Genomic DNA, 72089 nt, shown 5'->3' on the forward strand with positions numbered 1-72089 from the left:
GAAGTTTGCCTTGTTGAATGCTTTGCCGGAGTTTGTCCTGCTAGATGAAGGAAGACTAGGCAGGCTTCCCTCCTTAGCCTCTCCATCCTTCTTGAGCTTTTAGCTTCAATATTTCATAGATAGAGTGTAGGTAAATAATGTTGAAAGAGAGTAATAGAATAAGTAGGATATTATAGTAGGTTTCCTACTCTGGAATATTTGGAAAGTATGAAAAATGCTAATGATATCATTTTTTGAAGCTAAGAAGAGATTATTGGAGGGTGCGATTAAGGCTTAGTGGTGGCATGTATGAGGCTATAGGTTTTTTTTTTTTGGAAACTATGAAAAGTTTCACAGAATGAAACTATATTAATTGTTAATCTCTATTAATCTTCTTACTGTTAGTAGCCTCATTTTGCTTTACAATAATTTTTATGATCCTTTGTCAAAATAAAGAAGGTTACAATCCTTAGACCATGCATCGAATTCTACCATCCGAAACAACGAATAAAGTGATCCGCATAAATTTCTCGGGCACGATCACTTTGTCTTTATCCCAGCCTTCAAATCAGCCCTATACACTTTATCTTTATTGCAACCTTTCGAATCAATCCTATGTCAATGTTGCACTTGGTCTTTATTCTAGCCTTCAAACCAACCCTATGCTAGAACTTCACTTTGTCTTTATTCCAGCCTTCAAATCAACTCTATGCACTTTATCTTTATTCCAGCCTGAAGTCAACACTATGCCAGTCTTGCACTCTGTCTTTATTCCTGCTTTCAGATCAATACTAAACTGAAATTTCTTGCATCTCGGTAGGTGGTCTTAACGGATAAATTGAGATCCGGACATATCCGAGACGAGAAGTTAAGTTAAAAAAATGCGAAAAGATAAAAGGGTAAAATAGGATAAGATTTTCACCGAGCATTACAAAAGTTCTGAATCACAATATTATCCATACTCCGCCAAGATCATTGTTGACCATCATAACTACTCTAACCCCATGCAACGCCCCGTAAAGGCATGGGTTTTTGATTCAAATGGAAATAGCATGATTATTTTAAGGATCACAAAAGTTTTCTATTTTTTTTCAAATACAAAACTTAGAGTTATATGATAGAGAGTTTAAGGCTAATACACAGTTGATGGTTTGCTAATACATACTTTAAGCTTCTTTAATACATACTTAGTAGCGGTCTAATACACACCTAAGTAAATTAATGCACAATTTTCAGAATATGATATACTCTAATATATAATACATAGCTAATTGATATATGTCTCACATATTAGTCATCCAATGATTCAATACAAAACTTCATGCAAATCAATATACAATTTCTAGAGCATCATATTCACCAGCACGCAATACACGATTAAGACATGCTCATTAGTTTTTTTTATGCATATTGTAAGCTTTTTGAATACGTACACAATACACATTTTCTAGATAAATTGATATACAATTTCTAAAATATGACATTTGATACTATACATTCTACAAGTAGGTAATGCATACTTGGTAATTAATCATCTAGCAACCTAATACATACCCCCAGAAGGAGAAGAAAAACATCATAGATGGATGGTGAGAGACTTGATGAAAAAGAAGAAAAGATGTGGGCTAGCGAATGGCTTAACTATTCTTCATATATGTATCGTAACTTTTTTTATATTTTTAATATGCATTCTTTTAAAGTTACAAGGCAGATAAACTCCATTAGCAAAAGGAGTTCCATCCCTGTATGACTCTTAAATTTTCATATTAAGGTGCATACCATAGGAGACGCACTAGGGTTTGTCTATAGAAAGCGCGAACGTATTTTTCCACCATAAGATCATCCCTGACATTAGGATTTTGGTGGAATTCATAGGCGATCTAATGGTGGAAAGTCCCGTTCACACATGCGAACGGGCTTTCCAAAGTCCAACCCTCTCAGAAATTATTACGTAGATCCAATGTATCAGTTTAGTTGTACATCTAGCCTATAGCAGCCTATCATTTGGAGCTACAATACTTATTAATTAAAAAATTAAAAAAAATCCAAACTCTGATTTCCATCAATGTATCTACACTCATATTATTTAATTCATGTAATTTATCGAAAAAAGGTCAAAACAATTAAATGCTATCCGACGTCCTCTTCTATGGATCGCTCCAGGCATCCTGAGTGCCACTCTATTGACCCAGGACCTTTCCAAGATTAGGATCCACTTAGGTGCTATTTGGTAGGGGATGATATTTCACATCACCCCAATAATATGAGTTAGGTGATGTGATCATTTTATTTGATATTACAAAATCTTATCTAGTGATAAAAGATCCACTGATAAATTCGGTGATAGCATCACCGCACAATGCAGTGATGCTATCACCACACATATCCTAAGTGATAGCACATCATCGATACTGATGAACTGCTAAAATTATTTTGGGATAAAAATATCCCTAGTTAGTAAAGTGAAAAGAAAATAAAAATCCTCCTCGTCTTTTTCTATAGTTGCCTATCTACTAAGTGTATTTTTTATTTTTATGGCAGGCTTAGTTAAGTGATATGGATACCTTTTATTTATTTATGAGATACCTATTTTATTTTTATAGGTAAATATGGTTAATTGACATGGATGGACCATGCTAAATTCTTCATGCTTTTTTTTTCTTAATTTATTTGATGGGCTAAATCATTCCTAATGTGCAGCTCTGATATTGATGGTCAAAATTGGCTGAGCCTAGTCAAGCCTGATTATATATAATATTATCATAATATCATTTTAATAGGTTTATTAAAATAAATATCTATAATAATAAATAAATAAATATTATTATTATTACTACTGTTATTTATTTTTTTGAGGAGTTATAAATGAAGAATGTTTAATCAAGTTGTAGAGTAATTATGATGTACTAATATATAATGCTATTTATGGTATTTTATACATTATCACTATCACTATTTGATGATATACCAAACACAGTAAAGTTTTATTTCCAGTGATTCCAATGATATATCAAATACGGTGATTACATATCATCTCAGCATTTTCACATCACCCCAATATTCATATCATTCCAGTGATCACATCACTTCAGTGATTATATCACCGATGATATACCAAACAGCATCTTAGGGCATTAATACTCATGCCATAGATCTTGTAGTAGATCACCATCAAATTGGAGTCATTGAATGATAGATATCTAGTGTCGAGGACACAGAGAATCATGCTCCAGGACTAGATGTCAATCTTCCTTATTATCGCATTGATAGAATAGGAAGATTTCATTGATGGCTTTAGATTACTTCCTTGCAGGTCCCTCCTTATCTCATTGATGGCTTTTCTTGTTGCATAATGCTTTATCAGTTTTATGGTTTTGCTTTTTTTTTTTTTTGGGTAAAGTATTGTTTTGCTTTTAAAAAACTGGCCAACTACCGTGTCACACACCTAGACAGTGACATCGAGATTGGGCGAGTGGTTCCCAAAGGGGTCTCGAGGGACAGAGTAATTCTCGAGATTGGGCATTCTAGAAGGGTCTTAAGTAGAGAACGAGATTCTCTATGGTACTCAAAAAGTACACAGGATGCTGTGCATACTTCGAAACGTCCATCAAAAGATGAATGATTATGTGATGTTTATCTAATTATTCAAATATCTTTGAAGTTTATCTATTTTTTTTTTAATATTTTAATGCGTGCACGTATGCGTGCGGCCACTCATTTTTTGATGGATATTTTTGAAGTATGTACAGCATCCTATAATACTTTTTAAGTATCGTAAAAAATCCGTTATCAGAGTAGATGGAGCGGTGCTGGAAATACCCGAAGTGAATCAAGATGGAGGCGGCTACAGTTTGGAGTTCTTTTACCTTTTTATTCAGTTGGGATTTTGGCCGGATCCACTGAGCCGGTACACTAATTTCTTACTAGAACCGTCAACGGGCATCAAAGATAGGGGCTGTATCTTCAATGTGTTTCGTATATATTATGCAAGAAAATGATGATTGTAGCCAAATATGAGGACTATGTATAACTTTATTTAACAACCACATATAAATGATCACAATGACGTAACTTGATAATTAATTGCATAACATGAGGAAAGTTGAATGGAGTTGGCAAGACACACTTGTCATGTTAATTTCAAGTTTTTTTCGATTTAGCTTGAGCCTTGCTTTGTTTTCCTGGATCAAGATTCTTTTCTTTTCCTTTCCTTTTTTTCTTAAGGATACAATTTTTTCACCCAACCACAATGACCTCTTATGTGTTTTATATTAGTTTTGAATTAAAAAGCAGATCAAATCTTCATCAAGAAAAAAAAAAAGCGTATCAATATGATCACCTGTAGATAATTGACAAACATACAACCAAGGTGTGGGATTGAGAGTTCACGGTCTCGAAAAACATCTTTGCCATATGGGGCGGGATTCAGGATTCCAACAGAGCTCCCTCATAAATTTGGATCCATCATTTAACTTAAGATGGCAAGAACACATCTCAAGAAGACTGTATGATATGTTTAGAGGGGAAACTTGCATGTTTCCACTTTGTAGTGGACCTAAACTGCATTGCAAATTTTAGGGCCAAAAATTTTTCTCCTTTGGAACATTATTTCTGAGTAGTTGATTCCATGAAGTACAATGTTTGTGAAAATGATTTTGACATGTTTGTTTGATTATGAAAAAATAATTTATTTTAAAATATCTCATATTTGGTTAAGCATCCATTATCCTAAAAAAATTATATAAAATATCTATAATATTGATATTTATATTAATATAATATAAAAAGATAGTATTAAAAAGATATTTCAAAAAAAAAGCCTTCAATTTTTATGACATGGAAATTATAAAAATCCATTTTCCTTATCAATTTTTCTTTTCTATAGAATATAGATATTTTTTCTAATCTCTCTCTTTTAAAAACTTCAATCAAATAAAAAAAAATTTCATTTCATAAAAATTATTTTTTTTCCTGTTAGGATTTGACGCCTCGAGATTCAGCCCACATTGAGCCCACAGCGAGGTTCGCGGCGAAAAATGGAGTCCAACGAGACCAAGATCACCTGAAACGGAGCTCGGATGGAGGAGATACGAGCTTTCGAAGTCGGCACGAGAATCGAGACGGCGGAGGACCGCCGGCGACCGGCGGCGGGCGGCAGCGGCGCGGCCGCAGGCGGCGGCGCGCGGGACGCGCGTCCCAGGCCCGCTGGCCCGCGTGGGACGCGGGACCCAGGCCCGGGCGGGACGCGGGACCCAGGCCCGCGCGGGACGCGCGTCCCAGGCCCAGGCCCGCGCGGGACGCGCGACCCAGGCCCAGGCCCGCGCGGGACGCGCGACCCAGCAGCCTGCTGGCCCATTCCCGGTCCACCGTGGACCGGGTGGTCCACGGCGCGGCCTGTGGACCGCGTGGACGTTTCCCACTCGATTCTCGCGGTCCACGGCCCTATTCCGTGGACCGGAGCGCGATCTAAGGGTCCAGAGAGCTCCCGGTGTTGATCGGACGGCTTGGGACGTGATTTGGCTTGATTAAGGATTCCTAATCACTCTCTAACCTATGTTTAAGGCTTTAAAAGGCCTGAGACACAGCAGAGAACGGGGGGTTTGGTTTCTCGCCGCCGTACGAACCGAGGAGAGAGAGAGAGGCGTGAGGCGCTGTGAGAGAAGGAGCAGGAGGCTCCTGGACAGCGGTCGCCAGGCTCTTCAGGGGTTCAGGGGGTCTCCAAGAGAGAGAGAGCTTTTGTGAGGGGAACTTCATGTGAGAGAGAATTGGGTGTACAAGGGTTGAGGGTGAGGTCTCCTCTTGTAAAATTTTCTTTTCATAGTGAAGTTTGCATGCCCCGTGGAGGCGAGCCCTTTTGTGGCTGATCCACGTATTTTGATTGTTTTTCTTCTGTTTTGTTTCTTCTTTCTTCCTGCTGCATCGCGTGGTACTGAAAGGGTCTTGGGAGGTGGTGTCCTGGCCAGACATCCACCCAACAAGTGGTATCAGAGCAAGGCGGTACAAGGACGCAGATTGCAGTGGTGGTGAGCAAGACTGAAGATGGAGAAAACAGGAACAATCAAGATGGAGATCAACAAGTTCGATGGTAAGAGCAATTTCTCCTTGTGGCAGGCAAGGGTGAAGGACGTGCTCATCCAACAGGGGTTGATCGATGCTCTCTTGTGCGATGAGAAACCGACCATCATGGAGGTGCGGGATTGGAAACGGCTACAGATGCAGGCGGTGAGTACCATCCGCATGTACCTGGCGGATGAGGTGGTGATCCATGTGCTGAGCGAGACTTCTCCGACGGTGCTGTGGTCGAAGCTCGAGGAATTGTACATGGCGAAGTCTCTCACCAACACTCTTTTCCTCTGGAGGCAGTTTTACCAACTGCGGATGACTGAGGGACAGAGCGTGCAGGAGCATCTGAGCCACTTCCAGAAGATCCTCACCGACCTTCTCAGCGTTGGCGAGAACGTTGAGGAGAAGACCAGGGCGCTGGTTTTGCTGGCGTCGCTTTCCCCTTCGTACGAGTCCTTGGTGACTGCTCTTCTAGTGGGGAAGAGCACTATCAAGATGGACGAGGTCACCGCGGCGTTACTCCAGAACGAGGTTCTCAGGAGGGAGAACCCAGCTTCGAGCTCAGGTGGCGATAGCTCAGCTTTGATGACTTCTGGAGGAGCAGGAGGCGGTAGACGGAGCGACAGGAGATCGCATCGAGGGCGGTCTAAGTCCAGGAGGGACTTGAGCAAAACCAGGTGTTACCGGTGTGAGGAGTTGGGGCATCTAGCCAGAGATTGCCCTCAACTGAAAAATCGGACGGTGGCTGCTGTAGCGACGGCCGGCAGCGATTCAGATGGAGATGTCCTGGAGATATCTGACGAGGTATCTACTTCTTCCCAGCAGTGGATATTAGATTCTGCATGCCCCTATCATGTGTGTTGCAGAGAGGAGCAGTTTGACTCCCTGGAGAACAGTGAGAGCACTGTATATCTGCCGGATGAATCGAGCTGTGCGATCAGAGGCATTGGGACGGTCAGCTGGAGGACACATGATGGTGCAGTGAGGAGATTGGGGGAGGTCCGATACATACCCGATTTCAGGCGGAATCTTATCTCACTTAGCAGACTGGATTCGAGAGGCTACAGGACGGTAGCTGGTGGAGGAATCCTGAGGGTGCTACGCGGCGATAGGATTGTGCTGGAGGGGAAGAAGGGGAGCAGAGGACATTATTACCTGGCAGGGAGCCCAGTGCGAGGTGGAGCATCGGGAGCCAGGTGGAGCCCAGAGCGAGGTGGAGCTCCAGGAGGCGGATCGGGCACGAGACAGGAGATTCGGGAGGACGAGAGGCGACGTCGCAAGGTAAGATTCCTATTGCCGCAGGATGATGCCCCGAGCAGGTCTCAGGTCAGGAGGAGCACAGCATACGACGGAGATGGGATCGAGCAGCCTGGCTCGACTCCCATGTTTGCCCATCCATGATCAGCAGGCGATTGCCCCAGGGCATGGGGGCGAGGAGATCCAGAAGCTCTCGGAGTTTGGAGGAGGCCGAATATCGAGTCGAGGTGGAGATTGTTAGGATTTGACGCCTCGAGATTCAGCCCACATTGAGCCCACAGCGAGGTTCGCGGCGAAAAATGGAGTCCAACGAGACCAAGATCACCTGAAACGGAGCTCGGATGGAGGAGATACGAGCTTTCGAAGTCGGCACGAGAATCGAGACGGCGGAGGACCGCCGGCGACCGGCGGCGGGCGGCAGCGGCGCGGCCGCAGGCGGCGGCGCGCGGGACGCGCGTCCCAGGCCCGCTGGCCCGCGTGGGACGCGGGACCCAGGCCCGGGCGGGACGCGGGACCCAGGCCCGCGCGGGACGCGCGTCCCAGGCCCAGGCCCGCGCGGGACGCGCGACCCAGGCCCAGGCCCGCGCGGGACGCGCGACCCAGCAGCCTGCTGGCCCATTCCCGGTCCACCGTGGACCGGGTGGTCCACGGCGCGGCCTGTGGACCGCGTGGACGTTTCCCACTCGATTCTCGCGGTCCACGGCCCTATTCCGTGGACCGGAGCGCGATCTAAGGGTCCAGAGAGCTCCCGGTGTTGATCGGACGGCTTGGGACGTGATTTGGCTTGATTAAGGATTCCTAATCACTCTCTAACCTATGTTTAAGGCTTTAAAAGGCCTGAGACACAGCAGAGAACGGGGGGTTTGGTTTCTCGCCGCCGTACGAACCGAGGAGAGAGAGAGAGGCGTGAGGCGCTGTGAGAGAAGGAGCAGGAGGCTCCTGGACAGCGGTCGCCAGGCTCTTCAGGGGTTCAGGGGGTCTCCAAGAGAGAGAGAGCTTTTGTGAGGGGAACTTCATGTGAGAGAGAATTGGGTGTACAAGGGTTGAGGATGAGGTCTCCTCTTGTAAAATTTTCTTTTCATAGTGAAGTTTGCATGCCCCGTGGAGGCGAGCCCTTTTGTGGCTGATCCACGTATTTTGATTGTTTTTCTTCTGTTTTGTTTCTTCTTTCTTCCTGCTGCATCGCGTGGTACTGAAAGGGTCTTGGGAGGTGGTGTCCTGGCCAGACATCCACCCAACATTTCCTACAATTCCTGCAAGCCAAATGAGTCTACGGTAGAAAAAACATTTAGTCTTGTCTATTTGCACGCAAGGATTGTATCATTTAATGCCAAAAAAAAAAAAAAAGCCCTTTCCTTTGCACGAATCCACCATTGGATTGTGCATCGGTCACAACGAGGTCTATGCAAAAAAATCTAGAATGCTTTGATAGCTGTGCAGGATGTGATCCAATGATCGGCACATGTGAAAGACGGTTCATTAGCTCGGGTTATCCAAGGTCGGCGATGCTACCAGGTCAGGTATGGCAGCAATTGACCCCGTGTCCCACTTTTTCATTTTTAGTGGAAAACGTTTAGCCTTATCCATTCGCACGCAGGAAGTAAGACATCCAATTGACGTGCTAATTCGAATGGCATACCAATCCTCCGATGCCACGTGCATAGATCATTAAACGGAGTCTGGTCGAACTTTGATGGCTCTATTAACTGACGGACGAGGACTGGGACCTGACGGTGCTTGACTCAGTCCAAAACACCTGCTAGTGTGAATAAGTAATTTCCGTTTTTATAGCAAAACTGAAATCTTTCTTTCTGGAGTGCTTTCTTATGTTAGTATAGTATTCATTTTTTTTTGATAAAAAAAATACTTATTTTTTATGCACCGAAACTCTACAAAAAGATTCAGCTTGTTGGGGATATCTAACCAAAACAATATTTTCACAGAATCTTTTCGATACCATACATCGTAGCAGGAAGAAGGAAGAAATAAAATAGAAACACAATCAAATCTCTATGAGAAAAAAAAAAATACAAAGTGAGACCACATCCTCAACTCTCGTATATCCAACCTCTCCTTCACAAGAAGCTCTCCCTCACAAAAGCTCTCTCTCTAGAAAGACTCCCATGAACTCCTGAAGCGATCGCTGTCCGGAACCTGATAGTCCGTCTGAAGCATCCTGCTCCTACTCTCTGTCGGTGCCTCACCTGTGCACCTGTGCTGCTACTCTGGGTCCTCTGTCGAACAACCAACCATTATTGACGTCTCTGTTCTGTGAATAAGGGCTTTAAAGCCCTGAATTCGAGCGGAAAGATGAGTCATGGACTCCATACAGCACTTAAACACATCTCTGAACCATCAGATCAAGACCGGCAACGCTCTAGGCCGTCCGATCGCGTAATTGGTCCACGAAAAATACTGTAGACCATGAGAAACCATAGAAAATGCTTACCGGTCCACCGTGGATCGCGAGAAACCAAGCGGAAATGCCCTCTTGATCCATGCGGGTCCCAATGGACCATGTGGAAAAAACTCACACATGGGCCATGGAGCATGCACCCACGAGTCTGTGCTCTCGCGGTCGGGCCGCGTGCTGTCGCACGTGGTCGCGCCACCACGGCCTCCACCACTCTGATTTCTGTGCCATCTTCTATCAAGCGTATCTCCTTCATCTGATCTTCGTTTGGGCTGATCTTGGGCTCATTGGACTTCGTTCATCATCACGGACCTCGCTGTGGGCTCAGTATGGATCAAATCTCGAGGTGTCAAATCGTAACAATCTCTATCTCGACTCGATATTCGATCTCCTCCTAACTCTGAGAGCTTCTGAATCTCCTCGCCCCCATGCCTTAGGACAATCGTCAGTTAATCATGGATAGGCAGACATGAGAGTCGAGACAGGTCACTCGATCCCATCTCCATCATATGCTATGCTCCTCCTAACCTGAAACCTGCTCGAGGTATCATCCTGCGGCAATAGTAACCTCACCTTGCGATATCACCTCTTATCTTTCTGAGTCTTGCGTCTCATGCCCGACCCACCTCCACCTGGAGCTCCACCTCGCTCTGGGCTCCTCCTAGCTCCTAAAGCTCCACCTCACACTAGGCTCTCCGCCAAGTAGTAATATCCTCTCGTCCTCTTCTTTTCCTCCAGAATAATCCTATTGCAACGCAACACTTTCAGGATTCCTTCATCAGCTACCGTTCTGTAGCCTCTCAAATCCAGTCTACTCATTGAGATAAGATTTCACCTGAAATCACGTATGTATCGGACCTCCCCCAATCTCCTCACTACACCATCATGTGTCCTCCAGCTAACCATTTTGATGCCTCCAATCGCACAGTTTGATCCATCCGACAGATAAATAGTGCCCTCACTATTCTCCAGAAAGTCAAACTGCTCCTCTCTATAATATATATGATAGGTGCATACAAAATCTAAAATTCACTGTTGAAAAAAAGTAGATACCTTGTCAGATATCTCTAGGGCATCACCCTCTGACTTGCTACTGACCGTGGCTCAGTAGCCATCGTCCGATCTCTAAGTTGAGAGCAATCTCTAGCTAGATGCCCCAACTCTTCACATCGATAATATTTGGTCTTGCTCAAGTTTCTTGTTCTGGACTTGGACCGTCCTCGTTGCGATCTCCTATCACTCCATCTACCGCCTCCTATTTCTTCAAAAACCTCCAAAGCTAAGCTGCCACCTGAGCTCGAAGCTGGATTTTTCCTCTTGAGAATCTCGTTCTGAAGAATCACCGCGGTGATCTCGTCCATCTTGATAGTGCTCTTCTCCACTAGAAAAGCAATCACCAAGGACTCATACGAAAGAAGAAGCGATGCTAATAAGACCAGCGCCCTAGTCTTCTCCTCAACTTTCTCGCTAATGTTGAGGAGCTCGATGAAGATCTTCTAGAAGTGGTTGAGATGCTTCTGCACGTTCTGTCCCTCAGTCATCTACAGCTGGTAGAACTGCCTCTAGAAAAAAAGAGTGTTGGTGAGTGACTTCGCCATACACAACTTCTCGAGCTTCAACCACAGCACTGTCGGAAAAGTTTCGCCAAGCACATAGATCACTACCTCATCCGCTAGGTACATATGGATGGTACCCACCACCTGTATTTGGAGCTGCCTCTAAACCTGCACCTTTATGGTAGTTGGATTCTTCTCACATAAGAGGATATCGATTAATCCTTGCTGGATGAGCACGTCCTTCACCTTTTCCTACCACAAGGAGAAATTGCTCTTTCCATCAAATCTATTGATCTCTATCTTGATTGATCCTGTCTTCTTCATTTTCAATCTTGCTTACCATTACCGCAATCTGCATCCTGGTATCATTTTGCTTTGATACCAGTTGTTAGGGATGTCTGGTCAGAACACCACCTTCACAGGATTTTTTTAATACCATACATCGCAGCTGAAAGAAAGAAAAAATAAAATAGAAACACAATTAAATATGTAGATCAGCCAAAAAAACTCACCTCCACAAGACATACAAGCTTCACTATGAGAAAAGAAAAAAAATGATAAGAGTAGATCACACTCTCAACTCTCGTACATCTAATCTCTCCTTCACAAGAAGCTCTTCCTTACAAAAGTTCTCTCTAGGAAGATCCTCCTAAACCCCTAAAACGACCACTATCCGCTACCTGACAGTCTGCTTGAAGCACTCTGCTCTTGCTTTCTATCGGTGCCTCGTCTGTGCTGTTGCTCTGGGTCCTCTGCTGAACAACTAACCACTATTAACGTCTCTGTTCTGTGAAAAGGAGCTTTAAAGCCCTGAATTCGAGCAGAAATAAGAGTCGTGGACTCCTCACAGCACCCAAACACGTCCCTAAACCATCAGATCAAGACCGACAACTCTCCAGGCCATCCGATTGTGCAATCGATCCACGAAAAATACCGTAGACTATGAAAAACCATAGAAAAACTCCTACCGATCCATCGTGGACAATGAAAAACCAAGGAAAAATGCTCTCTCAGTTCACGTGGATCCCTGTGGACCATCGGTCCACGCACTGCGTATGGACTATATGGAAAAAACTCACACGCGAGCTGCACAGCATGCGCCCGAGCTTGGGCCGCGCACCACATGTGCCCGCATGTCTATGCGCTCGTTGTCAGGCCGCACGCTGCCGTGCACGGTCGCATCATCGCAGCCTTTGCCACTCTGATTGCCATGCCATCTTCTACCAAGTGTATCTCTTTCATTCGATCTCCGTTTGGACTGATTTTGGGCTAGTTGGACTCTATTCGTCGTCGCGGACCTTACTGTGAGCTCAATGTGAACCAAATCTCGAGACATCAAATCTTAATATAGCTAAAAAAAATATGTCTATATTATATCAAAAATTTAAAAAATTATGATAAGAAAAGACGGTCATTAAGAATTATATGTCATTAAGATAGTAAAAAAATGTTTGGCTTATTCTGACCGAAATTTTTCTCAATATAATAAATAGTTTTTATTTTTGCGGCTTTGCGAGATGGCATGAATTTTTGTCTAAATCGTTCAAATATTTCTTATTTTTCGTTGGTAAGACTTTGGTAACTTGAGCAAATACATCCAGCGTGGCTCGGTAGTCGGGAGGTATCAGTACTTACCCCTCCCTCGTTCTATGGCCCGAAAGGGTGCTGTAAAAAAATTTAAAAAAAAAAAAACAGTGCAACAATATTCTACCAAAAATTTTAAAAAAGCTACAGTATATGTGGACAGGCTGTTAAATGAAATCTATTCAAACCTGGCCATGACTCTATTATTTTAAAAGACATCATACCCTAATCAGTAACTTATGAGTTTTACTTTCTTGCTTTTATAATAAATGAGTCCATAAATTACATAATGTTTCATGGTTGAGTGGATTTGGTGTGCCACATTTTATATCATTGATGGCGGTACAACTCAACGATGGTGACTGAGAACTAACGCATCCCTGATTTAACATAGTTATCCACTAATTTACAAATATATTAATTAATTTTTGATAATAATACGTAATGAAACAGTGTTAACTTGATATCAAATTCGTGCATTAACTATCCTGCAGCCTCACTTCACAAGCCAAAGAAAAGAAATTATAGTAGTCTCTCCTTTCTTTATCATGTGTTAACATATGCCATTAGCTCAAACTATAATGTTCTCTCCTCTCTTTATCTTTTTTTTTTTTCCTGGTGATGAGCACTCTAGCTCCACCTCTCATAAAAAAAATAATTATTTCTTTTGATATTTTTAAATTTTTTTTCTTTAATTACATTTTTACTTATGCAAAGCTTTCTTGATTGAACTTAGTCTCTTGCAATTAGTAAAGCCATGGATAAAAATAGCAATACAAAAATATGTTAAATCTAAAATTTAAAAAATTATATATGTTTTCAAAAAAATCATAACCACTCATGTCTCATAAATACACACACCCCCCCAAATGGGCATTACATTTGCATAACTTTTTTTTTTTAATTCCATCCATCTTTGTCGGCACCGTCGACTCCTTCTCCTTTCCGATGCTGCCATCGTCGAGGGTAGCATGGAGGTAGATTCTCGGATGCGGATCATGAGGAGGGTCAGGATCTTATGATTCTTCACGCACCATGTGGAGGCTATCACTGGATTTATTCATGAAATCGGAGAGAAAGTGATGGAAAGAGGAGAGATAAAGGGCTGAGATAACATTTGATGGATTTTAGGGGAATTGGGGAAAAAGACAGTGCCCGGTATGTGCAGGAAAAAGAATTTTTTTTTTGAAGTTAAAAATTTTAGCCACATCAGTAGTATTTTTTCAAAATATTTTAAGCTGTGTTAGTGCTGGTTGGTCCATGTGAGTAAAGGATACTCCATATAAGCATTGGAGGTTGTTACATCGGACTTTCAATAAAATAAAATTATTAAAATTATGTCTGAGAGTAATATTAAACTAGTTCAGATAGTTCAGAGACTAAATTTTAATTTTTATAATTTAAAAATTATTTTAAAAAATTTAATTTAGTTCAGAAATCAAAAACATAATTTATTTAAAAAATTATTATAGAAATTCCTTCACTATATGCATGTTAGCTCGAACTACTCTCTCTCTCTCTCTCTCTCTCTCTCTCTCTCTTGATATTTTTTAATTTTTAATTAGATTTTTCATATATGCATAAGTTATTTAGTTGAATTTAATCACTTGCAATTAGATAGAGCCAGGGATAAAAATAGCAATACAAAATTGTGTTAAATCTAAAATTAAAAATATATATATTTTTTCAAAAAAAAAAATCATAATCACTCATGTCCCATGAACTTGTATATACATGTACACCAAATGAGCATTACATTTGCATAACTTTTTTTTTTTTTTTAATTCCATCCACCTTTGTCAGCACTGCTACTTTCTATCATACGTTCTGCACTTTTCTTATTTAGGACGCCACTACCTTCTACCTAGCTTTTTCGGGTTGAGTGGATTTGAAATGCCACACTTTATATTTTATATGATCAGTGGTTTTACTATTCAAAGACGGTGATTGAGAACCATCCTTCTCTAATTTAACATAATTATTTACTGATGTACTGATATATTAATTAAATTTTAATGATAATATATAATGGAAAAATTTTGATGTCAGATTCATGAGACCTCCTGAAGCCTCACCTCACAACCCGAGAAGAAAAAAATTATTATAGAAGTCTCTTCTTTGGTTACCATATATGTGCACCTTAGTCCGAACTATAATGCTCTCTCTCTCTCTCTCTGTGTGCTGTGAGTACTCCAACTCCACATCTCTCATAAAAAAATAAATATTTTCTTGACATCTTCTCAACTTTTCTTCTTTAGTTAGAATTATTATATTCACATGATTTTTTTAGTTGAACTTAATCCCTTACAATTAAATAGAGTCATGGATAAAAACAGTAATATAAAAATGTGTTTAATCTAAAATTTAAAAAATTATACATCTTTTCAAAAAAATTATAATCATTTACGTGTCATGATGTTGCATATGCATGTACCTCTAACGGCATCATGTTTGCATAACCTTTTTTTTTATTATTTTTTATTCCGTCCCTCTTTGCCACGCCAGTGGCTAGCTTCTGTGATGCATTGCTTTTGCACAAGCTTTTTTTTATTCGAACACCGCTACCTTGCATCATTGGCACTCTTATCATATCCTCTCTCTTCGATGCGATTGCCCTCTCTACCGTCTCGTCCTCCGTGATCCAGAGATTTATTTTCCTCCTCCCTGTCTCTCTCTCCCTCTATCTATCTATCTATCTCTATTCTTTTTGCTATTCCTGAGGCATTAATTCTCAACGGCATCCCCTCATGGGAACTTGTAACATAGATCTAACCGAGCTCATATTAAAGGTATGGAATGCCATTTCACAGCGTCGTGGATATTTTTCAAACCCTGAAAACAATATCAGGGTTCTGAGAGAGGCCATGCGGCAACTGGAGGCCATCCGGAATGATGTGAATAACCGTGTGTCCTCTCTCGAGCTACAGGGGGAAACGTGCCTCCAGCAGGTGAGGTACTTGCTGGACAACGTATCATCCATCGAAGGGGAGGTGGCTAGAATAGTAGACGACTACGAACGGAGCAGATGTCTTGGTGGCTGCTCCATCAATTTTTTGTGTATCAACCGGAGGGCTATCCTCAAGGAGGCAAGGGTGGAGGCCCTGAAAGAACAAATTATCAGTCTTGAGGTCCTTACTGCCAGATTGCCTCCGCCTCCGGCCAGGAGATGCCTCACACATCGGAGCTCGTAGGAAGGGAGTCAAATCTAGAGGAGGTTCTCAGATATCTCAATGATGACCAGGTGGGCATCATTGGGATATGGGGCATGGGGGGGGTAGGCAAGACCTCCCTCTTGCATTCCATCAACAAGGTCGATTTTCTCTCCCTCCAAGAAGGTAACAGCAGCAATTCAGTGCTCGGCGGCCAACGAAGAGCTATGTTCCATCATGTGATCTGGGCAACAGTCTCCAAAGACTATACAGTGACCAAGCTTCAAAAGGAAATAGCCAAGAGGCTGGGGATGCCTTCACCGGATAATGAACACGAAAGCGAACAAGCCACTGCAATCTTCAACCACCTGAAGTTTAAGAACTTCTTGTTGCTGCTGGACGACCTATGGGACAAGGTGGATTTGGGGGCCGTTGGGGTTCCCATTCCTTCCAGAAGACCCACCGGCCAGCACAAGCATAAGGTGGTGTTTACCACACGGACGGAGCAGGTGTGTGGCTCCATGGGAGCCCACAAGAAGATCAAGATAAACTGTTTGGAGCAACAGGACGCATGGCAGTTGTTCCAGGATATGGTCGGCCCAGACGCGCTCAAGTCTCATCCAAGAATACAGAGCCTTGCACGCCAAGTGGTCAAGGAGTGTCATGGATTGCCCTTGGCTCTCACAGTCGTCGGGAAGGCCATGTCAACGAGGAAGACTCCCAACGAGTGGCAAGATGCCATCGCACTACTGCGGAGGTCCAAGTTTCCTGAGATCCCAGAAAAGGACGAGGACTTGTTTCCCAGACTGAAGCTTAGCTATGATTATTTGCCAGACGATGCTATAAGAAAGTTTTTCTTGCTGTGCGCGTTGTGGCCGGAAGATTTTTCTATGAAGAAAACTGATCTCATCGAGTGCTGGATGGGGCATGGGCTGATAGATGTCGGCGGCTTCAACGACATCAACGAGGCCTACGACCGCGGGCATGCTATCATAGGAAAACTAAAATCCGCTTGTTTGCTAGAGCCTGGGTTCAACGAAGACGATGAGGTGCAAATGCATGATATCGTCGGAGACATGGCACGGTGGATAGCCTCCGACGGAGACGAAAATAATCAGAAGTTGATTGTGCAAAGTGGTGCCACATTCTGCAGAAGCCCAGCTGATTTGAATGTTTGGGCAACGGCGGAGCAGGTTTCTATAATCCAAAGTGAGATCAAAGAATTCCCTGGCGCTCCTCCAGAGTGTCGCAACCTGGTGACCCTGATGCTTCCACAAAACTGGCATTTGAAGCTTATACCTAGTAATTTCTTTGTTTCCTTTCCTGCCTTAAGTTACTTGGATCTATCCGGCACCCGAATCATTAAGCTCCCACCCGAAATTAGCCGAGCAGAAAATCTTCAATACCTCAATTTGTCATTTACTGATGTCACGAGTCTGCCCGAGAGCTTAAGATCTCTCACAAAATTGAAATTCCTTCTTCTGAGAGGTCTACAGCATCTCACCGAGATACCGCCCGGGGTGATATCAAAACTATCGATTCTAGAGGTGCTCTACATGAACGAAACTCGGTATGAGCATTGGGTAGAATTTGAGACCCTGACTCATGGCTTGAAAGCTCTCGGAATCACCGTGGAAACAGTTGAGGCTATCGAACGGCTTTCCCAACTGCACCATGTGATGATGTGGCGCCTGCGCATAAGGAACCTGCTCGACTTGCGCCACCCTGATGACCAGCTGTTGCTATCGAATTTCCTCAGCAGCCACAACATGTCGTCAAGCCTTCAGCAGCTGACGATTGAAGACTGTGAGACCCTGGAGGAGCTGATAATGGAAAAGGGGAGGGAGACTGCAGGGCATGGTGGTGATATTGTCAATCGGAACTGGCGTCTTCCGAAGCTGGAGATATTGGCACTAGTCCGACTCAAAGAATTAAAGAAAATCAGTTGGAGGGGATTGCATCCTTCGACTTATTTTCCAACACTTTCTATCCTGAGAATAATTGGCTGCGACAAGCTGGAGAATGTTACATGGGTTCTCAAGCTCGAGTACCTAGAGCATCTTGAACTGCACGCTTGCAGGCAGATGGAGCGAGTGATCGATGATGCGGATGACGCAGATGCTGCGACCGATCTGGCCTTTCCCAGCCTCAAGACGATCAAATTGATGCAGCTGCCAAATTTGACCGCCATCTGTCGCAGTCAGTCCACGTTCCCTTCGTTGGAACTTCTGCTTGTGATAGATTGTCCAGCTCTCAGGAGCCTACCTTTCAACTCGGAGACGCCCAAAAACAATTTACGCATTGAGGGTGAGCGGGACTGGTGGGATAGGTTAGAGTGGAACGACGGCGACCTTGAATCTTCCCTCCGACCCTGTTTCAGACGGGGGCTGGATTTTCGAGGACTATTGAGAAAAACAATGTTTGCTGCGATACAAATGAGTGAAATATAAGGATAATGTGGGATATTATCCATGAAAATCGATGTAATACGTGATAATTGATGAAATATAAAATTTTTTATTGATTTGTTATAAATTTGATATGGTGTCACCGTTGCAACGAATATTTTTTCAGAAGGATGTAACTCATGTAGTCTTATTGTTGCGCTGGCGTCCTTTTTTTTTTTTTTTTTTATTCGTTTCTTTTCTTTTTGCTTGTGCGTTCCAAGCACCATTGCACTTTGCATTCCTGCTTGTGTTTGCTTTCCTTGGTATTCCACTGTGTAGCTTCGCGCCATTTAAAGTCTATGTTAGCGTAGACCCCTAGGTATTTGTGATCCATAAAATGTTGTTTGCCAGTGTCCTGTATCATGGTTGAAATGGTTCTATCGGTCACCACTCGCAATCTTGAGAGGGATACCATTACAAAGCATGGGGATTAATAATTAAACATTGTCTTGACAACCAATTTTTGAAATTTTTGAATATCTCAGAGCAAGGGGATTAACAATTAAAAATGATAATACTTTGTCATAATCTAAATAAAAATAAACCTAACCATTTGTTTATTGGCATTCATATGAAAGTTTTGGGTATTGTTCTTCGAAATCAATATAAACTTCAAGTATAGATAATCTCGACAACCAACTAAATCAAGAATATGATATTTTGCTTTTGCAGTGTGCTCGCACAAGCTCCATCATAGATTTAAGGCATAGTAAACCCACATCGATGTTGACCTACTCATTCAAATTAGAAAAAATTATCTATATATCCCTAGATAGATCCGAAATTATTTTTAAATCCCTAGACTTTTCAAATTGAATAAAAAATCTTTAAAATACTAAAGAGTTATTTCTGTGTAACCAAGATATATACCTGTATAACCTGAACATGAATGTGCATAACCAGATATTAAAATTAGATAACCTGTGTAACCTGAATATAAACCTATGTAACTTGAACATAAATCGACATAATTTGAACATGGACCTGTATAACCAATTTGTATGAACGACAAGAACCTAGAAATAACTTCTTAATATTTCAAAAATTTCTTATTCAACTTGAAAAGTCCAAAGACTTAAAAGTAATTTTGGATCCATTTAAAGACTTATAGATAATTTTTCTTCAGGTTATAGCTGTTTCGACTGAGTTTGTATTAAAATATAGAAAACTAAAAATTATTTTAAAAAAATATTAATAAATTTTTTATATAAAATATTATCATTAAGTTTTCGTTATAGCATAAATAATGTAATCATAAATTATTAAATTTTCAATATTTTAAAAAAAATCATATATAAATATTAATATTAATATATTAACTATTTTAACAATAATTTTAAAATAAATTGATATTTATATGCAATCAAACTTTATTTCGCTCTAATTTTTAAAATTAGTTTAATATGTTATTGAAAATATTTTATCATAATTACCATATTATTGTATAATATATTATATAATAGCTAATATATTTAATTAATATTATTTTATTATAATTTTTTATTTATAATTTTGTAATATTTGTTTATTATTATATTATCATAAGGATATGTAATTAGAAGTGAGTCAATTTAACTGAATACTAAATATTTTCATATCAAATAAATATTTCAAAATATTTATACTGAAAAAACTATTTTAATCAATATTAAAATATTAACTAATTTGTTGATCAATTTGAATTCATATGAGCATCCTATGACAATGATTGTCCAAAGAGAAATCAAAGTCTTTTGGACTTTTCCCGTGGATAGCTTATATTAAAATAGAATAAAACAAAGTGTATTTAAAACTTATTTTTTATCAAACAGAAAATGACTTATTTTTGTAGAAATATTTCAAACTATAAAATATCTTAATATGTATCAAATTGTCCGAATTCCCATGAATAAGCAAAACAAATTATTGATATAAAGTGGCAACCAAGTAATAGCATGACTAGCTTGATGGCTGAGCACTTGTCATATGACTTAAAACAATTATTTTAACCTTTACCAAAAAAACAATTATTTTAACACCATAACCCAACAATCTAACACAAAACGAACTATTGTAAAAGCAGGATAAATTCAAGAGTATACATACAAATAATGATTTTTGAAGAATAAATACATAAAATATATATTTGCACGGTGTACACATGCTAAACTCTTTTACATCAATGCCAGTTGAAAGGTAGCCGATCGCCATGTGAAAACTAGAATCAAACTTCTGAACTTTCATCTAAGAGACGAGAGCTAGCGCTTTCTCAGCTAATACTCCGTGGTGACACAAGCTCATCATAGTAGCTGAAAAAAATTTGCTCACCTCAAGCCCTCAATCCAATGTAAAACATCTTATTATACATTAAATTTCCATATCCGTCATTACACCTTTGCACATACTTTTTTAACAAAATTATTATAAAAAAATATATTTTCTATCACCAGCTTAGTGACAGTTCTTGATCTATACTACTGCACGGTTTTTCAACTCAGATGCACCCCTTTACAAAGAGGCACTCTCTTGGTATCCGTGGGTGAACTTGTATTACAAATAGGCTGTCAAACTCCTTCGACCAGCAACATGCTTCAGTATGATTATGTGAGCTATTCAAATGACAATATTGCTGGTAATGAATCGACATTTTCAATATTCACTTCATTGGATAGCTATAATTTACAATGGGTGGAGCTCTTATTCCAGAACAGCAGCATCAACCGGCCTGTATGTTTCTGGCCCTTTGAATTTATGCCTCCAGAAGAACCATACAAGGGCTGAGAAACTTAACAACATAGCCATAGGGATCCCCACAACCACGGCCAGTAAGTGTTGTTGCCACCATGTTCTGCACATAGTAGTGTAGCTAGAGTGTTAGTACAAGAAATTATGACTATTTACTTTATATGTTATGATAGATATACAAGGCTTTAAGTAATCAACGTAACAACGTAAATTTTATATATATCCTCCATTTCAACAATTTGGATGATGGATGAAATTTCTAATGAATCAAGAAGAGAGAATTTCTAGAAATTAAGCAAAGTTGGAATCTATAAAAAGGGCCACAGAGAAAAAGATATACTAATCTCATTCCCCATCTTCTACTAGATCTTTCAACAAAGATACACCAATGCCATTGCATTTCTTCTTCTATATCTTTCATCATAAAGTCCACGACTACAAGGACCATAATAAATACATTCATCACTCTTATTCCTATAAGGATGTTGTAGATTTAAGGAATTTCACACAGATCTATTAAATTTACAAGTAGTCTATTGCATGGTTGGTGAATTTCATGTAACTTTGATCTTTGCTTTTGAAAACAGCAGTAGTAGTGTATCTCCAGTGGTTATGTGTCATGTAACATGATTTTCAATTGTACTATAATAGAAGAAAACATGCATAACTTAGATCTTGAGACAGCTTACAACAACATGAGATAGAGAAGCATTATACTTGTTCTGAAGCTAAACATTAACAAAAGCAAACCTAATAGTGAAAACATTAACTATCTACACAAAGTCGCTGAGTACACTGACATTTTAAAAAGCATACAATGAATACATTAACTACTAATCTGGGATTTAGCTACCTTCATGATGAAGGTTCAATATTCCACTCAAACCAACTGATAACTTCCAAAATTTTCTGGAAGACGAAGACAGTGTTCAGTTAAGTGAGAAATGACGCCCTGCATACAATTGTAGTGCTGTTAAATCTTAGGCTTGTACAAGATTTTTTACATTCACCAAAAGATGCCAAATGATAACATTACCACTACTGTTGTATTTGAAATAATATCAGCAGATCTTGCAGGATAGATAGCCCATCTTGTCAGGGTATCATTTCCTTTACCTGTAATATTCATCAAATGGATCTGCAACCATTTAAATTTGGACTGTTCTATGTTAAAAGAGAGTTTTGAAAAATCTGAAATAAAATAGAGCACATCTAGAAATAACATTTTGGAGATAGCATAAGGATAAATCGTCCAGCATTCCTGATCAAGACTAGATTGGTACTTTCTTAAGGATCAATGTTGTTATCATGGCCTAGACTACATAGAATAGACATGCATATTTAATGTATATCATGATACCTAAAAACCAGAACATGTTTTACCTCACCTGATGTGAATTGAGTTCTACCTCACGGGCAATAAGCTCTGCAAGTTCTGTACTATGGGGCTCAAGGTCTACATATGTTACATTCAAAGACATATCAAATGTTATGAGCCCAACTTGAAATCGACCTGAAAAGAAATAAACAAACAATGCTTATCTGACTGTCTCCCCCCAAGAAAGAAGAAAAAGCTTATCTGACTGTTGTATGCTAAGTTCAGAAAAGTTGTAATGATATGACTTTGAATTGTATACGTATGCATTATGTTATAGAGGAACTTAATTTTTTTCAATCATAGTTCAACAAAATTTCCAACATAATAGAAATATAATTAATCTAGTTGACTAATGCATAACAGAATTATCTGTGGCTTCCCATTTGCTCGTTGCCAGCGATAAAATTCCATCTTAGCAGATTCTTTCTATCAATCACTATATTCTCTTTCAAGACAAAAAATTTTAAACCTCCTCAAAATCTCTACCCAAATTTCTTTGTTTTACCTCTCAGGATTTTTCCTACAAGTCCAAGCCCTTCTCCAGAGTAGGGGCCTCATGTGGCCTATGTTGCATGTCCTCTACCTCCTTCATGAGTTCAGCATCATTTCTTTCCTCCATTGACAATTTTTGGTGAAAAGCACTCAAACTTCAAATAACGTTTCATTGAATGAAAAGCATTACTCACCTAATTTACTTCAAATAAAACTACAGAATAGACCCAAGACATCTTAAATCAAAATAATCATATACCACCAGTCATACCTACTTGTAAAGATGGGATTCCTGTCAGGCAGCCCAATATAAAAGTGGTCAAAAATGAGAAAATCCTAATTTGAAATTAATAGACATATAGTTGATGTTCTGGATGTCCCAAGTTGTATGTCATTTGTAGATTTTGTACTATGACATGATAAGACACAAACAGAGCTGAACTTGCAATTGGAACCATCAGCTTTAGAGAATAGAAGTCTAAAAATAAGAACTGAGATAAAATATATCGCAGGCTGTTATAGTTGAGAATTTGATATATATGAAATGAATGCCTAGTTAATACTGATGGCCAAGAGTATCTAAGCGCAACAACTTCATGATCTTGGATACATACAGAATGGAGGGACAGAGAAAAACATATTTAATCAAGTAGTGGAGCAGACAGATTAGTGTACTCCTGTAGTGTAGGTTAAAAAACCTGCTTTTGGTGCTCGAAGGAAATAGCGATATGGATGACATAAGACACTATGAGATCCCCTATGTTAAATATTTAAGAAAGTTTATAATAAAAGACTCTAAGCTCATGAGATGAAGCGCGCACATGCGTGTGTGTGTGTGTGTGTGTGTGTGTGTGGGGCCAGAAACAAGTACATTGGAGAATGTGTAGTTATCACACAAACTAAGAACAAGTAGTTGTAAACCAAGATTTTATGGACAAGTGCAATGTGACAGAGATCAGTTGGTACATGGGTGTTGGAGGAGGGTGGGTGGTTCGAAGATCTGGGAGAAAACATATGAGATCTTAGAGGACATCTAAAAGCTAGAAGCAGAAAAGGGTACAACTCTTAGCAAGATGGAATGGCGAAGGAAGATCAAAGTTACTATGATTTAAATGGATACAAGAGCGAATATTTATCAACTGCATGAAACGTAATGACACAACATAGAAAGAAGCTCTTTCATAAAGAACTAAACCATCATGTTCCTGTTTACCCTAAATGCATAGTTGAATGTTTCAGTTATGGGAATTACTAGATCTTAACTCAGTTCATACCATTACCAAAAAGTTTTCAAACCAGCATAATTTGGATGAATATATTTGCAGGTGGGAAGATTACCAACCTGATAGAACATTGTCCTGCAGTCAACTAGGAGCCAACGCTAGTGATATTTCTGTGGTTGAATTTGTGTTAGATGAAGATAAAGGTGCTGATGAAGGAGCCCCACTGATACCCAGTCTCTCCCATGGTTCAGAACAGTTAGTTTTCAAAAACCCAATTGTTTGATTCTGACGATCATAGGTTACCAGAGTATTGCAAACAATAATTCCTGTCAATGAGAACCCCAATACGATAAGTAGCATATCTTGGCTTTTGAGCATGAAAAAGAAAAATAAATCAGCATGGATTTATTAAAACAAGGAAGTGGGACTACTGTACTGACAATGACAACATATAGAAGTGCCAGCACTACAACTATATAGAACTTACAGATGGAGCTGGCATAAGCAAGAATCAGAAAGAAAAAGTTTATTACAAAATAAATTCCTCTAAGATTTAAGCAATCGTACCTCCTAGCAGTATTGCTGGATCCTTTCCATTCTGAAAGATTCCCAGGCAATAAGCGCCTTGAACTTTTGAATGCTTTATTTTGAATAATATATGAAAAGAAAAGAGAAAGGAATCAGCTATTGCATCAAAACAGTTCAGAATCAAAGCATTATCAAATAACAAGATAGCAGCTAAACAAGTGCTACCAACTAGGCAGTAAAATTAATAATAGCTTGCAATATTACCCAGAACAAGTAGTTTTCAGGAGAAAGTGACAGCCTTTGTCCATTGCCAAATACCATATCAACCTCTGGGAAGGTTTTTGAGAGTTGCGAGACATCACTGGGCACATACATGTAAGGTTGTATATCTAAGAACTGAAAACAAGGAATATATGTCTACAAGCATTTCAGAGTAAGAAAGTCATATTACAGGCATTACCTTCCAGCACCAGCAAAGCAAATGTCTTTGTCAATTGGAGCTGGGACATGGATTTGCTTAAGGGAATGAAGCTTGCTCATGATCTGTGAACCCTCAAAAATTGAGAATATGAGAATCAACTGGTCCAGCAAGAGATATAACAACTCATCAAATGTTTGCAAAAAACCATCAGATTTATAGAGATTACATCTGCAGAAGTTGTATTTAAACTATAATAGGCTTTCTGAAGTTCTTATGCTTACTATTGACCGAAATACAATCTCAAATATGTATTCCAATCAAATTATAAGCACCGTACACATGTAAAAGGAAATCGAAAACATTTAGAAGTATCAATAATCACCTTCTCAACCTAAACATAGAAAAGATTAAATTTGAAAAAAGAAAAAAAAAAGGAAATCTCTGGAGTGACAGCACCTCAAGACTTCTCAGCAATAATACAAGTGCAATCAAGCTGGGCAGATTTATAGCAAACATGAAACCAAGACTTTTAGCACCCAATAGTGTTTGCTTACAGCCTGTATGAAAATTGATATAGCATACAAGAGAATCAAGTTTTTATTCAGAAAGTCCTCCAAACATATGAAATTCCAACGACAACTAGAACCACTACAGAACTTGGTTTAGAAACGAAGAATCAACAACTTCAAGTCTACAATATGGTGTTTTTGGTGCATGTCATTCCAAGGAGGGAAAGTATTACATAAAAGAAATGGTAACATGTCATTAAGAGTAAAAATGTATGATACAAGAAGCTGAGAAATCAAATTCACATGAATGGCTCATGACAGAGAAAGAATGATGATTTAAGAAGCTGATGAAATGTGATTCTGCAACAACAGTAGAGAGAAATAGATAACTGCAAAAAGGTGAGGAGATAGAATATATGCCGTAAACTTCATATGAAATAAGTCGTTAGCAGCCATTATTCTAAAAACAGGCAGCCATAATCTGTGGCAATTTCGGCCCAAAACCTGTACACCTTTGATGGCCTCATATAGCAAAAGTCAATATGGCAGACATTATGACATTGTAGCATAGCAGGCACATAAGATCATGGAGGGCTGGACCAGTTTCTAATTGAACCTGTCCGGCAATGAACTTCAATTTAGCCAGTCCAGCAGCTAATTATTAAAGGGAGATCAGTCTCATTCCACGGCCAAAGAGAAAGAAGAATGGGAAAGTGGGAGAAGAGGAGAAAAAGAAGCAATGGAAGTTGATGTTATATGATTCTGGACATCTTTATTTTATCCATGATATTATTAATGCCTGACAGATGATGATATATTACGATATTAGATTGTGGACCTTTACATTGTATGAATATTATATGAATATTGACATAATGCTATGGTTTTGGTTTTGGGTGGTTGATGTTATTATTAAATTACGAATCTCTATATATATTTTCTTCTTAAATTATGCACCTTTTAGAGAATATATTTTTCATTGTTTAACGAATTTGGTTCTCGCTCATTTCCACTGAAAAAAAATTATGCATTTCTATTTTCACATTCCATACTTTTAATATTTTATAACTTTGTCATTGATGTTTATTTCATTAGCTTTAACATGATATAGATGCAGAAGATTGTTTATTTGATATTTAGAAACAATATTGATGTGTTAGCAGCCCAAATTGGGTACATAGCAATTGCACCTGCTATCCACTACAAACATTGAAAGGTCCCAGCCGCAACATAACCACCATCTGCTTTTTAATAGATTGTTAGCAGCTCGTCTTTTTCTTGACACGATATCTTTGCTAAAAATGACTGGCATACCATTAAAAGAACAGGAAGAAAAACCTTTAAGAGGGAGGAAAGGAAATAAAAGAGAGAAGTTTTGTTGAAAAATATAGTAAACATAAAAGGAGAGAAGAGAGAGACAAATGAAAGGCAAAAATAAAGAGATAGAAAGGGAGAAGCAAGGAGAAGAGAAAAAAGAGGGGCAGGTTCAGGTGGGGGCAGGGAAAATAACTGAGAGTGGAAGAGAAAGAGGTGCATAGTCAACATAATTCTCCATTTCTGAGGACAAGATTTGATTTGAAAGTAACATTAGAATTCATATTGTAATCCATCAGTCATGCCAAGACTGCAAACTGGATCTATTGGTGATGATCTTACATACAGTACTTTTGTTTGATCTTTGGGCCTATTGGCAGAAATGCCACATCTAATTCTTGTTAGAAAGAACCCACTAAATTTCTTCACAGAGATTAAAATGTAATGTTGTGGCATATTGTTGAAACCATCAACTGCTTAGTGTGACATTGAGTTCAACTGATGTTAGCCAGACACATGGCATGAAGCATCCAAAAGTATAACCACACAAAAATCGAACCCATGTGTGATATTAAAAAATTAAAAGTGCGCATCCATACATAATGTTATAAATGCAATGAATTTTGTACAAGCATCTATATGTAACTGATTGCATATGCATTAAATTTTGTATTTAGTTGACTTTTGAATGGTACTTTAGATTGAAAACACTTGTTTCATCCTATTTCTATGTTATAGACAGAAGAAAAATTGTGACATTTCATTAGAAGTATGCGAGCAGACTCAGAGTAAGTTCCCTTCAGTGTATGACATACTTAAAAAGTTATTCTTTTAACACTTTATAAACAACACAAATATCTGTACCAAATATCAATGCATTATGTATTTATCATCACTTCGTTTAGTATAATTACATTGGGGCACTGAAAATTCAAGGAAAGAAATCTTACAGCATCTTTAAATGCTATAAAAGCTTCTTCTGGTAGATATGCATATGTGGTTCCGCTATCCAAGACAGTTCCATGCTTGCTATCAAAAATACTTGGATCCAGTTGCTATCACCTCCCAGCCACATGGATTTCCTTCAGTTCAATGTTGTAATACAGGTGTTGCCATCCTGAGACTAGAGCAAATGTGGGAGATGTATCAAATGTAGCTGAAAAGAAAATCCATACGTCTGATTACTCCCAAAATGCTGCAACAAGATATACCTGCGGCCAGGGTCTGAACCCATGTCAGGAGGAGGGGAGATACCACCAAGAACCATTGCACCCCCACCAATATCCATCCCACCATAACATAAAGAGAACGAATCACTTATTACACCCTTTTCAACAAGCTGGTCCATGACACTCAGCTGACCATGGCCAAGACCCATTATGCCATCAGCAAACTAAACAAATCACCAAATTCTCACAGCCAAAAACAGCATGCTGTGGCTTAAGTGCACTCTCTTTGCCAAATGATATAACATCCTCCCCAAGCACCCCGCTACAAGAGCTCATTGCAGCATATTGCCTCTCATAAACACATTGTGTTTCCTTTTTATCGCAAGTACAATCAACATTGCATTTCTCCGATTCATATGTACTCGACAACTCAGGTTAAAACCTCAGGTCCTGGATATAACAAAATATGCAACAAGGTGAGCAAGGTCACATGGGGTTTCACAAATCCAAAGCCAACACAAATTACTATTTTAAAACAAAAACAACTCAAATGCCAGGAAAACTTGCACTAAAACATTCACCACTTTTAGTCAACATGCCAAGAACAAAAAATAACTTTACTTGAAAGTATATGTGCTAAGGTTCACTGAACCAGAACCAGACTCCATGCCAACCGACTGGCAGTATGATTTGGTACGCCCCCATATCAGACCTTGCCAGAGCTGAACCGATATGCAAAGAAAGCTAAAGAGAGGGAGAATCAGAGAGAAAGAGAGAGAGGGAGAGAGAGAGGGAGGTAAAGGAGTGCGAGAGGCCAGCTGGCCCTGGCGATGGCCGCCGGAGGGCCATGGACCACCGTGGTGTGCAGAGAGGGTGAACCGAAGAGAGAAGAGAGAGAGAGGGTGAGGGACGGAGGGAGAGGAGGAGCTAGCCGTGACCAGGAGTGGCCGCCGAAGGGCCAGGAGGCCCCCAAAGAGACCTGCCCCTCCATCCAATTAAAATAGGGGCGAGAAGGCCTTGCTTCGATTGCGATTCGTGATCCTTTATTTTTTTTTTTTTTTTGTTGCCGCTTCATAGTGAAGCTAAGGCTCCGCCGACCACGGCTGACTCTCCCTTTCCTTCCCTCCCTCTCCCCTCTTTTTCTGTCTCCAATTCACCCTATCCCATACACCATGGTGGTTCGTGGCCCTCCAACCGCCTCCAATGACCTCCAACAACCTTTCTAGCTTTTTCCTCTCCTTTCTTCCCTCCCTCCCTCCCTCCCTCTCTCTCTCTTCCTCTCTTTCCTTCGATATTCTGGATTCCATATTGGACCATACTAGTAAGCCACCGATATGGTTTGACACACCCTGAACCATCTGGTTTAGATTGGTTCAGTGAACCTTGATATGTGCAAAAAAAATAGACCACATTCAATTATTGCCTATCTCTAGAAAGAAATAGTTAAGATAGTAATACAACATATACTTGTCCTAGTTTCATCCTGAATTGGTACAATACCAGGACAGGTTGGGTCGCTAGGGATAGATTGGAATGATCATTAGCATTGGGAAAGAAGAGAAAAAATATTTTAAAAAATGTATCTCATGACATTAGACCATCCCAAGTATCAAGGTACCATTGTCTCAACCTGTCCCACCAGGCACCAACCAAAACAGTTAGGACGGCCTGGTTCATGAGTGAACCAGCATCCCCAGGGTGTGCTGGGTACAATTATATCATTAGAATTGCATGGTACCAAGCTCTAAACAGTTTAGGAACATGACGTATTCTGATCTTAAGACATTTAATGAACATGCTGAAGTATTCATATCACTTTCTAGGAGCTAAATGTGTTCTAGTATGATCCATCTTTAAACAGGAAATAAGTGCATATATAATTGAAAACATATTTTAAATGAAGCTTACCATCCATTGGAAAAAAATCAAATTACTCTTTGATAGCTATGACATGTACATTGACATTAAAGTAACATTAATGTACAGATCATACACCAGCACAAGCACTAGGGCCATCAATTGGATGTGGAAACTGCGACCAATCAATGTTTAGTAAAACATGTAGCAAACTATCAAGAGTTGGAAACAATTAGCAATAACATAACATGTAGCACAAAAGAATAATGTTAAAGACTCCTAAACTGTTTTTAAAAAGACCTGTTGCAAATTATTTCTAAAACTCTTTGTTGGGTATAAAGTACCCCCCGGCCGAGGTTTACAGAGGATTGATCCTTCGGGGCTCTTCCGGCACCCGACCTTGTACGTGACGCCTCTCCGAGCTCCCTCGGCCGTCCGGATTGCTTCGACGATGGGCCTCTGCGTTCACCCATCGAGCCGCCCCAAAGGCCCTCTGAGCCTCGCTGTTAGCCGACCTTCTACAGCAATCAACTACCCCCGAACTTCTTCCGGGCTTCGTCAGCATCCGAGCTTCCCCGACAACGAGATTTCTACAGTAACCAGGCTCCTTCCACGTTTCTACGGCGGTCGACCGTCTTCAGGATTCCAGCCGAGCTCCTGCGATAGCCGAACTTCTACCACGAGCGGCCTACTCCGAACTTCCACTACGAGTGGTCTGCCCCGAACTCCTGCTGCGAGCAGTCTACTCCGAACCCTTACAGCGGACGGCCTACCTCGGATCCCTACTGTAAGCAAATCCCATCCGAGCCTCTGCTGTAAACATATTCCTTCCGAACTTCCATTACAGGTAGACTTTAGCCAAGCTTCTTCGTAGTCGGATCCCGCGACAACCGATCTTCGACCGAGCTTCTACAATGGGATAGGACTCATCGGCCAGGTCGCTACTCCGAGCTCCCACGACAACTGACCTTCGATCGAGCTTCTACAATAAGCGATCTCCTTTCAGCCTTCTACAAGAACCAGACTTCGACCGAACTTCCATAGCGGTTAGATATTGGATGAGCTTCTACGACGATCGGGCTCCAGCAGCTGGATTCCTACAACGACCGATCGCCTCCGATGTCTGCCGAACCTCCCCAACGCCATCCGAAGTCCATCACCGGCCGACCCTCCACCAGATCCTTCATAAAACCGAACTTCCCCAACGGATCATCTTCGGGCGAGTTTCCACATCGGGCGAATCCCAGACGGACTTCTCTAGCAATTGGATTCCTACCGGGCTTCGCCAACAGAAAGTCTCTATCCGAGCTTCTACAGCAGGTGACTCCCACCTGTAGTATCAGCGCCTAAGCTATCCGACAATAGTAGACTCGTCAGCAGCTTCGGGGACATCCGAGCTTCTCCCAGACCAACAATAGAGAGCCATTCCGCTCCATCAGATGTCCCAGCCAAGCTCCAGCCGACGGATCCGACCTCTCTGACAAGTCACGACAAGAGCCACCCTCCTGCTCCACTCCCTGCAACGGATTCCATGTAGCTCCACCACTCTCTAACGAGTCGCGACAAGAGCCACCCTCCTGCTCCACTCCCTGCAACGGATTTCATGCAGCTCCACCACTCTCTGGCAAGTCCCGACAACGGACACCACTCCACTCTCCGCAACAAGCTCCACGTGGCCCTGAACGACTCCTGACGTCACTACTTTCCGTAACAAACTCCACGCGGCTCTGAGAGGTCCACTACCAGACGGTTACAGACGTCGCAGTCGGTCAGTTACACCCTCCGTCTATAAATAAGGAACCCCCAGACACGTTCTTCTCTAAGCTGGTAACCCTATCTCGAAACTCTGCCAAAATTTTCGCTCGAGCACTCCATTTCTGTTGAAGCAGAGTACTGACTTGAGCGTCAGAGGATCTTGCTGGAGCACCCCCAACTCCGGTTTAGACTTTCTTTGCAGGTCCCGGCAGCGGCCGCGGTCATCCCAGCTCCAGCTTCTCCGACTTCGGCAGAATTCTGTACCAACAGAATTGGCGCTAGAGGAAGGGGCTGTGTCTTTGCAGTACCCTTGTTCTTAAAGGAGTGCTCAACGGGACTGATTCCGGTCATCTTCTCCGACATTCTCTTCTCCTTCTTCTACTAGATCCTCACCTGATGCCTCCCCGCAGAGCATCCACCAGGCGATCCACGGTCTCCGCGGCTAGATCTCAGGCTCCGGCCTCACCTCCAGTTTCCCAGACCCCTCCTCCTACAACGACGGTCAGAGCGGAGCAATTTGACCTGCTGGTTCAGCAGGTCAGGGGCCTCACTGAAGCGGTGCAGGCCATGCAACAGCAACAACAACCGCAGGCGTCGGTGCGGTTGGAGAGAGCATCGTCGGAATTCCAAAATCCGATAGTAGGGCGGGCCACTTGGGCCAATCACCCCGTCTTTCCTGGAAAGACAAACCCAAGGGTGGAGAGCCCTCAGTCCGATCACGATTCTACTCCCGGAGGATCTCTACCTCCATTCTGCCCAAAGACCCTCGAGACCCGCAGTCGCGAGGACTTTCTGGATCGAAGGCTCCAAGAGATGAACCGGCGGATTGAAGAACTCCGCCACGCTCCCCCTGCTTATGGTGAGGACATCTGTACTGACCCCCTTTTTCTCAAATGATCATACAGGAACCGATCCCGCCAAACTTCAAGCTCCCCCAATTCGAAAGCTATGACGGGACCTCGGACCCGATCGACCACTTGGAAGCCTTTCGGACAATGATGCTACTCCATGGCGCGCCAGACGCCATTCTGTGCCGAGCTTTCCCATCCACCCTGAAAGGAGCAGCAAGGAACTGGTACTCGACGTTGAAGCCGGGTACCATCTTTTCCTTTGATCAAATGAGCCACCAGTTCGCGGTTCATTTTGTTAGCAGCCGACGTCCCCGGAGAGGTTCGGAGTCCCTCATCAACATCAAGCAAAGGGAGGGGGAATCCATCCGGACTTATGTCAACCGTTTCAACGTCGCTGCGTTGGAGGTCCGGAACTTGGACCAATCGATCGCAATGGCCGCTTTGAAGGGCGGCCTCTAGAAGAACGACCTTCTGTTCTCCTTGGAAAAGAAGTACCCCAGGGATTTCGTCGATTTGCTGGCTCGGACCGAAGGATATGCCCAAACGGAAGAAGCCTTCAAGATGAAGGACGAGGAGACCGCAAGAGAGCGGCAGGCGGGAGACTCGAGCAAGCCCGCAGCCGGAAAAGGACCGAGTGAAGCTCGGCCACGCTCTCGAACTCCTCCCGGGCACGGGCGCGCCCGGACTCCTCTCCGAGCTCGTAAACAGAGAAGCCCAGACCGTCGAGTTTGGCGAGGCTCTCCTCCCGAGAGATTCCACAGCTACGCCCTCTCAACGCATCGAAAACTCAAGTGCTGATGGAGGTCAGAGAGCAGCTTCGAAGGCCGGAGAGGATGCGCTCGCACCCCGAAAAGCGCAACCCGAACAAATTCTGCCTCTATCGTCGTGACCACGGCCACGATACGGAGGAGTGTATTCAGCTCCGAGACGAGATCGAGGAGCTCATCAGACAGGGTCGGCTCGACAGATTCATTCGACGCCGACCTGAAGGAAGAGAAGATCGGCCTAGGGCCCTACCGCAGTTGGAACCGCTAAGAAAGGAGGAGCAGCCAGAAGATCGGCCTCCGATTGGGATTATCAACTCTATCTCGGGGGGACCCCGGCGAGGAGCAGACCTTCCATGGTTATAGGGTTTGAAAAATCTATGAATGTATTACCAACAACTTTGCCCTGAATGAAAATTCTCTTCATATTTGTGCATTCTTTCTTTTGGTATGAGCTTACAACGACGGGAGATAACTCCTCCATACAAACGAAGCTAAGCGTATTAGAAACAGGAGGAGAACCTCGTCCTAACATGAGCAAAGTCGAAGGCCCAGTTTTCTAAAGACCGGATGAGGGGAGAGGCCCTCACAACGGCCCTTATGTGCCCCCACAGCCTTGTTAGGAACAGGAGGAGAACCTCGTCCTAACATAAGCAAAGTCGAAGGCCCGATTTCCTAAAGATCGGATAGGAGGAGAGGCCCTCACAACAGCCCTTATGTGCCCCCACAGCCTTGTTAGGAACAGAAGGAGAACCTCGTCCTAATATAAGCAAAGTCGAAGGCCCGATTTTCTAAAGACCGGATGGGGGGAGAGGCCCTCACAACGGCCCTTATGTGCCCCCACAGCCTTATTAGGAACAGGAGGAGAACCTCGTCCTAACATGAGCAAAGTCGAAGGCCCGATTTTCTAAAGACCGGATGGGGGGAGAGGCCCTCACAACGGCCCTTATGTGCCCCCACAGCCTTGTCAGGAACAGGAGGAGAACCTCGTCCTAACACGAGCTGAAACCGACTGTCGGGAACGAGGGGAGGACCTCGTCCCGACGCAAACAAAGACTCGATTGATCGACAAGGAGGAAAGCTTCCTCAATGGCTCCTCCACACTCTCACGGCCCCGCTAAGAGCGGAGGGAAGACCCTCACTCAAACACAGAAGAAAAGGAGAGATGAAAAGAAAAGACGACGAACTACACCGGCGATAGGCGAAAAACGAACCACATCAAAGGCACAAGGGACCTCGTCCGACGAGAGAAAAAACCCTTGTCGAAAATCTCTAATCCCCAAGGACAAATCGACACGGCGGCAACCAGGAACCTTCAAACTACGTCGGCAACGATCAAGACGGAAGATAGAAGAAGTTCGGTGAACGACGAATCAACACAAGAATCAGCAAGGGATTACAAACTACGTCGACGCCAAACAAGATGGAAGACAAATGGAGTTTGGTAAACAACCATTTAATACCAGAATGGGTGAGGTAATAAACGATTTCATTCACATTTCATTGGTGAAGTATGCATTACAAAGCCTTAAAGGCCAAAAAAAAAAAGAAAGAAGAAGAAGAGGCTCTAAGGAAGCCCAGTTTCTTCCGACTTCGAGCTCTCGGTTCCGGCCCTTGCTATGGATTGCCTTGAATCTTCGACTTCCTCTTCTAGTTCCCTCTTTTTCAGTAGCATATCCTAGAACATCCGGTGGAACCGCCGGCGCTCGTCCTCTGACTCCCGAAGCCTCCTCCTCAGGACCTCGGACTCTGCCTCGGCATCCTTGACCGCCTGCTGCTCGTGGACTAGCTGAATCTTCAGCCGCTGCAGTTCGGCCTCCCCCCTCCCAAGGGCCACAGACAATTCCGCCATAGTCTCCCTCAAGGAGCAGAGCTCATCGGAGCCTCGTGCCGAGGCAGGCTGGACTCTCCCGGACAACTACCTCCGAAGGTGAGCTACTTCGTCGGTCGCCGTCTGGAGCTTCCTTCGGTAGTCCTCTACCTGCCCACTCCAGCCGACTCGGTAGGCATTATAGTTTGCCTCAGCATCCTGCAGCTGCTTCTGAAGGTCGGAGAACTTGTTTGACCAGTCTCGATCGCGGTCGGCTTGGACTGTGAGCCAGGACGAGCTCCTTTCCAGCTGACCGATCTTCTTCCGTGCAGCCACCAGCTCGACCTCAAGAAAGCTGATCTTGGAAGCCTGAGCCCAAGATCGATCGCTGGCACGCTTCCGGAGTTCCTCGAGCTCCGTTACGAAGTCGGCCTTCTTCCGGGTGAATTCCATGAGCCCCTTTTTATGGAGGTCCTGAAGGCGAATAGCCTCCGCAGTAACTTCGAGTGGCTCTTCCTCAGCCGGTGGAGTTCGTCTTCAGCTTCTTAGATTTCCTGTCAATCGACGAACCTCCCTTTGGAGGTCTCGTATCATCGACTTCATAGGAATACCCTCCGGCAGGGGAAGAGCTTCGGCAAGACACTATCGTTGGAAGACAAGAGCGCCACGACTCAAATCAATGCAAGAAGACAAAAAGAAGAAAAGAATACGAAAAGGGGGAGGGACCCTCCGTAAAGACGAATCCAGCTTCATTGATCAAATAAGTTTCAAGTACAAGAGAACAAAAAAAATGTATATATCACCACAAAGGAGAAATACAAAGCTAGAGGTTCCGGACCTCTGGGGCAGAAGTAGAGGAGCTCGATGCCCCCGGAAGATCGTCAGCGGCGACCGCGACGGTCGATGAGGTCCCGGCTGGAGGAGGACCGACAGCGGCTTTGGATGGTCCGACTTCATCATCGGACACCTCGTTCAGGAAGCCGAAAATCCAACTCGGGAAACCTCCCAGCCACCTTCTCTTGACAGAGTTCGAAACCCTTGATGAAGGCGTCCTGGCCAAACTGGACCTTTAGATCCTCCATCTCGGAGGAGGCTTTGAACTCCACCGCTCGGGCCCCTGCCTCCGAAGTCAGGGACGGAATCCGCGCTTTCAGCTCGAAAATCTGCGCCTTCAGCTCGGAAACCTGTGCCCTCAATCCGGAGTTTCGGCCTCGGCCTTCCCTCTCTCCTCCTCCAAGGCGGTCCTCAGATCGGATGAGGTCTGTCCCTCCTTTTCCAGCACCTCCTGGAGACTAAGGACCTCGGCGATCTTCTCCTCGAGGCGAGCGGCCCCAGCTAGGCGGCCCTCCTCCGCCCGAGCTGCCTCCTTCTTGGCGATCTTCACCGCCTCGACGTTGGCGACCAACTGGTGCCCGATCTGCACGAAAGGTCGGGAGTCAATATAAAGGCTGAAGAATAAGTCGAATAAAGAGGCAAGAAGAAGAAAAAGGGTGAGTTAACCTACTTCGAGGAAGGATCCCAGGGAGTCCCAGACCCGCAGCTCGGGATCGGCGAGGACGATCCTTTCAACGACCTTGGCAGAATGCACCCTTCGACCAGCCTCTTTATTAAGTCCCGGTTGTTGAAGGGATTGTCCCCCAGGTCCTCCTCGAAGCCGCTGGCCCCCTCAACGGCAATCTTGCGACTGCGGCTCCCCGGCCAGGGTCTTCTTTCTCTTCCTCCCTTCGGCCCCAAGTACCCTCTCGGGACGAACCTCGGGAGCGGGATCCTCGACCGGGGGGCTCCTTGAAAGGGCTCGGGGGACTGCGAGTTCGGCGTCGGAAGGGACTTCAACGGCGACGGCCACCGGAGCAGGGGCGGCCGAGCTCGTCCCTTCTGTCCTAGCTCTCTTCACCGACACCGAAGTCGAGGCATCTTTCTCTTGTGGGTCTTGAGACCCTGAGCTAGCCTCCGAGCCATGCTTGCGTCCATGTCTGCGATAAAAGAAATCAACACGGCTCAGAGGTGGAATAAGAGAAAAAAAATGAATGAAATGATGAATCGATACCGACAGGATCAAGAGGGCTCAGGCCGACGTTGAACAAAAGTTGTTCCCTCAGAAGGTCGGGGAGGAGGGGGGCCTGACAGGCCTCGAGTTTTTTGGAGGCCTCGAGGTCGTCTCTTTCCAAGGTAGGAGCCCAGCGGACGGAATTCCTCAGGGAGCCCCACGAGGGTAGTCCTAGCTCCAAGGTCGGGCATCGGACATAGAGGAACTTCTCCTTCCAGTTATGGACAGAAGAGGGGGGCTTTTCAGCAACCCCTTCTTACCGAACTGGGGGAGAAGTACCACCAATCCTTTGCCGAGGGATGGCGCTTGAAGGTGTAGAAGTTCCTAAGCAAAGAAAGAGTCGGCCGAACTTCGACTAAACTACAAAAAGAAAGAAACCCTATCAAAAACCTAAAGGAGTTCGACACGACGGAAACTAGAAAAATATTCAGAAAACGGAAGAGAACAACGACAAAGGATGGCAGCGAAAGCCGAAGTCCGACACGGAAGGCCTTCTGGTACAGACAGAAGCGGCCGGGAGGAGGGGCGCTAGCCCGATCAGATGGCTCGGGAAGCTCCAGCTCGTACTCCGGAGGAACCCCATACTGAATCCTTATCAGTGAGAGTTCATCCGAAGTCAAAGAGTCGGGGATGGTGTCCGGCGCAAAGGCCAGACAGGATTCGATTCTGGCTACAGGTTCGGCCGCGATACCAGGACTTTGGGGAACTGGAGCCGACGAACTCCTAGAACTACTAGAAGAGGAGATATCGGAAGATATTTTGGATCGAACGAAAGCTATAAAATCCCGAAAAAATCAGAAAAATAGCGAACAGGCCCTTAAGGAAGCTAAACGAACAGGGCATGAAAAAAAAAAAAAAAATAGAAAAACAGCGAGAAGTTCCAGGACTAACCTAGGTTGGCCTGGGGAGTGCGGGAAGGCGGCAAGGACGATGGGAGATCCGGAGGATACCTAAGGCCGAGAAGGATGCTAAAGGAGGCTGGAGCTCTCGGGGAAGAAGAAGGGACCGAAGGACTCTCTCAGACAGGGTGAAACCCCTAAGGAGGAAGACGTGTTTAAATAGGCAACAGGACCTGGAGCGGTTATGATCGTGGATCTCCTCTGATCGGCCTGTACCTGCCGCGTGTCCCACTCACTTTGACAGGCTGTTGAAAACGGCTGGCAGCTGACAAAATAATTATTGCGTTGTACCTAGAGCCACGCCCCAGCGAAAATCCCAAAAAGAAGAAACCTTTTCCGAAAAGGCTCCAGTACCAGCGTGCCGAGCGTCAAAATATCTGACGACCGCTGAGTACGGAAATCGAGTAGAGCAGCTTTGGCCGTGAGAAATTCTCTATACTTCATTCGAAACCCGAACTCGAAAGTAGGAGGATCGGTGTTGGGTATAAAGTACCCCCCGGCCGAGGTTTACAGAGGACTGATCCTTCGGGGCTCTTCCGGCACCCGACCTTGTACGTGATGCCTCTCCGAGCTCCCTCGGCCATCCGGACTGCTTCGACGATGGGCCTCTGCGTTCACCCATCGGGCCGCCCCAAAGGCCCTCTGAGCCTCGCTGTTAGCCATCCTTCTACAGCAATCGACTACCTCCGAACTTCTTTCGGGCTTCGTCAGCATCCAAGCTTCCCCGACAACAAGATTTCTACAGTAACCAGGCTCCTTCCACGTTTCTACGGCGGTCGACCGCCTTCAGGATTCCAGTCGAGCTCCTGCGATAGCTAAACTTCTACCACGAGTGGCCTACTCCGAACTTCCACTACGAGTGGTCTGCCCCGAACTCCTGCTGCGAGCAGTCTACTCCGAACCCTTACAGCGGACGGCCTACCTCGGATCCCTACTGTAAGCAAATCCCATCCGAGCCTCTGCTGTAAACATATTCCTTCCGAACTTTCATTACAGGTAGACTTCAGCCGAGCTTCTTCGTAGTCGGATCCCGCGACAACCGATCTTCGACCGAGCTTCTACAATGGGACAGGACTCATCGGCCAGGTCACTACTCCGAGCTCCCACGACAACTGACCTTCGACCGAGCTTCTACAATAAGCGGTCTCCTTTCAGCCTTCTACAAGAACCAGACTTTGACCGAACTTCCATAGCGATTGGATATTGGATGAGCTTCTACGACGATCGGGCTCCAGCAGCTGGATTCCTACAACGATCAATCGCCTCCGATGTCTGCCGAACCTCCCCAACGCCATCCGAAGTCCATCACCGGCCGACCCTCCACCAGATCCTTCATAAAACCGAATCCCAGACGGACTTCTCTAGCAATCGGATTCCTATCGGGCTTCGCCAACGAAAAGTCTCTATTCGAGCTTCTACAGCAGGTGACTCCCACCTGTAGTATCAGCGCCTAAGCTATCCGACAACAGTAGACTCGTCAGCAGCTTCGGAGACATCCGAGCTTCTCCCAGACCAACAATAGAGAGCCATTCCGCTCCATCAGATGTCCCAACCGAGCTCCAGCTGACGGATCTGAGCTCTCTGACAAGTCACGACAAGAACCGCCCTCCTACTCCACTCCCTGCAATGGATTCCATGCAGCTCCACCACTCTGACGAGTCGCGACAAGAGCCGCCCTCCTGCTCCACTCCCTGCAACGGATTTCATGCAGCTCCACCACTCTCTGGCAAGTCCCGACAACGGACACCACTCCACTCTCCGCAACAAGCTCCATGTGGTCCTAAACGACCCCTGACGCCACTACTTTCCGTAACAAACTCCACGCAGCTCTGAGCGGTCCACTACCAGACGGTTACAGACGTCGCAGTCGGTCAGTTACACCCTCCGTCTATAAATAAGGAACCCTCAGACACGTTCTTCTCTAAGCTGGTAACCCTATCTCGAAACTCTGCCAAAATTTTCGCTCGAACACTCCATTTCTGTTGAAGCAAAGTACTGACTTGAGCGTCGGAGGGTCTTGCCGGAGCACCCCCAACTCCGATTTAGACTTTCTTTGCAGGTCCCGACGGCGGCCGCGGTCATTCCAGCTCCAGCTTCTCCGACTTCGGTGGAATTCTGCACCAACACTCTTATATATTCTATTGTTGTTTATCTCCTAAATTTCTAATTTCCAAATTTCTAAGCATTGCTAGCTAACCATACATTTTCCAAAGTATGTGTATGACACAATTTTAATTTGGGAAAAACACATGTTTTAGTGAACTTAAAATATAATGTTCTAACATTTTTTTTATTTAAGCCTGCAAGTTTTCTCGAAACAAAAGTGAAGATGAACCTTACGCAGCAATCATACATAATATAATTCTAGACTCGCACAAAATGTGCTCCAAATCTTGCAGGTATGTGCCCCTTTCTAAAGGTATAAGTAACATTGTATCCAGCGTCAGCAAGACAAGATGAAAATGTCCATACAAAAAGTTCACCAAACAGCTCTTCCAAAATTTTCATTTTTTTTAAAAAAAAAGAAAGAAAATAAGGGAATGGAAGTATGATGCTAAATTCTTTTCATAACCAACACATCATTGCACTCATTGAAGAAATGTCTCAACTTAGATTATATTAAGTCAAGGCAGCATTTTTAACCACTGGATGTTAATATTGCTAAATAAAAACTAGAGGATGCAGTTAAAAGAAATTTCAGTGACATCTTAGTTGCTATCTTCAAAAGCAAGTAAGATGGGTTTACAACGTTTAAACAAGGGAGTAAAATGCCTACCACATTAGTACATCTTATGCCGAAGCTATGAAGCACTAACACAACAAGAAGGGAAATCTCTGCATGCTTAAATTTCAGGAAAATTGAAGTGTTTTACATTTTAAAACTAACCAAAAGCTACGGATCTCACCAGACAACATGAAAACCCCCACTGACTAACCCACGTTTAAATGAAATCCTCATTAATGGTCAAGAAATTGGTGCCTGTTACGGTCAAAACGCCTGACACCGGCGAAGAGCACCTGCAAAAGAAATTCACATTGACCGGAGTTGTATCCGGCGGGGATCCTCCGATGCTTAAGTCAATAGGAAGTGGTCGAACCGGAAGTTAAATATAGAGTATGGCAGAGTATCAGTCCAGAAGTGTCTTACCGTCTCCGTTCCTTTACCTCCCTTTTATAGATGAATTGTTGGTAACTGCCTGTAACGATTAGGCACGTGGGGTCCTGCTTATTCCAGCTTTATGTGATCGTGGGGGTGGGTAGTTATGCCCATTGATAATCATGGTATATTGTCGTTACATGCTTTCTGCGCTAGCCGTTTATGATATATCGACTGTGTGACGGTAATCTTAGTGCGCCGACTGTATGTCAGTGTCTTTGATATGCCGATCGGCTATTAATCGATAGCTCTGATATTCCGACTGATGATTAGCCATGTGGTCGATCGAGTCATTACGGTCACTTGAGAAGTTGATCGAGGTAAGCCGACAGTTAGTCGGCTTACCGATTGATAGTCGGCTATCTGTGTCTATGGCGCCCACAGGACATCGGACGTCAAGACTCGCAGAAACTATAGTTGAACTGGAGCTCATTCTACAATCTGACTGTAATTGTCCATCGTCAACTGCCGACACAGAGTCGGGATGACCAACTGCGAATCGAAGGAGCTGAACTGGGGAGAGCAGGTTCAGTTGTTCCAACAGTTGCCCCCCACTCCCAAGTCCAAGATGGTCTGCACGTGGTTCGACATGTGGCCTAACACGTTAGACGATGGGAGTCATCATGTATCATCTCGAGCTCCGATTCTGCGATCGATTCGACTGCAGGCATTAATGATTCCCTTGAGAAATCGAAAAGTCTCTAGCTGTTTTGTTGTTTCGATAATCGTATGATTATCATTGGGGCATCGATTCGAGGGTACAGCTATTAATGTTGCAGTCGGTTTGGCGACCGGACGATCCGATCAATTTGATTTTGACTAGTTGACTGCCGTCACGCATCTAATTTTTATTGGCTCCCAACTGTTCATGCAGATAGTGATGATGTGGCACAATCAAGCAGTAGGTGCATTGAAAGGTCTGACTGATGGTCAGTCCAGATGTCGCCATACGTCAAAATCTAGGATAGTCTCGATTTGAATGAATTTATCCCGACCGTTGATGGGTTCTATATATATAGTCACTTTTTTCCCTCTTTTGGATCTTCTGTTGCAACCTCTAAGAGTCCAAGTGCTATCTTGTGGCTGCAGAGAGCTCCAAGGATTTTGATCTAGGGACTCATCTTCTTCTTCTTCCTCATCCCCGTGGTCTTCAAGGTCTCAAAGTCTCTATTTAACTCTCAGGTTTGGTCTTCTTTACCCCTTCCACCTTCCTGCTTCTTATTTCATTTTCTCTTCCGCCATTATTGATGGCAAGTAGCTGTAGGAAGGGTAAGGGGAAGGTTAGGGAGGATGAGCCCATAGATAGTATCTTTAGTCCGTCCCGGGGTAGTCGACCAGCTGGTTCGGTTGGCGATTCTCTTTCGGAGCCGACAATAAAGGTTTCCTCTCTAACCGACTCCGCAGTTATCCATCTCCGGGAGCAGTATCGCATCCCGGAGCAATTTCAATTGTTCGCGCCCAGTTCGGATGGTCGGGTGATTTCTCCTCCGAATCAAGTTGCTTTCTATGTTGAAAACCTTTGGTTGGCCTCTAATTCCCAATTTCGAAGTTCATTCGAAACGTCCTGGATTGTTACCGACTTTGCCCAACCCAGCTTGCACCGAATTCCATTCGGTTCCTTATTACTTTCGCCTTGTTGTGCCATATGGTCCCGACTAATCCTCAGATTTCACTTTTTCGACCCTTCTTTGTCTGTCACCCCCACCCTAAGGCCGAGGGTTGATGGTTCTTTTCTCCGAGGAAGGGTCTGTCTTTCATCACCAGCCTTCCTTCTTCCATTCATGATTGAAAGACTCAATTTTTCTTCGTTTCTTCTTCCTTGCCCTGGGATTTTCCTTCCATCTGGGGGAATCCGATAACAAGCCCGAATGAAAACAATCGAGTCGACGCCGCCAACAGAGAGGACTTCTTCCGTTTGAAGGACATGAAAGTCCCTCCATAGAAGGAACTGTTGACGGAGCAAGCTCTTTACAATGCCGAACTTGGTTCAACATCCATCATAGGTATAGCATAACATAGCCCTTTCTTTTTTTCTTTTGTTGTCTGACTTTAAATTTGTGACGAAGTTATTGTCCCTCATTTGCAACTATGAGGTGACCATTGGTAGAGGAGATCTGATGGTTTGCCATCAAGAAAAGGCTTGCCATCGGTGCAGGTTCGTCTCGAGCATCGAAAAGAAGTCAAGCCGACAATCAGCCGATGATGGCAAGTCAAACCAACATTCTGTCGATAGTTGTCTGGGGGGAAAGCGCCGAACCAGTCATCGCTTTATCAGCCCCAACGATGCTCCCACCACCAAAAATCCCTATATCAGTTGAGCAGCCGGATGGTGACAAGGTTACAATCGTTGAACCACCACCACCTAGAGCAACCTCGATGGAGTCTCGAGCAACTTCTATGCCCGAACCAGAACCGACCAATATGGGGCCGACACTATCTCGGGCGCCCTTTATGCCTGAATGGATGGCAGCTCCAATCGATCAGCTTTCCATTAAGGAGCGAGGGAAAGCACCGACGACCTCGACCGACTATGGGGCTTTGACGGGTTTCACGGAGCTCTTCGACATACGAATTCCCGTCGTGAGTCGGCCTTGGAGAACCCAAGGTTGGCTAAACGACTTGTACAGGCTGCACTTCTTCCGACCGACAAGGAGAACAGGAAGAGTCGGATGACAGCCAAGATGTTTTCATCTTTCTATCCGATGATCCTCAATATAAGTCGGTACTTTATTTTCCAATTTCTTTCCTCTATCTGCTTTTCTAACTTGTTTTCTTCTTCTTTTCAGTTGACGCATGACATATCGGTACTAGAAAGAGGATATCAATCAATCGCCGACATTCATCGGGTCTGGACCGAAAAAATTTCGGCCGTGAATGCTAAGAAAGCTGCTGCTGTTAAACACCTCCAAGCGACTACAGAACGGGAGGAGAAATTGATCGACTTAGCAGTCCGTCGCATCCCAAGAAGCCCGGATCCAGAAGAAGTATGCAATCAATAAAGTCCGAAGGGAACGTGACAACTTCTTCAAGAAGCTTAAGGAAGAGCGGGAGAAGCATCGAGCCACCGAAGCAAGGTTGGCGCTAGCCGATGCAGAGTCCGCTTCTACTAAAGAGGAAGCAAAGTCAGCCAAGGAGGCTCTCGATCGGGCTATTGAAGATTACAAGAAGTCGGAAAACTTCAAGAATGAGATCCTCGAGGGCAGCAATGTGGCTTATTGGATCGGGTATAAGGACGACAAAGATGTCATCGAGAAACTTTACCCAGATCTTGACCTGAGCAGCATCTCCGTCCTAGCTCCCGAAGATGAGGCGGCAGAAGCGGAGCCGACCGATGAAGCTGTGGCTCTGATGGAAGAATTTGTACCAATGCCAACTGAAGCAGGATCGATCGCTATTGAGGGCCAAGAAGCCGAAGCTACAGTGGCGACTGATGTAGCAATTGAGGAGACCGATTGGTACTCGATGTTGATATCATAGATCTTTTCATTATCGAACGATAGTCTGATTTTCCTTTTTGTAACTGGACCTTGATCCAATTTGTACTCCTTTGTTAATGAATGAAAGAAAGAAAAATTTTTTTCCTAAGTGTTGAATTTCTTTGGATGCAATCTCTCTGTATGTATTGTTTGCTGTGGATGATCATTGCCAATGTAGTTGAATATCAGTCAGATAATCGAAAATATATCGATATGCCAACTAACAGTCGGACAGTCATAGAATTTGCCTGTTATCGGCCAACTAAGCTTTTTGACATAAATTCTTCCATGTTTTGATATATGGGGACAAGCCAAATATCCTTCGACCAACTAGAATCGAGTCGATATGTTTTTCGCTCAACCGTGGTTCAATCGACATAATGTTCCGCTCAGCCGTAGCTGAGTCAGCACAGTCTTTCGTTCGATCTTAGTCAAATCGACATAGAGTTCCACTCAACCTTAGTCGAGTCGGCATATCATTCCGCTCAACCGTGGTTGAGTCAGCATATAATTCCGCTCAACCGCAGTTGAGTCAGCATATGTAGTTGTCTGACCTATGTCGGTATGTAGATTCATTCGATCGAAGTTGGGTCGGCATGCACATTAAATGATGAGTTGTCGGTCAAACACCACTTTTGTAAAAAGTCGAATATTCAGAAAGAGTTGATCATATCATTTCGAAAGGTGTTGTACATGAAGGCAACTTTATCGATAGTACATTCTTAGATTGTCGGCATTCCACGTTCGGAGGACAGCCGTTCCATCAAGGGTCTCTAGTCGATATACATCTGGGTGAAGGGTCTCGGTCACCCTATAGGATCTTTCTCAATTTGGAGATAGTTTTTTCTGATCTAAAGGCTTTGAAACTTCCGCTTTTCTCAAGACCAAATCTCAGGACGGAAGACCTTCAGTTTGATCCTTGCATTGTAATATCGGGCTACTCTTTGTCGATATGCGGCCATTCGTATTTGAGCTTGCTGTTGAACCTCCGGGAGCAAGTCCAAGTCGGCTCTTCGACGGTCGGAGTTGCTTGGCTCTACAAACCATTCGACTCTCATTGATGGCAGTCTGATCTCCACTGGGATCACTGCTTCTATTCCATATGCAAGGTTAAACGAAGTTTCTCTCGTCGAAATGCGAGGAGTTATCCGATAGACCCAGAGAATCGAATATAATTTTTCCACCCACAAGCCTTTAGCTTCATTCAATCGAGTCTTGAGACTGTAAAATCATCCGATTTGTTATTTTCATCTCACCATTTGATTGTGGATGGCCGACAGAAGTGAGTTTATGCATGATATGAAATTCTACACAAAACTTTTTAAATTTTTGATTGTCGAACTGTCGGCCATTGTCAGTGTTGATTGTGTGGAGCAATCCAAATCGACATATGATGGACTTCTGGATGAAGCCCTCCATTTTTTCTTCAGTGATCTGCGCTAGGGGTTCGACTTCAATCCACTTGGGAAGTAATCCACCACTACAACTAGGAACTTCCTTTGACCGAACGCCACAGAAAAATGATCGAGTATGTTAATGCCCCATTGCGTGAAGGGCCACGGTGCAATGATCGATGTCACCTGACTGGCCAGCTGGTGCTAAATATTGGCATATTTTTGACATGCTTCGTATCTCTGAACAAGTTCAGCTGCATCTTTCTTAATAGTGGGCAAGTAATATCTCCGTCGTAGAACTTTATAAGCCAATGCCTTGCCCCCCAAGTGGTTCCCACAAATCTCTTCATGCATTTCTCGGAGAGCATAGTCGGCGTCAGTAGGTCTCAAGCACTTTAACAGTGGAAGGAAGAACGATCTCTTATAGAGTTGTCAATTCAATAAGATGTACAGTGAAGCCGCCCATCTTAGTCGTTTGGCTTTTGTGGAGTCCTCAGATAAAGTTCCGTCGGTCAAGTACTGGATGATCGAATCCATCCAGCTTGGTTCATCATTTATTTGCAGTACTTCGTCGACTCTATTAATACTTGGCTGTTCGAGATATTCGACAAATGTTCGATCAAGCAAATTAGAAGTTGTCGCTAGTCGAGAAAGTGCGTCGGCTCGTACATTCTCTGTTCTCAGAATGTGAGAGATCTCAAAGTACTTGAAAGTTTATTTAAGATCTTTCATCTTCTGAAGGTACTTCATCATAATCGAATCTCGGACTACAAATTTGCCTTTGATTTGTCCATTAATCAATTGTAAATCAGTAAAGACCTTCATGTTGTCTATGCCAAACTCCTTAGCAATCTTCAAGCCGGCCAACAGGACTTCAAACTCAGCTTGATTATTGGATGTCTTGAAGTCGAACTGAAGGGCATATTCAATCATTGTCCCTTCGAAATTGGTGAGGATAAGACCGGCTCCACTTTTTTGAGCGTTGGATGCACCATCAATATGTAGCATCCAGACAAACTTTGGCTCGGCTTCTGAGTTTTTTACTTTTTCCAACTTGTCGTCAGATTTATCGTTAGGTTTGTCATCGAATACAGTGCATTCGACGATAAAGCTGGCCAAAACTTGAGCCTTCATTGAGGGTCATGGACGATATTGTATATTGAACTCGCTGAGTTTAATCGCCCACTTTGCCATCCGACCAAAGGTGTCTGGTCGGTGTAGGATCATCTTTAATGGCTGGTCTGTTAGGATGATTATTGTATGTGCTTGAAAGTATGGTCAAAGGCGTTGAGTTGATACAATAAGAGCGTAGATCATTTTCTCCGTCTTTAAATATCTCGTTTCGACGTTATGGAGCAACTTTGCTGGTATAGTAGATTGGCCGTTGGATTTGGCTTTCATCCTCTCAGATAAAAATCGAGCTGACTGCTTCTACTGAAGTTGCCAAGTAAAGATACAAGGTTTCTCCCTCTTTCGATTTTCCAAATAGTGGGAGAGACGCCAAGTACTTCTTCAAGTCTTCGAAGGCCTATCGACATTCGTTGGACCATGAAAAGTCATTTGTTTGCCACAAGATCTTGAAGAAAGGTAAATATCTTTTGGCCGACTTCGAGATGAATCAGTTGAGTGCAGCAATCCTCCCATTTAGAGGATGGCTTTTATCTTTTCTGGGTTAGTCTCAATTCCTCGTTGTGACACAAGAAAATCAAGAAACTTTCCGATCGTTACTCCGAATGCATACTTCGTCGGATTTAGCTTTATCCGATGTCGTCGGAGCATGTCAAAAGCTTCCTTCAAATCCTGAACATGATCACGGATTTTGATGCTTTTCACCAGCATATCGTCGATGTAGACTTCCATGTTTCGTCCAATTTGTGACTTGAATACCTTGTTGACCAGCTTTTAGCAGGTTGCTCCAGTATTCTTCAAACTAAATGGCATTACTTTGTAGTAGTAAATATCCTTGTCGGTTGTGAAGGCTATATGCTCCTCATCTTCGAACGCCATTTGGATCTGATTATAGCCGGCAAAGACATCCATAAAGCTTAAGAGTCGGTGTCTCGATGTCACATCAACTAGTTGATCAATCTTTGATAGAGGAAAGCTGTCTTTCGAACACACTTCATTCATATTGGCATAGTCAATGCAGATCTTCCATTTTTCGTTGGCTTTCCTCACCATTACGACATTGGTGAGCCAATCGGGATAGTTGGCTTCTCTGATGAAGCCGACTGCAAGAAGCTTGTCGACTTCTTCGATGATCTTCTGTCTCTGGGGCAAAGGGTCTTTTTTCTGTCTTATCAATTTCACTTTTTGATCGATGTTTAATCGGTGAGTAATCGCTTCTGGAGGAACCCCTAGCATATCAGTTGCCGACCAAGTGAAGACATCGACGTTTGCTCTCAGCAAGTCTACCAGTTGCTTCCTCTCCGGATCAAGTAGTTGTGATCCAATTTAAAAAGTCTTGGTAAGATCGTCTTCTCTTAGTGGGATTGAAACCAACTGTTCAGCTGATTCGCCCCTTTCTTCATTATCCCTCTGATCTAATTTATTGACCGACAGAGGACCTTCAGGCTTGTTGCCTTCCCTAAAAATCATGAAACAGCATTAGACCAGTTGTTGATCCCCACGCATTTTTCCAACTCCACTTCTTGTTGGGAATCGGACAAGTAGATGGTAAGTTGACACCACTGCTCTCGACGTATTAAGTTCCGATCGTCCGAGTATGGCATTATAAGCTGAAGGGACTCGGACAACCATAAATGTCAAGAGAATAATGCTTTGTCGTGGGTCGGTTCTTGCAGTTAGAGAAAGGATAATTTTTTCTTCCACACTGACTGCGTCTCCGGTGAATCCGACTAAGGGTGTTGAGACTCTTCTGAGTCGGTCAATCGGTAGTCGCATTTGAGAGAAAGTCGAGTACAATAAGACATTAATCGAACTTCCATTATCTACTAAAATTTTTTTTACATCATAATTTACTATTATCACCGAAACGACGACAGCATCATCATGGAGGGTTTGTATTCTCCAAACATCATCATCCCAAAAAGAGATTAACATCATAAAGAGATCATTACATGGTAGCCTTCATGCAAGATGACCTGATAGGGGGCTTTCTGATAACACCATGCACCAGACCTAAGCTTGGATTGCACAGCTTGCTTTCGAATGCTTTTTCTGGGCCCGCTTCCTCAACTCGCGCCCAGCTGCATCTGAACTGAATTCTTTCTGGTTAAAGAATCTCTTTCTAGTTGCTCTGGAACAATTAGGAGATTTTCTGGAAGAAATAATACTCGTCGTATTTGATTTGGTATTGCTACCACACATGACTTTGAGAGTCATAATGATATTACTGAGGAACACCTTTATCAAAATATTTTTGCTTCTCATTTTGGGCAGTTAGCAATAATCTTTCTATGAAAATTTCTTTTGTAATTCCTTACATAAGGACTCAAAAAATATTATCTTGTCGCTTCTTTTTAGCCGACTCTTCTTTGGAAGTTGCCCTCAATCTCTAGGTCGCCCGAAAATCATATTGATGACTCCCGCCATTGATTGCTTGTCATTCGCTTCCTCAGATTGTGGCTGAGGTTGTCAGTCGGTAGGAGATTGAGTCAGACGGTCTCGTCAAAACTTTGCAAGATAGCTTCGTTGAATCAAGACTTCTATTTCATCTCTGAGTTGAATGCACTATTCGGTATCGTAATCGTGATCATGATGGAACCGACAATACTTTCTCTCGTCGTGGCTCCTCGATGGTGCCTTCATTGATAGGGGGTGACGAAAGTATTCCTCTCCCTCGATCTCCATCAAGATCTGCATACGAGCAGAGAAAAGAGTATAGAAGTCATATCTGTTGCCATAATTGTTCGATCTTGAACTCTGTTGGTGAGGTAAAGCTCCTTTATTAGTCGATGGCCAACTCAATTCGATCGGAGCTCTATTCTTTTGCTTCTTTTCTTCTGATCTTTTCCCTCTGTTTGATGCCGATCAGTAGTGCCTTCATCCGTGCGAATATACTTGTACGCACGCTCAAAAAATTCTACGTAGGTCCGAGGGAGAGTCTTATTCAAAAAATAAATAAATCTGGATCCCCTCAGACCCCTCTTTATGGCCGAGATGGTCATATTTTCATTGAGGTCCCGAACTTCAAGTGTGGCAGTGTTGAAATGTGCCACGAAGCTTCTCAAAGTCTCTCCTTCATTCTGCTTGATAAAGAAGAGACTGTCGGATGTTCGCTACATCCTTTTGCTGGTGCTGAAGTGGGCCACGAATGATTGTTCGAACTGCTCAAAGGAGTATATACTTTTCGACTTAAGTCCAGAATACCACGCTCGAGCAGCCTTCCGAATAGTGATCGAGAAGCCAAGATATTAAAGGATGTCGGTTGCCCCCTGAATTATCATGAGAGTCTTGTAGCTCTCTAGGTGATCAATCGGATTGGTGGAGCCATCATAAGGCTCTATCTACGACATCTTGAACCGAGTTGGGATCGGCTCATCCAAAATGCACCGAGAGAAAGATGGAGAAGTGTGGATGCCAAGGTTGTTGGAGGACCCTCGACCATCCAACTGAAGCTGATTGAGTCAGCGATCGATTTCTCTGAACTTGCGCTCATAATCATCAAGCCACCGTTGCTAGGAGAAGGCAAAAGTAGAATCCTCCAAAGAACTGAATGAAGGACTGGAGGGCATGCATGGCCTCTTCTCTTTCCTATCACTGTGGCGGTGAGAAGGGGAAGGAGACCGCCGATGGTGACGGGCGGCATGATGAGTGTCGGGAAGGAGATGGCTCGACATGATGGGAATGTCGAGTCGGTCATCATTCCGGAGATGGAGAAGAAGTTCGTCGAAGGGCGCGGCGATTGTGCCTGGATGGCACTGTACGCGCCGCTATCTCCTCCACCACCGATTGTTGCTGTTGCTGCTGTGTTTGTTGTTATTGGAGGCTATGCACTACTTCTGTCAGTACTTCCATTTGCTGCATTATTACAACGAGTTGTTGGGCATCCGTAGTGACAATCAGACGTGAAGAACTGGGCTATACCATTGGTGGTAAAGGCAAGAGATCTTCCAAACGGGAAGACTATCTAGCGGAGTCGGTGGAGTTATTCTGGACTCTTATTTTCGCCATAACAATTGAAATCCCTCCCCCTACCTGGCGCGCCAATCTGTTGCAGCCAATCTCCTAGAGCCCCTGATGCCGGCGAAGAGCACCTGCAAAAAAAGTCCACACTGATCCGAGTTGTGTCCGGTAGAGACCCTCCGATGCTTAAGTCAGTGGAGAGTGGTCGAACAAGAAGTTAAATATAGAGTGTGGCAGAGTATCAGCCCAGAAGTGTCTTACCGTCCCTATTCCTTTACCTCTCTTTTATAGATGAATTGTTGGTAACCGTCTGTAATGGTTAGGCACGTGGAGTCCCGCTTATTCCGATCTTATGTGATCGTGGGGGTGGATAATTATGCCCACTGATAATTATGGTATGTTACTATTACGCACTTTCTATAATGGCCGTTTATGATATATCGATTGTATGTCGGTAATCTTAGTGCACCGACTGTATGTCGGTGTCTTGGATATATCGATTGGCTATCGATCGGTAGCTCTGATATTCCGACTGACCATTAGCCATATGATTGATCGAGTCGTTACAGTCATCTGAGAAGTCGACCAGGATAAGTCGACAGTTAGTTGGCTTACTGATTGACAATCGGCTACCTGTGTCCATGACGCCGATAGAACGTCGGATGTCGAGACTCGCAGAAACTGTAGTTGAACTGGAGCTCATTCTGCAATTTGGCTATAATTATCCATCGTCAGCTGCCGACACAGAGTCGAGATGACCGACTGTGAATCAGGAGAGCTGAATCGGAGGGAGCAGGTTCAGTTGTTCCAACAGTGTCTTATCTCTTCAAGTTCTATTTTAAACACTATTGTACAATGCATCACTATACAAATTTGGTCTTTCCAAATTTATACTTCTTCACATTAGACTTCTTGACTGTGATACAATTCTCTCTCCATTATGGTGCAATTTTCGGTCTTTAGCCGCCATGACAATATCATCTTTGACAATTTTTTCTCCCCTTTTACCTCAGGATTTTCCTTGGAATGAGGTCCCAGCAAAAGCCAAATTTTTAAACGAAGACCAGCATATTTAACATCTTTATAGTAAAACCTCAGGGATGTTAAACCAGTTAGCAACTGGCTCTGTGATAACATATTAGTCAAGACATAATAATCAGAATGCGGTCTCAATTGGACCCATCGATTTCATAGCCTAGAAAAGAAAAGAAAAGAAGCAAAAAAAAACACACAATCTATTAATGGAACTTCATGATGAACAATTAATTGATCAAAAGTTGACCTTCTTGTTTTAGGTTAGTACTTAGATTTAGTGAACAGTTTTATAACCAAACTACTCTATTTAAAAAGATAAAAATCCAAATAAGTGAACAGAAATGGCTCCTTGCCTGGTGATTGCCATACTGCTCGCAAGAGGAAAAGGGCACGTAGGTGACAGTGCTCCCGGAATCCACAATCACTGCGAATTCCTGAGGCGGGGGCGCAATAAAAAGCCTGGTGGTGTAGTACTTCAAAGAAAAAGAACTGTGGGGAACAATTATCCACAAAGCAATCCAGGAAATAACATCCGCAAAGATAAAGAAAACCGGAAAGCGATCCCAGATCTAAAGCAGTGGTACCTGTTGGCAAGGAGATCGTCGTAGAGCCGCATCCGAGCGTTGGCGGTGGAGAGCTGGTGGCGGCGGAAGTGACCGACGTCGGCGGCGCGGTGGGTGGACTTGGGAGAAGAGAGGAAGAGAAGCAACAGCATTGACGGAGAGCCGCCAGCAGAGAGTTTGGGGGGAGGGGTTCGGGATATTCGGTGGGGCCGGCGCCGGCGGCGAGGAGAAGGAGGAGGAGGGCGAGGTAGGAGGCGTTCCGATTCCTCGCGAGAGCCATGGGGAAGCGCCGACGATTTACTGCCGCAGATGGGGGAGAAAGAGATTGGAGGGTGGTGTCGGGACACGGGGGGAGGTCTCGTGTCAGAGTCTCCTCTCGATAAGCCATGGGGATGGATTTGCCCTCCGAGGGTCGCATGTCGGGTTCGGGTTGTATCTTTCGCGAGAAAGAATGAGTGATCTCCTTTCGACTTTCCAGACGCAGACCGTTGGATCACCGCTAGCACACTCTCAAAGCACTCAAGATGAGGGCCGATAAAATACGATCCGATCATCAATCATATTCAAACCATCGTAAATAAATTTAAAATATAAATAAATTAATCTATTTAATTTATTTAATATTCAATCAAATTTAAATTTTAGATACGTAACTTGTTTAACTCATTTAATCAGTTTAATATTCAGTTTGAATTGAGTCAGATAACCTATTTAACTAATTTGATCTATTTAAAACTTATTTAATCTATTTCTGATCCATTTAATTCAATCTATTTAATATATTTAATTTTTTTCAAATCTATTTAATCGATTTAAAATCTATTTAATCTGTTTCTGATCCATTTAATTCGATTTATTAAATTCATTCAATTTATTTAATCCGTTTAACCTAATTTGATCTGTAAAGGGATTAAATGGGTCAGATCGGATTATCTATTTAATAAACAGGTTGGGTTTAGATTTAAATTTTTGATCCATTTAATAAATAGGTTGGGTTTGGATTGAGGATTTTCTGATCCGTTCCATATTGATCCGATCCGTATATGATCCGACCCGATCCAATTACCACCCCTACTCCAGACTCTTTTTATTTAGGGCTGGAACTGAGCTTGGGCCGGCCTGAAGCCCATCGGGTTGGGCTGACTTCGGGTCGAGCTTCGGACTCAGCCTAGAATAATTCAGACCGAGCTTGGACTTAAAATATAAGGCTTGTTTCTCTTTCGGATCGGGCTTGGGCATATCTTTGACCTGGCCCGAGCCCGATTTCCAGCCCGATCAAGAGCCTGAATATCCAGCCTGAGCCCAATTCTTACTTAAATTGATTTAGCCCGAATAATCCATCTAAGTTAGCCCAAATCCATCTGAGTTAGACCAAATAATTGTTTACCAATCACCATTGATGCCAACTTCCTCCATTCGTCTTCATTTTGGTCTCTCGACTTCTCCTCCCCCATCAAAGTCTCGAAGAGGCTGAAGAGCCTTAGCCAGTGGCCCTACCTAGTGCATGTCCATCCACCATCGCCATCTTCTATTTTTCCCATCACTGACAATGATTTTTTATCCTCCTCCATCGGGCATCGACCATCCCTGCCTTTAACTTTTGTCTTCCCCATCTGCCATCGCCAATGCAATGACACCAGTCCTCCATCTTCCCTCACTGGCCATCGTCGATGCTGGTCTTTCCGTCTTCAACCATCGTCATTCGTCATTTTAGGTATAGATCCTACTGAATTCCCCCTTCTCCGAATCACCGTTTTCGATATCGAGACTAGGGTCCTGAAGTTGTTTTGTCAGAGACTAGGTTCATTGTGCTGGGTTTCAACACCTTGTCGGAGCCAAGGTTGGACCTCCTCTAGATGTGGTGCTGCTGCTACGACCACCGATGTCGAGTAGGTCGACGCCAGACAACAGATCGAAGATGAGAATCTCCTTCTTGAGGAGGTCAGACTCCCAATCGAGGTCAAATCTTGGGAAGGGGCCCGGTTAGGAGGCCATGCTCGCGTAGGAGCTCGTGGATCAAATCACCACCGACAGCGACCGCCGCAAGGGGTGGACAGAGAGAAAGAGAGAGAGGAACCCAGAAGGAGAGAGAAATAGAGGGTGAAGGAGAGGGTTCGGCCCAAGTCTTAGGCTTGGGCTCGGCTTTGGGCCGGCCTGATTAGGTTCAGAATCGGGCTCAGGCTTGGGCTCAGGCCAGGCTTGGGCCTGAGGTTTTAAAAAAATTTTGGATTTCAGCATGGCCCAAAGCTGAAAAATTATTTCGGGCTGGGCTCGGATAGGAGTGTGGTCCGGCCCAACCCGGCCCGTTTTCAGCCCTACTTTTATTCATCAACATATAGACCACTGAATGATCCAACGGTGGAGTCGCACGAAGGAGGGTGAATCCTTCTTTCGCGCGAAAGGCACAACCCTTGTCCTCCAATGCCGACGAATCAACAATCTCAGTAGGATCCACTGGTACCAAGTGGACCGCAAATCCGGCTTAGGCTCCATGATACGTGTATAGCGGTTGGAAGAATGGCCAGCATAGAGACAGGCTAAGTCACCCATATTCACTCCATTTGCTGACCAGCGGGGACCAGCGGTCACGAAAGCCACGTTTTGAGGACATCGACCCTTTGTGACTTCTTGAGTCAAAGTTTGGGTGCATGGCATTATTGTCAGTAGGGTGGGCCAACATTCTAGCAGAAGGATCGGCTACGAATGTGGGCGCAGAAATTTCTTGGCATCTAACCTGATGCTCCACTTGTGATGCCTCAACGAGCTGTTGATTTTATGTTGATTTTTTTTTTTGTTTTTTTGTTTTTTTTTGGGTCTCAAAGAGTATAGCTATACAAAGAATTTCCCATAATGCTAATGTGCTTTGGTTGCTTAGCTTACATTATTTGTCTAGGAGAGTGTATGTAGCGCCTCTAATATCTTTATGGGCACTTCAGAGTAAAAGTATTAGTCCATGAGAGATGGGCATGCTTAATTTGTTGTTATTGTTGGGCAACGTGGATGTATTTGTCACCCCATGTCACACATTAAGCAATAAATGTGAAACAAATAAGCTATGAATCTTTGCTGTGCCTAATCATGAGAAGATACTGCAAACTTTTATTCTTCTTTGTATCCAATTACTTAGTTTGAGATCCATCGAGAACTCTCTCTCTCTCTCTCTCTCTCTCTCTCTCTCTCTCTCTCTCTCTCTCTCTCTCTTAGAGAAGGGGATAGAAAATCCATTAACTATAATTACCTTCGTCATGTTGTAGTTTTCTCCACCTCATGCAGAGGAGCTTGAACTACATTAAGAGCCTATTTGGATATCAGAAGATCATAGAAATCTAATAAAATTCTCCACTAAAACTTTCTTTTATAACAACATGTTTGGAACCGCATGGTAGAAAGAGATCAAGGCTCTTGAATTTGGCAAATGATTCTTACATTTCAAGGATAAGTATTCATTTCTCTAAGGTGATTTATCTTATCTCTGAACAGATTGGGATTTGGTACCTATCCAGCTAATTCAATCACCATCAAATATGTTGTTTCCGTGATGATTTCAAAAGCAACATCCCACCAAAAGGTCATATTAGACTGACGAGGTACTTGTCATATTTATATAAGGTCTAAGAAAACAAAAATATATAATGGTGTCAAAAGAATAGTCCTTTTCTTTTCGTTTCTTTTCTTTTGAAAGAAGGGAGGAGTGAACTCCACTCACATTATTAGTCAACGAAGCTACATTAGAGTAGTGCAGGTTTCAACTAGAGTTTGTAGTTTCAGGCTCAGTAGAGAAAAAAGAAAATAAAGGATCAAGCACTTTTACAAGATTATAGAGGGATGCTAGATCTTTACCCTTAGTGTCTCTAGAAATAGACAAGAGTCGAAACTTTTCTCATAGCCATTGATGGGGCAGCTAATTCTTCAAAAAAATTTCTTCTATTTCTTTCCTTTTAGCCCTAAGATATAGCTACTACGAGGGTGTGAAGGGCTAGGTGAAGATGATTTGAAGAACTCTGAAGAAGCCAATACCATAAAACTTTGATTGAATTAATACAAACTAATTTGGCATGTGAATCTCCTGAGTTTTCTCTAAATAAATGCAGTGAAAGGACAAAGTAATAGAATGTGGTCTGATGAATCTGGACTAACTTTGTATAGTGGATAGCAAAAAGATGCGGGCCTAGCTTTTTCAATTTGGAAGCTCTCCATTGTTCAGTTTGTTTTTGAGTGCCAGTTACATAAAATCTTACTATAAATTATAGGAACATCTTTTCAATTTTATCTTGATTTCACTTATATCTCTTATATTTTAAAAACTATCAAATTAGTTCTTTAGTTATCAAATTAATGTTTCAATGTAGCTTTGCCGTTCACTGACTACCAAACTGCGTTAGCTTGCCATTCCAATGAACAAAAATATCCCTCGCTTACATAAGAAGAGGATGAGGGGGAGAAATGGATAAGAAGGAAGGGAAAGAGGGGAGGCAAGAGGTTGCCGGTGAGAAAGAAGTGGAGATGGAGGGAGCTACTATGGAGGAGGAGGGTGGGATCGTGAAGATCGGCATGGAGAAGGATGGTACCATCGAAAGTCTCATGAGCAAGATTGGAGGAGGAGAAGGATGAGGAGGATAAGGTTGTGGAGGAAGGGGAGGGGTCACCAGTGAGGAAGAGATTGAGGTAGAGAGAGCCGCCATGGAATATGTTGCTCATATTTTTTATACTTCTCCAATCTATAAATCATGTTGTGTCTTTCCCATGGTTATACAAAATTTGTACATATTTATAGCATGGTATCTATTCTTGGCAATAGTTGATGATGCATTGGATCTAGACCTCATTAGACAAAAGTGAAATTGAAGAATGTTGGATTTTAGGGGCAGGAAAAAGCAATATGAGAGTAGAAAACCACACAAATGTGTGAGCAGGAAGTTTCAGATAACATTCCAATGGACATTGTTGAACTCTTGGCCAAAAATCAACATGAAAGAGGGCTAATAAATGCAAAGGCTGCTATAGTTAGTATACAAAATCTATTGGAGAGGACTGAAGTCATGGAGGTAATCATGTTTTGAATGTCACTGAAGGCCATGGAGATAAGGTACTGCCACATACAAACCATAAAGCATGTCATTAAGAGTCTTATCTTTGTTCTATTAATCAATATAATTGATTGACTTATAATCTAGAGGTAAAAGTAGTCAGGCCGCAAAGCCTCCATCGAAGTTCAACAATCAATTTCTTGCAAATCTTGCCGTCCGGTTCTAAGAGTCGGTATTTTTGGGTCTTTGTTGCACAAGGAAGTCACAAGCCCTTCAAACAATTTTGGAGCTCGATCTGATTTCAAAATCGAATATTCTAGTAAAATGACATCTCTTGAAGCTAATAAAAGAGATACTCCTGAACTTTTGCACTCAAAAAATCAGGTTAGAGTTCCAAATGCCCAGATTTTGGAGATACTCCTGAACTTTCATACTCAAAAAATTAGACTAGAGTTCCAAAGCCTAAAGCCCTATCACAATCTGCCACATACCCAAGTTCTAGGAATTTTCATTCAAACATCTTGGGTTCCGTTGGATTTGCTATAGCACTTGTTGATACAAGAGCTGGCTACTTGGAGTTTTAAAGTCTTTTTTTTATTCTATTTAAGCTGTCTTTATAGTACATGGACTTGTACAAATAGTATGCTCTCCATATACTACAGGAGATCTTTGCTCTATATTCTTTTGTGGGTTTCTAGCTCATAAAATAAGATAACTGTTATAGCCCAAACCCGTTTCAGCCCACAAAGCCCAAAACGAAAAAAAAAAATAGGAAACAGGGGAATTCAAAATCGGGAAGAAGACTCCCGATGGGAGTCTCCTTCTCCGGCGAAATCCGAGCAAAGATCGAATTCCTAAGACCCCTCGGAGTCCTAGGAATTCCTATAAGAAGACCCCCTCTCTTTAGAATCGATTCATCGGTCTTTTCTTCCCCTCTTTCTCTCCGATTTTCCCGAAGAAGAGCCGCGGGCGCAGTTGGTTCCTTGCCGTGTTTTCTCTCCGACGAGGTCCCAGGAGGTCGTGGTAAGTCCTTCACTTTTTCCTCCCTTCCTTCCTCTTTCCCCCGTGTGTTTGTGCGCGGTGGCCGGCGACGAGCGTCGCCGATTTTTGGTCGGGAACAGACTCTGTTTTTTGGCTTATTTTCCTTGAAATCCCCGGCGCCGGCGATCGGGATTGACCGCCGGCCCTGTTCCCTCCATGACCGGGGGAGATGGCCCGTCGGCCGCCGGCCTCCGCCGTAGCAGCCACGGCCCGAACGGCCGATTGAGGCTTGAGGACAAGAGTCCTCTGTTCCGGCGCGGGAAGAAGAAGAAGAAAAAGAAGAAAAGAAGAAAAAGAAGAAAAAAAAAAAGAAAAGAAAAAGAAAAGAAAAGAAAAAAAAAAGGGGGCTGAGAGAGAGAAACTCTCTTTGCTCTCTCTCTCTCTTTCTCTCTCTAGATCATAGGATTTATGGAATTAATTTATTATTAAAAAAAATAATTAGCAATAAAAATAAAAATAAAATTAGGGTGTCCATGGGTTAATTCGAAAATCGGGATGCTGTCGACGAATTGATCCTAGTGGAGACATTAGATTTTAATAATTTAGTTATTTTTAATTTGATGAAAATTTGATTCAAAATATGATATTTGACGTATCAGGTTCTGAGAAGGATTTTCGAGATCCCTAGAATTTTTAGTTTGGATTTCTTTTGAGGTAAGTAGTGTTTACTTTTACTGAATTTATCTGGTAAATTATGAATTAAATAAATTTATGCATGCTTGCGATTGTAATTATTTATTGAAATAATTGTTGAAAATTATTTATGATGAAAGTTAATTGTAGAAAATTATTTATGATTGAAGTTATTTGTGGAATAATTATTTTGATGATATATGATCTCAAAGAATATTATAATTGATTTGATTCGAATATCAATTAATTTTATTATTCTTGAAAATAATATATGAATTGGAAGACAATATGAAATTGACAACCTGACTGTGTTGAGGACCCCGCCAATGGGGGCATATACGTTGGCAATTGATTGTCCTGAGGGTTTACGTCGCCAGTAAGACCAGCGACATGTCGCCAGATAGACCAGCGACAAAACCGCCAGTTAGACCAGCGGTTCCAAAGGACTTGGCTGCCAGATGATTCGCAGCCCACCGCAAGCAGATACGCGGTATTATGACCCTGCCACAGGGATAATGTGGTCATAGTCATGGTTGGTAAGAAGAATTTAAGAAATTAATGAATTTAAGAAGAAAAGCATAATTGAAAATTATGATGAATTGACTTTTATATGATTGACAGTATGATTATGATTTCATGAAATTACATATTGATTTGTGATGCATAGTATTATTTGCCTGATTATTCAGTTAAAGGTATACACTGCTTACTGGGCTATTTAGCTCATGATAAGTTTTATGTTTTTCTTACAGATCCGGAAAATTAGCATGATGCGGGTTTTCGGTTGGGAGAGCGATTAGAGATGGAGTTAACTCATTGATTTAGGATTCTCTCAGAATTGATTCAAGACCTTTAGTTTTGTTTTTAGTATTGACTTTGTCAGACAGTTACTTTCTTTTGAACACTTAGTTTTGATTTGTTATTTGAACCAAGGTTTGATTATTGAATAAAGAAAAATTTATTTAACTATTTGTGAAGATATCATGATGAGATGCCTTGCATGCTTATGGGAAAAGTATTCTATAAGTATGCGGCGGTTGCCATGACCCTCGATTCACAATCTCGGGTCGGGGGCGTGACAATTAATATGGTATCAGAGCATAAGTAGATAGATAGAGACATGTAGAATAAAGTGAGTGATGGGTAGACATTAGGAAATTGAAAGGTTAAGTTATGATAATTATGATTTGACTTGTCACAAGTTATAACCTTATTAAGGATAAGTTATTATCTCAAATCTAACATAGGTCAATATGCCTCCACGACGAGCGAGGAATACTCAAGGAACGGTAGGAGGGACATCAAATCCACTTGGCGATAATACTCCCCAATTAAACAGCGGTACAACTCAGCAGGAGGGAATCCATGATCCTACCAGAAATACTCCGACAGCACAGGAGCCGAACATGACTCAATTAATGCAAACTCTGATCGGAGTAGTTCAAACACAACAACAGTTACTTCAACAACAACATGCACAGCCACATCAGCATTTTCCACCGGCACCTGGACATGGAGAACATCCGATGCAAAGAAACAATATCGTCGAATTTAAGAAGCTAGCCCCTCCAGCCTTCAAAGGGACCATCGAGCCACAAGAAGCAGATAACTGGATTATGGAAATGGAGAAGGCCTTCACCGTGCAAGAATGCCAAGATGAAGAGAAGATCCGCTATACAGCATATCTGTTACAAGGCGAGGCATACAACTGGTGGCGTATACTGGAACAAAAATATGAGCACGATGGGATACCACTCACTTGGGAGAGATTTCGAGATGAATTCTTTGATAAGTATTTCCCCGAAGTGTCAGAATACAGAAAGAACAGGAGTTCATTCACCTGAGACAGGGTAACAGATCCGTTGCAGAATATGAAGCCAAATTCACGGAGTTAGCCAAATTTGTTCCGAGACTAGTTGAGATTGAGCAAGACAGAGTACATAAATTTGAAATGGGACTGAAGACAGAAATCAGGAGACAGGTTGTACCCTATGAGCTAACTACCTATGCCTCAGTTGTGAACAAAGCTCTAATAATTGAGAGAGAAGCTAATGAAGCTCATGCGGAGCGTGAACGGAATCAGAAGAAGAGAAATAGGTTTAGTGGAACTCAAGGACGAAACCAGAACAATAAGGTTCCAGCAAAGAAGCCAGCAACTGATAAGAATCGTGAGAATGAGGCAGCTAAATGTTCGAGATGTGGCCGAAGAGAGCATGAGACTTCTAATTGCCCATGGAATACTGGTTCGTGTTTTAGATGCGGCCAGAAAGGACATAAGATTGCAGATTGCCCGCAGATGGAAGGAAATAGATCAACACAGCAAAGGATGGAGGTCAAAGGCCGAAAACTCAAGGAAGAATCTATGCTCTCACACAACAGGATGCTCAGGCCTCCAATGCTGTGGTGACAGGTACCATTCCTGTATCTGGTATTCATGCTTTAGTTTTGTTTGATTCTGGTGCTACACACTCCTTTATATCCACTACTTTTATTAGACAGCATGATATAGGTTGTGAACCCATGAAAACCAAATTATATGTTGAGACACCAGTTGGTGGTATTTTGAGTACCGAAAGTGTGTGCAAGTCATGTAGTATTAAGATAGGAGAAAGAGAATTACCAGTAGATTTGGTGGTCCTGGATATGCATGATTTCGATGTCATTCTAGGAATGGATTGGCTGGCTACCTATCATGCCTCTGTGGATTGTCATGGAAAGAGAGTGAACTTTCGCATACCGGGAGAATTAACTTTTAGTTTTGATGGAAGTATAGAAACCACCCCTCCACGTATTATTTCACCTGAACAAGCTAGACAGATGATAAGAAAGGGATGTAGAGGTTACCTAGTATCAATAAAGAATAAAGAACATGATGAATTAAGTTACAGGATATTCCTATCATAAATGAATTTTCGGATGTATTCATTGATGATTTAGTCGGACTACCCCCAGATAGAGAGATTGAATTTACTATTGAGTTGGCACCTAATACCAATCCGATCTCCAAAGCTCCTTACAGAATGGCCCCTATGGAATTAAAGGAGTTAAAAGATCAATTACAGGATTTATTGGATAAAGGTTTTATAAGGCCTAGTGTATCTCCTTGGGGAGCTCCAGTCTTATTTGTGAAGAAGAAAGATGGTAGTATGAGACTCTGTATCGACTATAGAGAATTGAATAAAAATACTATCAGAAATAAGTATCCTCTACCCCAATTGATGATTTGTTTGATCAGCTGCAAGGTGCACAAGTCTTTTCTAAAATTGATCTTCGGTCAGGATATCATCAGTTAAAAATTAAAACCGAGGACATACCAAAGACGGCATTTAGAACTCGTTATGGACATTATGAATTTTTAGTGATGCCTTTTGGGTTAACCAATGCTCCAGCAGCCTTTATGGATTTAATGAACAGAATATTCAGATCTTATCTTGATAAATTTGTTGTCGTATTTATTGACGATATCCTGATATATTCAAGAAGTAAATCGGAGCATGAAGAATATTTACGGTGTGTACTTCAAATATTGAGGAAAGAAAAACTTTATGCCAAATTTAAGAAGTGTGAATTTTGGTTGGACAAAATAGCCTTTTTAGGACACATCGTATCTAAAGATGGAATTTCTGTGGATCCAGCAAAAGTGGAAGCTGTGATGCAGTGGAACAGACCTACAAATATTTCTGAGATTCGAAGTTTTCTGAGAATGGCAGGGTATTATAGACGATTTGTAGAAGGATTTTCCCGCATAGCTGCACCTTTGACTCGTCTTACTCAAAAAGGGATTAAATTCGAGTGGTCTGAAGTTTGTGAACAGAGTTTTCAAGAATTAAAACAACGATTAGTGTCAGCCCCTATCCTTACTATACCAATAGGAGATGAAGATTTCACAATTTATAGTGATGCATCTAAAAAGGGACTCGGATGTGTATTGATGCAACATGGTAAGGTAGTAGCCTATGCCTCAAGACAACTGAAATCATATGAACAAAATTATCCGACACATGATTTGGAATTAGCTGCAGTGATTTTTGCCCTAAAAATTTGGAGACATCACTTATACGGTGTGCAGTGTGAAGTGTTTACTGATCATAAGAGTTTGAAGTATATTTTTACACAGAAAGAATTAAACATGAGACAGAGAAGGTGGTTAGAACTATTAAAGGATTATGATTTAATAATCAATTATCATCTGGGAAAAGCTAATGTTGTTGCTGATGCCCTTAGTAGAAAATCTGTGGGAAATATGGCAGTTTTAATCACCCACCAAAGTTAATTGTTAAAGGATATAAGAAAACTGGAATTAGACATCCGAATATATGACTCAACAGTACGGTTAGCCAACTTGAGGGTTCAGCCAACACTCATAGAAAGAATTACAGTTGCCCAGAATAATGATCCACAACTAATGAAAATAAGAGATTCAGTGGAAGCTGGTGTTCAATCTGAATTCAAGATACATGAAGATGGTTCGTTAAGGTTCGACAACAGGATTTGCGTACCCAATGTTTCAGCACTCAAGCATGAAATACTTCAGGAAGCACATCAGACCGGTTATACAGTTCATCCGGGAGGTACCAAGATGTATAGAGACTTAAAAGAAATATACTGGTGGAATAATATGAAGAGAGAGATCGCTCAATTCGTGGCTCAATGTTTGGTGTGTCAACAAGTTAAAGCTGAACATCAGAGACCGGCGGGACTACTTCAACCTCTCGATATTCCAGTTTGAAAGTGGGAACATATCACTATGATTTTGTAACTGGACTACCAAAGACTCCCAGTAAAAATGATGCAGCCTGGGTGATTGTGGACCGATTGACAAAGTCTGCACACTTTCTTCCAATTAGAGTTGGATTTACCTTGGAAAGACTAGCAAAGTTATATATGAAAGAAATTGTAAGGTTACATGGAATTCCAGTGACCATCGTATCAGATCGAGACACCAGATTTGTATCACAATTTTGGAAGAGCTTACACAAGGCATTAGGAACAAAATTGAACTTCAGTACAGCTTTTCATCCACAGACTGATGGTTAGTCAGAGAGAACTATTCAGATCTTAGAAGATATGTTGAGAACCTGTATTTTGGATATGAAGAGTTCATGGGATGAGCATCTACCGTTGATTGAGTTTGCTTACAATAACAGTTATCAGGCTAGCATTGGTATGGCACCTTACGAAGCTTTATATGGTAGAAGATATCGATCACCGATTCACTGGGATGATGTCGGTGAGCGAAGAGTATTGGGTCCCGAACTTGTTCAACAAGCAGTTGAGAAGATTCAATTAATTAAAGATCGACTTCAGGCAGCACAAAGTAGATAGAAAAGCTATGCAGACAACAGGAGACGGAAATTAGAATTTCAAGTCGGTGACCATGTGTTTCTCAAAGTATCTCCTTCAAAAGGAATCTCAAGATTTGGCATTCGTGGCAAATTGAATCCCAGATATATGGGTCCGTTTGAGATTTTGGAAAGAATTGGTGAGGTGGCTTATCGACTTGCCTTACCCCCTTCACTTGCAGGAGTACATAATGTTTTTCATGTTTCTATGTTAAAGAAATATTTACCAGATCCAAGTCACATCGTGGAACTTGAACCAGTACAAGCCAGGAAGGATCTAACATATGATGAATACCCGATACGGATCGTAGACCGTAAAGAACAGGTGCTGAGACGTCGCAACATTCCTTATGTCAAGGTACAGTGGAGTCGACATTCAGAAAGAGAAGCTACTTGGGAGCTAGAGGAAGAAATGAAGCAAAAATATCCCCAGCTCTTCGAGACTACAGGTATAAAAATTTCGAGGACGAAATTTCTTTTTAGGGGTGAAGAATGTTATAGCCCAAACCCGTTTCAGCCCACAAAGCCCAAAACGAAAAAAAAAAAAAAAGAAACAGGGGAATTCAAAATCGGGAAGAAGACTCCCGATGGGAGTCTCCTTCTCCGGCGAAATCCGAGCAAAGATCGAATTCCTAAGACCCCTCGGAGTCCTAGGAATTCCTATAAGAAGACCCCCTCTCTTTAGAATCGATTCATCGGTCTTTTCTTCCCCTCTTTCTCTCCGATTTTCCCGAAGAAGAGCCGCGGGTGCAGTTGGTTCCTTGCCGTGTTTTCTCTCCGACGAGGTCCCAGGAGGTCGTGGTAAGTCCTTCACTTTTTCCTCCCTTCCTTCCTCTTTCCTCCGTGGTTTATGCGCGGTGGCCGGCGACGAGCGTCGCCGATTTTTGGTCGGGAACAGACTCTATTTTTGGCTTATTTTCCTTGAAATCCCGGCGCCGGCGATCGGAATTGACCGCCGGCTCTGTTCCTCCATGACCGGGGGAGATGGCCCGTCGGCCGCCGGCCTCCGCCGTGGCAGCCACGGCCCGAACGGCCGATTGAGGCTTGAGGACAAGAGTCCTCTGTTCCGGCGCGGGAAGAAGAAGAAGAAAAAGAAGAAAAGAAGAAAAAGAAGAAAAGAAGAAAAAGAAGAAAAAAAAAAAAGAAAAGAAAAAAAAAAAGGGGCTGAGAGAGAGAAACTCTCTTTGCTCTCTCTCTCTCTTTCTCTCTCTAGATCATAGGATTTGTGGAATTAATTTATTATTAAAAAAAAATTAATTAGCAATAAAAATAAAAATAAAATTAGGTGTCCATGGGTTAATTCGAAAATCGGGATGCTGTCGACGAATTGATCCTAGTGGAGACATTAGATTTTAATAATTTAGTTATTTTTAATTTGATGAAAATTTGATTCAAAATATGATATTTGACGTATCAGATTTGAGAAGGATTTTCGAGATCCCTAGAATTTTTAGTTTGGACTTTCTTTTGAGGTAAGTAGTGTTTACTTTTACTGAATTTATCTGGTAAATTATGAATTAAATAAATTTATGCATGCTTGCGATTGTAATTATTTATTGAAATAATTGTTGAAAATTATTTATGATGAAAGTTAATTGTAGAAAATTATTTATGATTGAAGTTATTTGTGGAATAATTATTTTGATGATATATGATCTCAAAGAATATTATAATTGATTTGATTCGAATATCAATTAATTTTATTATTCTTGAAAATAATATATGAATTGGAAGACAATATGAAATTGACAACCTGACTGTGTTGAGGACCCCGCCAATGGGGGCATATACGTTGGCAATTGATTGTTCTGAGGGTTTACGTCGCCAGTAAGACCAGCGACATGTCGCCAGATAGACCAGCGACAAAACCGCCAGTTAGACCAGCGGTTCCAAAGGACTTGGCTGCCAGATGATTCGCAGCCCACCGCAAGCAGATACGCGGTATTATGACCCTGCCACAGGGATAATGTGGTCATAGTCATGGTTGGTAAGAAGAATTTAAGAAATTGATGAATTTAAGAAGAAAAGTATAATTGAAAATTATGATAAATTGACTTTTATATGATTGACAGTATGATTATGATTTCATGAAATTACATATTGATTTGTGATGCATAGTATTATTTGCCTGATTATTCAGTTAAAGGTATACACTGCTTACTGGGCTATTTAGCTCATGATAAGTTTTATGTTTTTCTTACAGATCCGGAAAATTAGCATGATGCGGGTTTTCGGTTGGGAGAGCGATTAGAGATGGAGTTAACTCATTGATTTAGGATTCTCTCAGAATTGATTTAAGACCTTTAGTTTTGTTTTTAGTATTGACTTTGTCAGACAGTTACTTTCTTTTGAACACTTAGTTTTGATTTGTTATTTGAACCAAGGTTTGATTATTGAATAAAGAAAAATTTATTTAACTATTTGTGAAGATATCATGATGAGATGCCTTGCATGCTTATGGGAAAAGTATTCTATAAGTATGCGGCGGTTGCCATGACCCTCGATTCACAATCTCGAGTCGGGGGCGTGACAATAACCATACTAATCCAACTAATCCATCTAATCTCCTCTCTCTCTCTCTCTCTATTTTTTCTCTGTTGTCTTACTCCATTTGCTTTATTTTCAAAAGAATGGGAGAGAGATGGAGATGGAGAAGAGGCAGAAAGGAGAAAAGTTTGGTGTTGGTGTGGGTGTGGGGGTATGTACATATTTTCTTCTTTAGACCTCCCCTTTGCTTCTTTTCTGAGAGGATAAGAAAATGGAAGAACTTGATTAAGATGTTTCTATTGTGTCCTTCTCCCTCCACACCTCTTCTATTCCTCCCTACTTAGTTTCGAGTTTCTTCTTATCTTCCCATTTGATTTAGAGTTTGTTTGATATTAAGGATAGTTTGGATATTTTTATAAAATAATACTACCTTGTGACAGTCATATAATACCATTCTATTCACAGAGATAGATCAAAGGACCACATTGGAATATTTCGATAACTAGAAGTGTCAGTTTGATAATTTTTAAAGTATAGGGAGTATAAGTGAAATCGAACTAAAATTGAGAGAATGTTCTTATAATTTATCATAAAAATTATCGATATTTTTAACATTTTATTTTTAATTTTTTATATATTTTAATGTAAATCCGATCCAACTTACTGATATAGCAATTGAGCTAGTGCTCAGATCCTTGTCTAGCTCAATCTTAGGTTCAGATTTAGTAAGTACACCTTATCCTTAATCAAGCAAAGCACGCATCTCATATGGTGATTCTGTTCCCATCCATTATAACATGCTATATACATTTATTCTTTATGTTCAAAGTCTAAATATATATCCAAAATTATATCTAATTTATATCTATATTTGGATATCCAACCGATATTCGTATCCATTTAAAACAACTAAGATATACTTAATATTCAATTCATATTTGTATCTATTTAGAATAAATATGTATGTTAATATTGGTATTCATTTAATATCCATATTTGAATTTGAATTCCCTAAAAAAATATGCATACAGATATAAATGTACTAATCGGATCGGATCGGATCTATTTTTAGCCCTAGCGAGTGCAGTCATCAATCCACTTGCTAAAGGGGAAAAAGTTGTGATGGAACTCCTAGTGCTTTAGATGAGGGGTAAAACTTGTAGAAGGATACTCCATCACTGTGTGATTCCACAATCTATTTCAAGTTTGTGAAAGCCCTATATTTTCTAAGGATCAAGAGATCACCAAAACCTATTTTGCTCTGTTACTGTTAGTATGTTATCAGGTATTCTAACTTTGCCTTTTGCTAGAACTACAATCCAGTCTTCAAATAAACTAGCATATATGATAGTGCTATTATTTTATAAATTTCACTTCCATGCCTTCACTACCCAACCAGATCCTGCGTAGCTAGATGAACAGCTGAGAACCCACCTGGGATGTCTGCTAAAACTAGGCATGGCATCCCATAAAAGAATCAGTGTGGTTTCCAATTCCAGCACTTAAGCACTTGAGCTAGCATTCCATCAACCATTACCAAAGTGAAAATTCTATGGCTGTAGATCTCACTAAAACCACTGGGTTAGTTGAGCCAGTCCTACAGAGAGGGAAATCTGAATGTTCATAATGAGACAAACTATGATAAAATTGTAACCATAGGAGCAAAAAATGCTAGAATGGATTCTCGAGTTAAAATGACAACAAAGTCTGAGCTACCCACTCGTCATAATTCACATGCTCACTTAGCATCTAAAAGCAAACTACAGTCATTCAAGGTCATATTACATATAAGAATGGCGAGATAGCTACAAACCACTGCCTGTATAGCTTCCATGGATGAAGAAGATGGGATTCCAGTGCACCTATAATTGCAATAGCTGTTTGGAGCAGCTCCAGGGCCTGTGTAGCTCCTATAATTTGCTCGTTGGCAAGATAAGGATGACCGTCCTCTATTCTTAGGAGGAGATTCGATCAAAACCATTTGCATATTTTTCTCCTTAATTATAGCCATCTGTTGGCGAGATAAAGGTGACCGTCTCCTATTCTTAGAAGGAGATTTGGTCAAAACTGTTTGCATATTTTTCTCTTTTATTGTGACCATCCATGTATAGCCCTTTGCCATCTATTTAAGAATAATGTATCCTTCCCAAAAAAAAAGATGGGGATTTATCTATTCTGTAGATGTAGGCACCATCTATAGCCGAACCATGTTAAATGCAGTCTCCATTTTCCATCTTCTCTATTGTTTCTTTCTTCTATGTTCAGAAGATAGTATCAGAGCGATGCAATTCAAGGGACATGCTGCTAGATTCGAGACTATTGTTAATTAGATTCCAACGTTGAGAAGATTGTTCTATTGTGTCCGCTGTTGATCAGCTCTATCGATTGAGAAGATTTTTTTTCTTTCTTTTTTTTGGCCATGGCAAGTACTATGGTTAATTCGGATGTGAGCAAACCTAGTTCGCATGAGGTGCATAACAATCGCCTCACATCTATATATACTGTCGAGTGAAAGAAACTATCTTCTCTGGTCTAGAGTGGTAGTCGTTGCTCTTGGAGGCCATTCTAAGCCCGATTATATTAATGGCCAAACCAAGGCCCTTATGCTGCTAATCCTAAGTACGCTGAATGGTTGGCCAATGACAATCGTATCATGACTTGGTTGTTTAACTCCATGGAACCCAATCACTACAAGAAAACTTTATATTACCGACCTTTTTTTGCCGACGCTTTTGAAAAGCGTCGGCAGGTTGCGCTGACCTGCCGACGCTTTTAAAAAGCGTCATTTATTAACGACGCTTAAAAACGTCATAAAATTTGAACACTGTCAATCCCGACGTTTTTAGCAAAAGCGTCGTTAAATAAAGAAAATACCGACATTTTTTTACGTCATTATTTAACGACGCTAAAAAGCGTCGTTAGGTTCGTTTAATAGTCCCAATCTCCCGTGTCCTAATCTATCTACTGCTGCCCCTTTCCACCCATTCCTCCGCCGACCCCATCTCCGTCGCCGCAGCGCACCCGCAGTCCACGTCGCACCGGCCCTCCTCCCCTCCCCCTCCCGGCGATCGAACGGGCTTCCAGATTCAGTGCCCGGTTCACTGGTTCAGAGCAGCCCTACCGCCCCAATCTTCCCGTGCGCTCCCAAACTGCCTTTTCGCCCTTGTCTCCCTCGCTCCCGTGGTCAGGTGAGATCTCTTCCTCCTCCTCTTCTCTTCTTCTTAGGAGCTTTTGGAACCATGGACTCACACCGCTCTGCCATCCTTCTTTCCCCATCATCTCCGCCCCGGCCCCTTCCCGTCCGTTAGCACAGCAGCTGCCGCCACCGCTCCGCTATTGTGCTTTCTTGGGTTTTTACACTGCGACATTAGTTTCATTCAGCCTTGTGCCTTGGGATGGATTATTGTAGCTACATGGGATGTTACAGATTTACAGTGGTTTCGATACCTGCCATTGCTTCTATCCTATTGGGATTTAACGTCGGTGGAAAATAGATTCTATGTTTTGGTTTTCCAATCCTAATTGCTCCATAGTCCTGCTCATATTGCTGACCAAATGGAAGTCATCCATTTCTCAATATCTTACTAGTTGGTCTATGCTATTTTTATGTCTGCATCAACAGGTCCAAGCCGCAGGCCATCTTCTCCTGTATTTAGCCTTTCTCCTGTGCTATGTACTTATTTGTTTATCTCTCCTATTAAGAACTTACAATGGAGCCTCTACCATCAAGATTAACATGTTAAATGGCTGAAGTTGGATCCTCCCAAGTTGAAACATGTGCATGCATTTATTTCTTCATTGTTACCCCAAGACTGGTATTTCACGACTCAACAACACTAAGAGCAAAGAGGAATTCAACAAAAAAAGGAAAAAAATGAAAAAATGAAGGAAGAAAATATAGAACAAAAATAAATATGAGTTCAATGGACAACTTTGACTTCAAAAAAGAAAGAAGAGGAAGAAGACAAAAAGAAAAGGGGAAAAAGCAGAAAACATGAATTGATTACTCTAACCTGTTTTTTTTACTGTTTTCTGCAGGTTTTTTATCCTATCAGCTTATTCCCAGATGTTAATGCAAATAGTATGTGGGATACTTGTAATGGTGCATTTGTCAATACTTTCTTATGCGCGATGGTCATCTTCCGCTATCATGTTTGCTTGCTGTCTGCTGCTTGATACCTATTGAACTATATGACATTATACCTGTCAGAAAGAATACAAAGACCTAGTTTTCTTATATCTTATTTTATAGTTATGCTTTCAACTATTAATTATTTAAGGACAATTCCATGAAGATAGTGTTTGCAGGATATTAGCTGAATGATACTTTTACATAATTGATAATAAAAGAATATAATACATTAATATGCTGCAATGTGTATATTTTTTTTCTGTCGATCTTGTATAACGCTATATCTTGTATCATATATAATATATGGACCACATATCATGTAACATACACTTTTTTCTATAGATAGAAGAGCATGGGAGGCAGTCTGGTGAGGTTGAGTTATATAGGATGACTCATACCAATCGAGACGGCAGCTTTGTATTAGAAGAGTCTAAGAATCTAATTATATATATTGATCTATTTATTGAATGGTTTATATTGTCATTTCTTTATCATTAATGTTGGGTATAAAATACCCGCGGCCAA

The 72089-nt window shown here is 42.4% G+C and overlaps 1 protein-coding gene and 1 pseudogene across 1 annotated transcript; one reads left to right on the plus strand and one right to left on the minus strand.

The window, feature by feature from the left end:
* The first annotated feature begins 15716 nt into the window (after positions 1–15716).
* Positions 15717–18452, plus strand: LOC105035583 (disease resistance protein RPS2-like). Its single transcript, XM_073247243.1, has 2 exons — positions 15717–15938; positions 15995–18452. Exons 1-2 carry the CDS (start codon positions 15717–15719, stop codon positions 18449–18451), a joined length of 2679 nt encoding a protein of 892 aa, XP_073103344.1. The 3' UTR covers position 18452.
* Positions 18453–20503: 2051 nt separating this feature from the next.
* On the minus strand, positions 20504–53295 carry LOC105035581 (aspartic proteinase 36-like; annotated as a pseudogene).
* Between the last annotated feature and the right edge of the window lie 18794 nt (positions 53296–72089).

Source organism: Elaeis guineensis, chromosome 13, assembly GCF_000442705.2.
Source record: "Elaeis guineensis isolate ETL-2024a chromosome 13, EG11, whole genome shotgun sequence".
Classification (NCBI taxonomy): Eukaryota; Viridiplantae; Streptophyta; class Magnoliopsida; order Arecales; family Arecaceae; genus Elaeis; species Elaeis guineensis.

What these genes read in the sequence shown, in the direction of transcription:
- LOC105035583 (XM_073247243.1), top strand. Translation starts at nt 15,717, where the DNA reads ATGCGGCAACTGGAGGCCATCCGGAATGATGTGAATAACCGTGTGTCC. An exon ending in GGAGGGCTATCCTCAAGGAG is followed by an intron (nt 15,939 to 15,994) that starts GCAAGGGTGGAG and finishes CCTTACTGCCAG; the next exon opens with ATTGCCTCCGCCTCCGGCCA.